Here is a 72,089-nt window from a genome sequence, read left to right as displayed (position 1 = left end):
TTTATCTCAGGAAAAGAAATCAGCCCTCGACAACTTAACCGGCTGAAAAAGATTTTTTTGAAAAAATCCCTAGCCCCGGGGTCACAATTTCATCAAAAATCTGACTTTCGGCTACTCACTCAAAAATGGTGCCAAACGGTTGCAAATGCTCCCCTGAGAGGTTTGGCGGTCGAAACAGAAGGCTTTTTATCACAGGAAAAGAAATCAGCCCTCGACAAGATAAACTGCAGAATTATTATTTTTTAAAAAAATCCCTAAGTCCCGGGGTCACAATTTCATAAAAAATCCGGCTTTTGGCCATTCACTCAAAAATGGTGCCAAACGGTTGCAAATGCTCCCCTGAGAGGTTTGGCAGTCGAAACAGAAGGCTTTTTATCTCAGGGAAAGAAATCAGCTCTCAACAACTTAACCGGCAGAAAAAGATTTTTTTGAAAAATTCCCTATGCCCCGGGGTCACAATTTCATAAAAAATCTGGCTTTCGGCCATTCACTCAAAAACGGTGCCAAACGGATGCAAATGCTCCCATGCGAGGTTTGGCAGTCGAAACAGAAATCTTTTTATCTCCGGAAAAGAAATCAGCCCTTGACAACTTAACTGGCAGAAAATGATTTTTTTGATAAAATCCCTAAAGCCCGGGGTCACAATTTCATAAAAAATCTGACTTTCGGCCATTCACTCAAAAATGTTGCAAAACTGTTGCAAATACTCCCCTGAGAGGTTTGGCGGTCGAAACAGAAGGCTTTTTATCACAGGAAAAGAAATCAGTCCTCGACAACTTAAACTGCAGAATTATTTTCTTTGAAAAAATCCCTAAGCCCCAGGGTCACAATTTCATTAAAAATCTGACTTTCGGCCTGTCATTCAAAAATGTTGCCAAACGGTTGCAAATGCTCCCCTGAGAGGTTTGCGGTAGAAACAGAAGGCTTTTTATCACAGGAAAAGAAATCAGCCCTCGACAATTTAACCGGCAGAAGAAGAATCTTTTGAAAAAAATCCCCGGGTCACAATTTCATAAAAAATCTGACTTTCAGCCATTCACTCAAAAATGGTGCCAAACGGATGCAAATGCTCCCCTGAGAGGTTTGGCGGTCGAAACAGAAGGCTTTTTATCACAGGAAAAGAAATCAGCCCTCGACAACTTAAACTGCCGAAACTTTTTTTTTAAAAAATCCCTAAAGCCCGGGGTCACAATTTCATCAAAAATCTGACTTTCGGCCATTCACTCAAAAATGGTGCAAAACTGTTGCAAATGCTCCCCTGAGAGGTTTGGCTGTCGAAACAGAAGGCTTTTTATCTCAGGAAAAGAAATCAGCCCTCGACAACTTAACCGGCTGAAAAAGATTTTTTTGAAAAAATCCCTAAGCCCCGGGGTCACAATTTCATCAAAAATCTGACTTTCGGCCATTCACTCAAAAATGGTGCCAAACGGTTGCAAATGCTCCCCTGAGAGGTTTGGCGGTCGAAACAGAAGGCTTTTTATCACAGGAAAAGAAATCAGCCCTCGACAAGTTAAACTGCAGAATTATTTTTTTTTTAAAAAATCCCTAAGTCCCGGGGTCACAATTTCATAAAAAATCTGGCTTTCGGCCATTCACTCAAAAATGGTGCCAAACGTTTGCAAATGCTCCCCTGTGACGTTTGGCGGTCGAAACAGAAGGCTTTTTATGTCAGGAAAAGAAATCAGCCCTTGACAACTTAACTGGCAGGAAATGATTTTTTTGATAAAATCCCTAAAGCCCGGGGTCACAATTTCATAAAAAATCTGGCTTTCGGCCTGTCATTCAAAAATGTTGCCAAACGGTTGCAAATGCTCCCCTGAGAGGTTTGCGGTAGAAACAGAATGCTTTTTATCACTGGAAAAGAAATCAGCCCTCGACAATTTAACCGGCAGAAGAAGAATCTTTGGAAAAAAATCCCCGGGTCACAATTTCATCAAAAATCTGACTTTCGGCCATTCACTCAAAAATGGTGCCAAAGGGTTGCAAATGCTCCCCTGCGAGGTTTGGCGGTCGAAACAGAAGGCTTTTTATCTCAGGAAAAGAAATCAGCCCTCGACAACTTAAACTGCCGAAACTTTTTTTTAAAAAAATCCCTAAAGCCCGGGGTCACAATTTCATCAAAAATCTGACTTTCGGCCATTCACTCAAAAATGGTGCCAAACGGTTGCAAATGCTCGCCTGAGAGGTTTGGCGGTCGAAACAGAAGGCTTTTTATCTCAGAAAAGAAATCAGCCCTTGACAACTTAAAGAGCAGAAAAAGATTTTTTTGAAAAAATCCCTAAGCCCCGGGGTCACAATTTCATCAAAAATTTGACTTTCTGCAATTCAGTCAAAAATGGTGCCAAACGGTGCAAATGCTCCCCCGAGAGGTTTGGCGGTCGAAACAGAAGGCTTTTTATCTCAGTAAAAGAAATCAGCCCTCGACAACTTAACCGGCAGAAAAAGATTTTTGTGAAAACATCCCAAACACCGGGGTCACAATTTGATCAAAAATCTGACTTTCGGCTGTTTACTCAAAAATGGTACCAAACGGTTGCAAATGCTCCCCTGAGAGGTTTGGCGGTCGAAACAGAAGGCTTTTTATCACAGGAAAAGAAATCAGCCCTCGACAACTTAAACTGCAGAATTATTTTTTTTGAAAGGATCCCTAAGCCCCGGGGTCACAATTTCATCAAAAATCTGACTTTCGGCCATTCACTCAAAAATGGTGCCAAACGGTTGCAAATGCTCCCCTGAGAGGTTTGGCGGTCGAAACAGAAGGCTTTTTATCTCAGAAAAGAAATCAGCCCTTGACAACTTAACCGGCAAAAAAGATTTTTTTGAAAAATTCCCTAAGCCCCGGGGTCACAATTTGACGAAAAATCTGACTTTCGGCCATTCTCTCTAAAATGGTTCTAAACGGTTGCAAACCTGAGAGGTTTGGCGGTCGAAAAAGTAGTCTTTTTATCTCAAGAAAAGAAATCATCCCTCGACAACTTTACCGGCAGAAAAAGATTCTTTTGAAAAATCCCGAAGCCCCGGGGTCACAATTTCATCAAAGTTCTGACTTTCGGCCATTCACTCAAAAATGGTGCCAAACGGTTGCAAATGCTCGCCTGAGAGGTTTGGCGGTCGAAACAGAAGGCTTTTTATCTCAGAAAAGAAATCAGCCCTCGACAACTTAAACAGCAGAATAAGATTTTTTTGAAAAAATCCCTAAGCCCCGGGGTCACAATTTCATCAGAAATTTGACTTTCTGCAATTCAGTCAAAAATGGTGCCAAACGTTGCAAATGCTCCCCCGAGAGGTTTGGCGGTCGAAAGAGAAGGCTTTTTATCTCAGTAAAAGAAATCAGCCCTCGACAACTTAACCGGCAGAAAAAGATTTTTGTGAAAAAATCCCAAACACCGGGGTCACAATTTGATCTATAATCTGACTTTCGGCCATTCACTCAAAAATGGTGCCAAACGGTTGCAAATGCTCGCCTGAGAGGTTTGGCGGTCGAAACAGAAGGCTTTTTATCTCAGAAAAGAAATCAGCCCTTGACAACTTAAACAGCAGAAAAAGATTTTTTTGAAAAAATCCCTAAGCCCCGGGGTCACAATTTCATCAAAAATTTGACTTTCTGCAATTCAGTCAAAAATGGTGCCAAACGGTGCAAATGCTCCCCCGAGAGGTTTGGCGCTCGAAACAGAAGGGTTTTTATCTCAGTAAAAGAAATCAGCCCTCGACAACTTAACCGGCAGAAAAAGATTTTTGTGAAAAAATCCCAAACACCGGGGTCACAATTTGATCAAAAATCTGACTTTCGGCCGTTTACTCAAAAATGGTACCAAACGGTTGCAAGTGCTCCCCTGAGAGGTTTGGCGGTTGAAACAGAAGGCTTTTTATCACAGGAAAAGAAATCAGCCCTCGACAACTTAAACTGCAGAATTATTTATTTTTTTTAAATCCCTAAGCCCCGGGGTCACAATTTGATCAAAAATATGACTTTCGGCCATTCACTCAAAAATGGTGCCAAACGGATGCGAATGCTCCCCTGAGAGGTTTGGCGTTCGAAACAGAAGGCTTTTTATCAAAGAAAAAAAATCAGCCCTTGACAACTTAAAGAGCAGAAAAAGATTTTTTTGAAAAATTCCCTAAGCCCCGGGGTCACAATTTGATGAAAAATCTGAGTTTCGGCCATTCTCTCTAAAATGGTTCCAAACGGTTGCAAACCTGAGAGGTTTGGCGTTCGAAATAGAAGTCTTTTTATCTCAAGAAAAGAAACCATCCCTCGACAACTTAACCGGCAGAAAAAGATTCTTTTGAAAAATCCCTAAGCCCCGGGGTCACAATTTCATCAAAAATTTGACTTTCTGCAATTCAGTCAAAAATGGTGCCAAACGGTGCAAATGCTCCCCCGAGAGGTTTGGCGGTCGAAACAGAAGGCTTTTTATCTCAGTAAAAGAAATCAGCCCTCGACAACTTAACCGGCAGAAAAAGATTTTTGTGAAAACATCCCAAACACCGGGGTCACAATTTGATCAAAAATCTGACTTTCGGCTGTATACTCAAAAATAGTACCAAACGGTTGCAAATGCTCCCCTGAGAGGTTTGGCGGTCGAAACAGAAGGCTTTTTATCACAGGAAAAGAAATCAGCCCTCGACAACTTAAACTGCAGAATTATTTTTTTTGAAAGGATCCCTAAGCCCCGGGGTCACAATTTCATCAAAAATCTGACTTTCGGCCATTCACTCAAAAATGGTGCCAAACGGTTGCAAATGCTCGCCTGAGAGGTTTGGCGGTCGAAACAGAAGGCTTTTTATCTCAGAAAAGAAATCAGCCCTTGACAACTTAAAGAGCAGAAAAAGATTTTTTTAAAAAAATCCCTAAGCCCCGGGGTCACAATTTCATCAAAAATTTGACTTTCTGCAATTCAGTCAAAAATGGTGCCAAACGGTGCAAATGCTCCCCCGAGAGGTTTGGCGGTCGAAACAGAAGGCTTTTTATCTCAGTAAAAGAAATCAGCCCTCGACAACTTAACCGGCAGAAAAAGATTTTTGTGAAAACATCCCAAACACCGGGGTCACAATTTGATCAAAAATCTGACTTTCGGCTGTTTACTCAAAAATGGTACCAAACGGTTGCAAATGCTCCCCTGAGAGGTTTGGCGGTCGAAACAGAAGGCTTTTTATCACAGGAAAAGAAATCAGCCCTCGACAACTTAAACTGCAGAATTATTTTTTTTGAAAGGATCCCTAAGCCCCGGGGTCACAATTTCATCAAAAATCTGACTTTCGGCCACTCACTCAAAAATGGTGCCAAACGGTTGCAAATGCTCCCCTGAGAGGTTTGGCGGTCGAAACAGAAGGCTTTTTATCTCAGAAAAGAAATCAGCCCTTGACAACTTAACCGGCAAAAAAGAATTTTTTGAAAAATTCCCTAAGCCCCGGGGTCACAATTTGACGAAAAATCTGACTTTCGGCCATTCTCTCTAAAATGGTTCTAAACAGTTGCAAACCTGAGAGGTTTGGCGGTCGAAATAGTAGTCTTTTTATTTCAAGAAAAGAAATCATCCCTCGACAACTTTACCGGCAGAAAAAGATTCTTTTGAAAAATCCCGAAGCCCCGGGGTCACAATTTCATCAAAGTTCTGACTTTCGGCCATTCACTCAAAAATGGTGCCAAACGTTGCAAATGCTCCCCCGAGAGGTTTGGCGGTCGAAAGAGAAGGCTTTTTATCTCAGTAAAAGAAATCAGCCCTCGACAACTTAACCGGCAGAAAAAGATTTTTGTGAAAAAATCCCAAACACCGGGGTCACAATTTGATCTATAATCTGACTTTCGGCCATTCACTCAAAAATGGTGCCAAACGGTTGCAAATGCTCGCCTGAGAGGTTTGGCGGTCGAAACAGAAGGCTTTTTATCTCAGAAAAGAAATCAGCCCTTGACAACTTAAACAGCAGAAAAAGATTTTTTTGAAAAAATCCCTAAGCCCCGGGGTCACAATTTCATCAGAAATTTGACTTTCTGCAATTCAGTCAAAAATGGTGCCAAACGTTGCAAATGCTCCCCCGAGAGGTTTGGCGGTCGAAAGAGAAGGCTTTTTATCTCAGTAAAAGAAATCAGCCCTCGACAACTTAACCGGCAGAAAAAGATTTTTGTGAAAAAATCCCAAACACCGGGGTCACAATTTGATCTATAATCTGACTTTCGGCCATTCACTCAAAAATGGTGCCAAACGGTTGCAAATGCTCGCCTGAGAGGTTTGGCGGTCGAAACAGAAGGCTTTTTATCTCAGAAAAGAAATCAGCCCTTGACAACTTAAACAGCAGAAAAAGATTTTTTTGAAAAAATCCCTAAGCCCCGGGGTCACAATTTCATCAAAAATTTGACTTTCTGCAATTCAGTCAAAAATGGTGCCAAACGGTGCAAATGCTCCCCCGAGAGGTTTGGCGGTCGAAACAGAAGGGTTTTTATCTCAGTAAAAGAAATCAGCCCTCGACAACTTAACCGGCAGAAAAAGATTTTTGTGAAAAAATCCCAAACACCGGGGTCACAATTTGATCAAAAATCTGACTTTCGGCCGTTTACTCAAAAATGGTACCAAACGGTTGCAAATGCTCCCCTGAGAGGTTTGGCGGTCGAAACAGAAGGCTTTTTATCACAGGAAAAGAAATCAGCCCTCGACAACTTAAACTGCAGAATTATTTTTTTTGAAAGGATCCCTAAGCCCCGGGGTCACAATTTCATCAAAAATCTGACTTTCGGCCATTCACTCAAAAATGGTGCCAAACGGATGCAAATGCTCCCCTGAGAGGTTTGGCGTTCGAAACAGAAGGCTTTTTATCAAAGGAAAAGAAATCAGCCCTTGACAACTTAACCGGCAGAAAAAGATTTTTTTGAAAAAATCCCAAACCCCGGGGTCACAATTTGATCAAAAATCTGACTTTCGGCCGTTTACTCAAAAATGATGCCAAACGGTTGCAAATGCTCCCCTTAGAGGTTTGGCGGTCGAAACAGAAGGCTTTTTATCACAGGAAAAGAAATCAGCCCTCGACAACTTAACCGGCAGAAAAAGAATCTTTTGAAAAAATCAATAAGCCCCGGGGTCACAATTTCATAAAAAATATGACTTTCGGCCATTCACTCAAAAATGGTGCCAAACGGATGCGAATGCTCCCCTGAGAGGTTTGGCGGTCGAAACAGAAGGCTTTTTATCTCAGAAAAGAAATCAGCCCTTGACAACTTAAAGAGCAGAAAAAGATTTTTTTGAAAAAATCCCTAAGCCCCGGGGTCACAATTTCATCAAAAATTTGACTTTCTGCAATTCAGTCAAAAATGGTGCCAAACGGTGCAAATGCTCCCCCGAGAGGTTTGGCGGTCGAAAGAGAAGGCTTTTTATCTCAGTAAAAGAAATCAGCCCTCGACAACTTAACCGGCAGAAAAAGATTTTTGTGAAAAAATCCCAAACACCGGGGTCACAATTTGATCTATAATCTGACTTTCGGCCATTCACTCAAAAATGGTGCCAAACGGTTGCAAATGCTCGCCTGAGAGGTTTGGCGGTCGAAACAGAAGGCTTTTTATCTCAGAAAAGAAATCAGCCCTTGACAACTTAAACAGCAGAAAAAGATTTTTTTGAAAAAATCCCTAAGCCCCGGGGTCACAATTTCATCAAAAATTTGACTTTCTGCAATTCAGTCAAAAATGGTGCCAAACGGTGCAAATGCTCCCCCGAGAGGTTTGGCGGTCGAAACAGAAGGGTTTTTATCTCAGTAAAAGAAATCAGCCCTCGACAACTTAACCGGCAGAAAAAGATTTTTGTGAAAAAATCCCAAACACCGGGGTCACAATTTGATCAAAAATCTGACTTTCGGCCGTTTACTCAAAAATGGTACCAAACGGTTGCAAATGCTCCCCTGAGAGGTTTGGCGGTCGAAACAGAAGGCTTTTTATCACAGGAAAAGAAATCAGCCCTCGACAACTTAAACTGCAGAATTATTTTTTTTGAAAGGATCCCTAAGCCCCGGGGTCACAATTTCATCAAAAATCTGACTTTCGGCCATTCACTCAAAAATGGTGCCAAACGGATGCGAATGCTCCCCTGAGAGGTTTGGCGTTCGAAACAGAAGGCTTTTTATCAAAGGAAAAAAATCAGCCCTTGACAACTTAACCGGCAGAAAAAGATTTTTTTGAAAAATTCCCTAAGCCCCGGGGTCACAATTTGATGAAAAATCTGAGTTTCGGCCATTCTCTCTAAAATGGTTCCAAACGGTTGCAAACCTGAGAGGTTTGGCGGTCGAAATAGAAGTCTTTTTATCTCAAGAAAAGAAACCATCCCTCGACAACTTAACCGGCAGAAAAAGATTCTTTTGAAAAATCCCTAAGCCCCGGGGTCACAATTTCATCAAAAATTTGACTTTCTGCAATTCAGTCAAAAATGGTGCCAAACGGTGCAAATGCTCCCCCGAGAGGTTTGGCGGTCGAAACAGAAGGCTTTTTATCTCAGTAAAAGAAATCAGCCCTCGACAACTTAACCGGCAGAAAAAGATTTTTGTGAAAACATCCCAAACACCGGGGTCACAATTTGATCAAAAATCTGACTTTCGGCTGTTTACTCAAAAATGGTACCAAACGGTTGCAAATGCTCCCCTGAGAGGTTTGGCGGTCGAAACAGAAGGCTTTTTTATCACAGGAAAAGAAATCAGCCCTCGACAACTTAAACTGCAGAATTATTTTTTTTGAAAGGATCCCTAAGCCCCGGGGTCACAATTTCATCAAAAATCTGACTTTCGGCCATTCACTCAAAAATGGTGCCAAACGGTTGCAAATGCTCCCCTGAGAGGTTTGGCGGTCGAAACAGAAGGCTTTTTATCTCATAAAAGAAATCAGCCCTTGACAACTTAACCGGCAGAAAAAGATTTTTTTGAAAAATTCCCTAAGCCCCGGGGTCACAATTTGACGAAAAATCTGACTTTCGGCCAGTCTCTCTAAAATGGTTCTAAACGGTTGCAAACCTGAGCGGTTTGGCGGTCGAAATAGTAGTCTTTTTATCTCAAGAAAAGAAATCATCCCTCGACAACTTTACCGGCAGAAAAAGATTCTTTTGAAAAATCCCGAAGCCCCGGGGTCACAATTTCATCAAAGTTCTGACTTTCGGCCATTCACTCAAAAATGGTGCCTACTGAAGAAATTAGGAAAAACCACTGGGCCGGTAAGATAATATCTAACTGAAATCCCTTATTTTGACTACTGGCTCCTCACACAGCTCCTGACTCACGACAGTGTGTTGCCCATCGCTCAGTTCTGACTAAAGGAATTAATGCAGCCACCTCTGGCGGGGACATTTTGGGACCCAAAATATCGAACGCCAGTAAATTCTGGTGTACTTTTTAACATAATAGTGTAAACAGGGATCAACATATAAACACTGAGAAGCCACTTCTTTTTATGGAAACAATTGGAAAAACCTCTGTGATTGAGGCTACCAACATGGCGCCTTTTTGTACATCGAACACTTCAAGGTCATTCTTACTACTGCTTTATTACTGTTTTACTACTACTTTATTACCACTTTACTACTACTTTACTACTACTTTACTAACACTTTACTACTACCTTACTACCACTTTACTACTGCTTTACTACAGCTTTACTACTGCTTTACTACAGCTTTACTACTACTTTACTACTACTTTACTACCATTTTTCTACTACTTTACTACTACTTTACTACCACTTTACTACTACTTTACTACTACTTTACTACCACTTTACTACTACTTTACTACTACTTTAGGTTTTTTTAATATTTTACTACTACTTTACTATCATTTTACTACTACTTTAGTACAATTTTACTACAACTTTACTACTACTTTAGAGCTATTTTACTATTATTCCACCACTTTACTATTGGACCATTTTACTACCGCTCTTCTACTACTTTACTACTATCTTACTGCTGTTTCACTACTGCCTTACTACCATTTTACTACTATTTTATTACTGCGTTACTACTACTTTACTGCTATTTTACTACTATTCCACCACTTTACTATTGTTTTCCATTACTTAACTGCTACTTCAGGGACGCAGGTGGCGCTGTGGGTTAAAGCCTCAGCGCCTAGGACTTGCCGATCGAAAGGTCGGCGGTTCGAATCCCTGCGGCGGGGTGTACTTTTTAACATAATAGTGTAAACAGGGATCAACATATAAACACTGAGAAGCCACTTCTTTTTATGGAAACAATTGGAAAAACCTCTGTGATTGAGGCTACCAACATGGCGCCTTTTTGTACATCGAACACTTCAAGGTCATTCTTACTACTGCTTTATTACTGTTTTACTACTACTTTATTACCACTTTACTACTACTTTACTACTACTTTACTAACACTTTACTACTACCTTACTACCACTTTACTACTGCTTTACTACAGCTTTACTACTGCTTTACTACAGCTGTACTACTACTTTACTACTACTTTACTACCATTTTTCTACTACTTTACTACTACTTTACTACCACTTTACTACTACTTTACTACTACTTTACTACCACTTTACTACTACTTTACTACTACTTTAGGTTTTTTTAATATTTTACTACTACTTTACTATCATTTTACTACTACTTTAGTACAATTTCACTACAACTTTACTACTACTTTAGAGCTATTTTACTATTATTCCACCACTTTACTATTGGACCATTTTACTACCGCTCTTCTACTACTTTACTACTATCTTACTGCTGTTTCACTACTGCCTTACTACCATTTTACTACTATTTTATTACTGCGTTACTACTACTTTACTGCTATTTTACTACTATTCCACCACTTTACTATTGTTTTCCATTACTTAACTGCTACTTCAGGGACGCAGGTGGCGCTGTGGGTTAAAGCCTCAGCGCCTAGGACTTGCCGATCGAAAGGTCGGCGGTTCGAATCCCTGCGGCGGGGTGCGCTCCCGCTGCTCGGTCCCAGCGCCTGCCAACCTAGCAGTTCGAAAGCACCTCCAGGTGCAAGTAGATAAATAGGGACCGCTTACCAGCGGGAAGGTAAACGGCGTTTCCGTGTGCGGTTCTGGCTCGCCAGATGCAGCTTTGTCACGCTGGCCACGTGACCCGGAAGTGTCTCCGGACAGCGCTGGCCCCTGGCCTCTTGAGTGAGATGGGCGCACAACCCCAGAGTCTGTCAAGACTGGCCCGTACGGGCAGGGGTACCTTTACCTTTACTTTAACTGCTACTTCACTACTGGTTTACTATTGCTTTACTACCACTTTACTTCCACTTTACTACTGCTACTTTATTACTTATACTACTTTACTATTTATACGCCTATTAATTGAGTAGACCTTCCTGAACAATTGCATGCTTGTCTATAGTAACAAATAGTATTGTTACTATTTTATTAATTGTATATACTGCCCTTCATCCGTAAAGGTTGGTTTACAACTTAAAAATTCAAGGTAAAAAACACAAAATACACAATAAAAACAAGAACAAGAACAAACCAATAAGCCTCCTCCCTCAACCTCTCCTTTGGCTTGTCCTTCACTCATGACTTCTCTCTTGTTCCTTGATCTTAACTTCCCCAGTTTTGCAAACCTTCCAGTTGTCCCTAATTTTCCCGGGACAGTCCCAGATTTATTGAAGCTGTCCTGGTTTCTGATGTTATCCTGCTTTTCCTTAGGACGTCCCTATGTTCATGGGAGAAATGTTGGATGGGATGGAGTTATACATAGAATAGAATGATAGAATGATCTCGATACGAATCCAAGGCAGACCTTTTAACATCACAGTAATCCAAGTTTATGCACCAACTACTGGTGCTGAAGAAACTGAAATTGACCAATTCTATGAAGACTAACAACACCTTATAGAAGTGACACCAAAGAAGGATGTTCTTCTGATTATAGGGGATTGGAATGCTAAAGTAGGGAGGCAAGAGATAAAAGGAACAACTGGCAAGTTGGGCCTTGGAGATCAAAACGAAGCAGGGCAAAGGCTAATAGAGTTCTGTCAAGAGAACAAGCTGGTCATCATAAACACGCTTTTCCAACAACACAAGAGACGACTCTACACATGGACATCACCAGATGGGCAGCATCGAAATCAGATTGATTATATTCTCTGCAGCCAAAGATGGAGAGGCTCTCTACAGTCAGCAAAAACAAGACCTGGAGCTGACTGTGGCTCAAATCATCAGCTTCTTAGAGCAAAATTCAAACTTAAACTGAAGCAAGTAGGGAAAACCACTGGGCCGGTAAGATATAATCTAAGTCAAATCCCTTATGAATACACAGTGGAAGTGACGAACAGGTTTAAGGATTTAGATTTGGTGGACAGAGTGCCTGAAGAACTATGGATGGAGGCTGGTAACATTGTACAGGAGGCAACAACGAAAACCATCCCAATGAAAAGGAAATGCAAGAAAGCAAAGTGGCTGTCCAACGAGGTCTTACAAATAGTGGAGGAGAGAAGGCAAGCAAAATGCGAGGGAGATAGTGAAACATACAGGAAATTGAATGCAGATTTCCAAAGAATAGCAAGGAGAGACAAGAAGGCCTTCTTAAACGAGCAATGCAAACAATAGAGGAAAACAACAGAATGGGAAGAACCAGAGATCTGTTCAAGAAAATTGGAGATATGAAAGGAACATTTCATATAAAGATTACCATAATAAAGGACAAAAGTGGTAAGGACCTAACAGAAGCAGAAGACATCAAGAAGAGGCGGCAAGAATACACAGAGGAATTATACCAGAAAGATATGGATGTCCCGTACACCCCAGGAAGTGTGGTTGCTGACCTTGAGCCAGACATCCTGGAAAGTGAAGTCAAATGGGCCTTAGAAAGCACTGCAAATAACAAAGCCAGTGGAAGTGATGGTATTCTAGCTGAACTATTTAAAATTTTAAAAGATGATGCTGTTAAGGTGCTACACTCAATATGCCAGCCAGTTTGGAAAACTCAGCAGTGGCCAGAAGATTGGAGAAGATCAGTCTTCATCCCAATCCCAAAGAAGGGCAGTGCCAAAGAATGCTCCAACTACCGCACAATTGCACTCATTTCACACGCTAGCAAGGTTATGCTTAAAATTCTACAAGGAAGGCTCAAGCAGTATGTGGATCGAGAACTCCCAGAACTGCAAGCTGGATTTAGAAGAGGCAGAGGAACCAGAGACCAAATTGCAAACATGCGCTGGATTATGGAGAAAGCTAGAGAGTTCCAGAAAGACATCTACTTCTGCTTCATTGACTATGCAAAAGCCTTTGACTGTGTCGACCACAGCAAACTATGGCAAGTTCTTAAAGAAATAGGAGTGCCTGATCACCTCATCTGTCTCCTGAGAAATCTCTATGTGGGACAAGAAGCTACAGTTAGAACTGGATATGAAACAACTGATTGGTTCAAAATTGGAAAAGGAGTACGACAAGGCTGTATTTTGTCTCCCTGCTTATTTAATTTATATGCAGAATGCATCATGCGAAAGGCTGGGCTGGATGAATCCCAAGCTGGAATTAAGATTGCCGGAAGAAATAGCAACAACCTCAGATATGCAGATGACACAACCTTGATGGCAGAAAGTGAGGAGGAATTAAAGAACCTTTTAATGAGGGTGAAAGAGGAGAGCGCAAAATATGGTCTGAAGCTCAACATCAAAAAACCGAAGATCATGGCCACTGGTCCCATCACCTCCTGGCAAATAGAAGGGGAAGAAATGGAGGCAGTGAGAGATTTTACTTTCTTGGGCTCCATGATCACTGCAGATGGTGACAGCAGCCACGAAATTAAAAGACGCCTGCTTCTTGGGAGAAGGGCAATGACAGGCCTAGACAGCATCTTGAGAAGTAGAGACGTCACCTTGCCAACAAAGGTCCGTATAGTTAAAGCCATCGTTTTCCCAGTAGTGACGTATGGAAGTGAGAGCTGGACCATAAAGAAGGCTGATTGCCGAAGAATTGATGATTTTGAATTATGCTGTTGGAGGAGACTCTTGAGAGTCCCACGGACTGCAAGAAGATCAAACACATCCATTCTTAAGAAAATCAGCCCTGAGTGGTCACTGGAAGGACAGATCGTGAAGCTGAGGCTCCTGTACTTTGGCCACCTCATGAGAAGAGAAGACTCCCTGGAGAAGACACTGATGCTGGGAAAGATGGAGGGCACAAGGAGAAGGGGGCGACAGAGGACGAGATGGTTGGATAGTGTTTTCGAGGTTACCAGCATGAGTTTGACCAAACTGCAGGAGGTAGTGGAGGACAGAGGTGCCTGGCGTGCTCTGGTCCATGGGGTCACGAAGAGTCGTACACGACTAAACGACTAAACAACAACAACATAGGGAAGTTTTTTTAATGTTTACTGTTTTATTACCTTTTTATATGTTTTGGAAGCCGCCCAGAGTGGCTAGAGCAACCCAGGCAGATGGATGTGGTATAAATACAGTGGTACCTCGGGTTACATATGCTTCAGGTTACAGATGCTTCAGGTTACAGACTCCGCTAACCCAGAAATAATAATAATAATAATAATAATAATAATAATAATAATAATAATAATAATAATAATATCTTTATTGTCATTGCCCCCTCTCAGGGACAACGAAATTACTTGGCTGCTGCATCCACCCAGATAGGGCACTCCACTTAAAATCAGAACAACTATAAAAACACTAATTAAAACAATATAATATAATACAGCAAGGAAGATTACATGACTTCAAAGTCCAGGTTTCCCATTCAGGGCCGAGATCGCTCTGGAGAAGAAGCTGTTCTTGAGATGGCTCGTTCTTGTCATCATCGTCTGTATCTCCGTCCCGACGGCAGGAGCTCGAAGAGACAGTGACCAGGATGCGATGGATCTTTTACTATGTCCAGTGCCTTCCTATGGCACCTTGTGGCATGAATCTGCTCTAAGGTGGAGAGTGGGCAGCCAACAATGCTCTCTGCTGCCTTAACAACTCTGCACAACACCATCCTGTCCTGGGTAGTACAGCTTCCGTACCACACACATAAGCCATAAGTGAGCACGCTCTCAATGGCACAGTGATAGAAGGCAAGCAGCAGTTTCTGCGGAAGATGGTTTTTCCTTAGGATTCTTAAAAAGTACAGTCTCTGCTGTGCCTTCTTCACAAGCCCCCTTGTGTTGACACTCCAGGACAGATCCTCTTGTAATTCAATACCCAAAAATCTGAACGTTGTTACCCTCTCCACACAGACCCCATCAATCAGAAGTGGCTGGACATTGCTCTTCTGTCTCCTGAAGTCCACCACAAGCTCCTTTGTCTTCCTTGTATTTATGAGCAAGTTGTTAGCTCTGCACCACTCTGTCAGCCGCTCCACCTCATCTCTATAGTCCGTTTCACCCTCCCTTTCAGAGATGAGCCCAATCATGGTTGTGTCATCTGCAAATTTGACAACCCTATTACTAGGGTGAGCAGCGACACAATCGTACGTGTAGAGAATATAAAGGAGCGGACTAAGTACGCATCCCTGTGGTGTTCCTGTGTTAGTCTTAAGTGTATTAGAGGTATAAGGGCCCAACCGAACCCTCTGGGTGCGGTCCGACAGAAAGGCCGATATCCACCCACAAAGTGATAACGGGAGCCCCAGATCTTCCAGTTTAGACACCAGACGTTGTGGTAGAATGGTATTAAATGCCGAGCTGAAATCTAAAAAAAGCAGTCTGGCATAACCCCCCCCCCCCCGCTGCTCCAAATGTGCAAGAACGGCATGGAGGGCAATCGCCACAGCGTCCTCTGTCGATCTTTTCGTTTTATAAGCAAATTGGAATGTGTCCAGTCCCTCTGGTAAACAGGCAATGACATAATTTCGTACCAGCTTTTCAAAGCACTTCATGATTATAGGTGTGAGTGCTACTGGACGAAAGTCATTCAGATCTTCCGGGTTAGATTTTTTTGCTATTGGAACGATAGTAGAGGACTTTAGGCAGGATGGAACAATAGCCTGGGCTAGGGATCGATTTAAAATCCCAGTGAAAACTCCTGCTAGTTGATCTGCACAGTCTCTCAGTACCCTTCCAGCTACCCCATCTGGCCCTGTGGCCTTCCTTGGGTTGATTCCCTTCAGCACCTTCCTCATCTCTTCTTTTTCCACAGAGACTACCACATTCCTTTGTACTGATGATGACGATGGTGGTGATGGTGGCAAAGCCTTCATAGGGAGTGGTGGTGGTGGTGGTGGTAAAGCCTCAGCAGGTGTTGCTGCAGATGTTACTTCAAAACGGGCAAAAAAGGCATTCAGATCCTCTGCGAGGGATGCCCCTCCCTTGTCTGCCAGGGAATCCATGAATTATTACCCTGTTAATTCTTGTACGCCTTGCCACACCTGCCTGGTGTTGTTGCTTTGTAGATGATTCTCCAGCCGCTGTCTATATGCCTCCTTTGCTAAACGGATACGGAATAGTGCTTCAGGTTAAGAAATTTGCTTCTGAGAACAGAAATCGTGATCCGGCGGCGCGGCGACAGCTGGAGGCCCCATTAGCTAAAGTGGTGCTTCAGGTTAAGAACAGTTTCAGTTTAAGAACAGACCTCCGGAACGAATTAAGTACTTAACCTGAGGTACCACTGTAGTAAAATTGTTGTTTCAGAACAGGGCACCCCTATTTTCCTCGAGAAATGTTGGAGGGTATGCTTTTGTCCTCACCTCAGTTTTGACTACTGGCTCCTCACACAGCTCCTGACTCACGACAGTGTGTTGCCCATCGCTCAGTTCTGACTAAAGGATTTTATGCAGCCACTGCTGGCGGGGACATTTTGGGACCTAAAATATCCAACACCACTAAATTCTGGTGTACTTTTTAACATAATTTAACATAAATTAGATGAGGAATTTGGCGCCTCTGACATTTCTATGGCAACAACACATAAAGAACTCTATGTTGCTGACAATCTGGAGATATCCAGCACCAGATCTACATCTGGACCTTTGCCTAATGTTCCAAAAACTTACCAGAATGATCAGCCTTCTCTACTGTACTCCTGGCGAGACAGGATGGACAGATCTTCCGAATTTGAATCTGGCTCTTTGTTAGCCAGTGATCCACATTTTATAACACATACCTCATTAATACTTCCACAGCCACAGATAGAACCAACAATCCTTAACACCTCCGTCATTGGTGCTGTGCAATGCCAGGTCCATAGGCAACAAAACCGCCACCATGCGTGACTTTTTTGTCTCGCAGGGGATTGACCTGGCTTGCGTGACGGAGACCTGGGTACGGGAAGGCGAAGTAGTCTCCCTACATGAGATAACACCCCCAGGTTTCTCAGTCCTCCATCAATCGCAGACTGTGGGTCGGGGGGGAGGAGTAGCGTTGTTATTCCGGGAGGATTGCTCTTTCAGAGCTCTGCCATCACCGGCGATCTCCGGCATTGAATGTGTTGGTCTCGTGTGGGGCACCAAGGAGAGCTTGGCTGTCTGGCTGGTGTACCGACCACCCAGCACACCTGCAGCCACCCTGTCAGACCTGCTGGAGGTGGTGGCGGGCTGGGCCTTGGAGTTCCCAAACCTACTGGTTTTGGGAGACTTCAACGTCCATGCCGATGCCGCTCCCTCCTCACAGGCTCTGGACCTAGTGAATTCCATGGCAACACTAGGGCTCTCCCAGGTTGTTTTGGGCCCCACTCATCAAGCAGGCCACACGCTGGATCTGATCTTTGGGGCTGGCATAGATGTGATCATGCTCCCTGCTGTGGAAGTGCCATGGTCTGATCACTACGCTCTGAAAGCCAAGATAGACTTCCTGCTCCTCCCCGGCTCGGGTGGCGAACCTATTTGGGCTCGTCCGCGAAAACTGATGGATCCTGATAGATTCCGACAAGCCTTGCGGAACCCTGCTCCTCCTGGCGACTCATTGGATGACCTTGTTGAGGACTGGAATAACCGGCTCTTGGCACCCATTGATGAGATCGCGCCTAAGCGCCCTCTGCGACCCCGTCAAAACTGGGCCCCTTGGTTTACTGAGGAGCTCCGGAAAATGAAGCGGGATCTCAGACGGCTAGAGCGAGTATGGAGACGGACTTGTGACGGAGCCTCAAGAACATCTTATAGGACGCTTATGAAAGCCTATGAGATGGCTATGAAAGCTGCTAAGAAATCTTACTTTGCAGCTTCCATTGCATCCGCTAGCTCTCACCCGGCACAACCTTTTAAAATAATTAGGTCAATAACGTCCTTAGGAGGACAACCAAATTTAAGCACAAATTCGACCCACAGCTGTGAGGCATTCGCGAGTTTTTTTGCGGACAAAGTCCTGTTGCTCCGCCGTGACCTCCCTGCCAATTTAGATACAGTGACTGAACTGGAGGCCCCTCGACTGACTTCAGGTCCAGTGTTGGACCATTTCGATCGGATACTCCCTACTGATGTGGATAGATTCCTCCAAGTTGGTAGGCCCACCACCTGCCTCCTTGATCCGTGCCCGTCTTGGCTAATTAGGGAGTGTCCAGATGTTGTGCGGGCCCCCCTGGTTGAAATTATCAATTTGTCCCTTGACACGGGGACATTCCCAGGGGAATTGAAGGAAGCAGTGGTGTGTCCACTCTTAAAAAAAACTTCATTAGATCCCTTAGACCTATCCGATTACTGCCCAGTTTCAAATCTTCCATACCTGGGTAAGGTAATTGAGAGAGCGGTTGCTGAACAGCTTGGTAGGTTTCTGGAGGAAACATTGGCATTAGATCCATTTCAGTCCGGTTTCCGTCCTGGTTTTGGGACGGAGACGGCTCTGGTTGCCCTAACAGATGATCTCCGTAGACAACTGGATCGAGGCGGGTCAGGACTGCTGATCCTTTTAGATTTGTCAGCAGCCTTTGACATGGTCGATCATGATCTTCTGGACCACCGCCTTGCAGACGTGGGGATACAGGGCATAGCCCGTAACTGGTTGTGCTCTTTTATCTCTCATCGGGGACAGAGGGTGGCACTAGGGAGGGAAATGTCGTCGCGCCACTCCTTGGTGTGTGGAGTGCCGCAGGGCGCAATTCTCTCCCCGATGCTTTTTAACATCTTTATGCGCCCCCTTGCCCAGATTATCCGGAGCTTTGGGCTGGGCTGTCACCAATATGCTGATGACACTCAGCTCTATCTGCTGATGGATGGCCACACTGACTCGGCCCCGAACACACTGACCAGATGCTTGGAAGCTGTGGCTGGATGGTTTCGTGGGAGCCAATTGAAACTAAATCCTTCGAAGACAGAGGTCCTATGGCTAGGTCGGGGTGGCATGGGGATGAGGGACCAACTCCCTTCTCTTGCGGGGGCCCAATTAGTGCCATTGCCTTCCGTTAAGAGTTTGGGTGTAATCCTTGATGCCTCCCTTTCCATGGAGGCGCAAGTTACAGCAACAGCCAAGGTGACATTTTTCCACCTTTGCCGCATCAAGCAGTTGGTCCCTTACCTTTCCCGCCCCGACCTGGCCACAGTGATCCATGCAACGGTCATCTCCAGGCTTGACTACTGTAAATCGCTCTATGTGGGGCTGCCCTTGAAGCTGTCCCAGAAACTCCAGCGGGTACAGAATGCTGCAGTGAGGCTCCTCACGGGGTCTCTGCCATGGGAGCATATTCACCCAGTGCTTTTCAAGCTGCACTGGCTCCCGGTGGAGTACAGAGTCAGATTTAAGGTGCTGCTTTTGACCTTTAAAGCCCTTCACGGCCTAGGACCCTTGTACCTACGGGACCATCTCTCCTGGTATGCCCCACGGAGAGACTCAAGGTCCATAAATAACAACACCCTAGTGGTCCCAGGCCCTAAAGAAGTTAGATTGGCGTCAACCAGAGCCAGGGCCTTTTCAACTCTGGCTCCGGCCTGGTGGAACGCTCTGCCTCATGAGATCAGGGCCCTGCAGGATCTGAATTCTTTCCGCAGGGCCTGTAAGACAGAGTTGTTCCACCTGGCCTTTGGCTTGGAGCCAATTTGATTCCCTCCCTCCCTCTCTCTTTTTTCCCCTTCCTTTCTTTTCCTTCTCCTCCTGCGATGAGGCTACATTTTAATATTTTAATGTTCCATTATTTTAATGTTGTATTTTATTTTTGTTTTTAAGTTGTAATCATTCATCTTGTTTTTATTACTGCTTGTAAGCCGCTCTGAGCCCGGCCTTGGCTGGGGAGGGCGGGGTATAAATTAAAAATTATTATTATTATTATTATTATTATAGTGTAAACAGGGATCAACCATCAAACACTGAGAAGCCTTTTCCCCCGCCCCACTACTTTATATGGAAAAAACTGGAAAAACCTCTGTGATTGAGGCTACCAACATGGCGCCTTTTTGTACAGTGAACACTTCTGAGGTCATTCTTACTACTACTTTAATACTGTTTTACTACTACTTTACTACTACTTTACTACTGCTTTACTACTACTTGACTACCATTTTACTACTACTTTACTACCATTTTACTACTTTACTACCATTTTGACTACTGGCTCCTCACACATCTCCTGACAAGTAGGGAAAACCACTGGGCCGGTAAGATATAATCTAAGTGAAATCCCTTATTTTGACTACTGGCTCCTCACACAGCTCCTGACTCACGTACAGTGTCTTGCCCATCGCTCAGTTCTGACTAAAGGAATTAATGCAGCCACTGCTGGCGGGGACATTTTGGGACCCAAAATATCCAACGCCAGTAAATTATGGTGTACTTTTTAACATAATAGTGTTAAACATACAAACACTGAAAAGCCATTCCCTCCGCCCCACTACTTTACATGGAAACAATTGGAAAAACCTCTGTGATTGAGGCTACCAACATGGCGCCTTTTTGTACAACGAACACTTCTGAGGTCATTCTTACTAATACTTTACTACTGTTTTACTACTGTTTTACTACTACTTTACTACCACTTTACTACTGCTTTACTACCATTTTACTACTACTTAAGTACTACTTTACTACCATTTTACCACTACTTTACTATCATTTTACTACTACTTTACTACCGTTTTACTACAAGTTTGCTACTACTTTAAAGCTATTTTACTACTATTCCACCACTCAAACATGGTGCCAAACGGAAGCAAATGCTCCCCTCAGAGGTTTAGTGGTCGAAACAGAAGGCTTTTTATCACAGGAAAAGAAATCAGCCCTCGACAACTTAACTTCCAGAATTATTTTTTTTTGAAAAAATCCCTAAGCCCCGGGGTCACAATTAGATCAGAAATCTGACTTTCGGCCATTCACTCAAAAATGGTGCCAAACGGTTGAAAATGCTCCCCTGAGAGGTTTGGCGGTCGAAAGAGAAGGCTTTTTATGACAGGAAAAGAAATTAACCCTCTACAACTTAACCGGCAGAAAAAGATTCTTTTGAAAAAATCACTAAGCCCCGGGGTCACAATTTCATAAAAAATCTGACTTTCGGCCATTCACTAAAAAATGGTGCTAAACTGTCGCAAATGCTCCCCTGACAGGTTTGGCGGTTGAAACAGAAGAGTTTTTATCTCAGGAAAAGAAATCAGCTCTCAACAACTTAACCGGCAGAAAAAGAATCTTTTGAAAAATTCCCTAAGCCCTGGGGTCACAATTTCATAAAAAAATCTGACTTTCGGCCATTCACTCAAAAATAGTGCCAAACGGTTGCTAATGCTCCCCTGAGAGGTTTGGCGGTCAAAACAGAAGGCTTTTTATCTCAGTAAAAGAAATCAGCCCCCAACAACCTAACCGGCAGAAAAAGATTTTTTTGAAAAAATCCCTAAGCCCCGGGGTCACAATTTCATCAAAAATCTGACTTTCGGCAATTCAATCAAAAATGGTGCGAAACGTTTGCAAATGCTCCCCTGAGAGGTTTGGCGGTCGAAACAGAAGGCTTTTTAGCACAGGAAAAGAAATCAGCCCTTGACAACTAAACCGGCAGAAAAAGATTTTTTTGAAAAAATCCCTAAGCCCCGGGGTCACAATTTGATCAAAAATCTGACTTTCGGCCATTCACTCAAAAATGGTGCCAAACGGTTGCAAATGCTCCCCTGAGAGGTTTGGCGGTCCAAACAGAAGGCTTTTTAACAAAGGAAAAGAAATCAGCCCTTGACAACTAAACCGGCAGAAAAAGGTTTTTTTGAAAAAATCGCTAAGCTCCGGGGTCACAATTTGATCAAAAATCTGACTTTCGGCCATTCACTCAAAAATGGTGCCAAATGGTCGGAAATGCTCCCCTGAGAGGTTTGGCGTTCGAAACAGAAGGCTTTTTATCACAGGAAAAGAAATCAGCCCTCGACAACTTAAACTGCAGAATTATTTTTTTTGAAAAAATCCATAAGCCCCGGGGTCACAATTTGATCAAAAATCTGACTTTTGGCCATTCACTCAAAAGTGGTGCCAAACGGTTGCAAATGCTCCCCTCAGAGGTTTGGCGGTCGAAACAGAAGGCTTTTTATCTCAGGAAAAGAAATCAGCCCTCGACAACTTAAGCGGCAGAAAAAGAGTTTTTTGAAAGAATCCCTAAGCCCCGGGGTCACAATTTCATAAAAAATCTGGCTTTCTGCCATTCATTCAAACATGGTGCCTACTGAAAAAAGTAGGGAAAACCACTGGGCCGGTAAGATATAATATAATTGAAATCCCTTATTTTGACTACTGGCTCGTCACACAGCTCCTGACTCACATCAGTGTGTTGCCCATCGCTCACATCTGACTAATGGAATTAATGCAGCCACTGCTGGCGCGGACATTTTGGGACCCAAAATATCCAACGCCAGTAAATTCTGGTGTACTTTTTAACATAATAGTGTAAACAGGGATCAACATACAAACACTGAGAAGCCGTTCCCCCCGCCCCACTACTTTATATGGAAACAATTTGAAAAACCTCTGTGATTGAGGCTACCAACATGGCGCCTTTTTGTACAACGAATACTTCTGAGGTCATTCTTACTTACTGTTTTACTACTACTTTACTACTACTTTACTACCATTTTACTGCTGCTTTACTACTACTTTACTACTACTTTACTGCCATTTTACTACTACTTTACTGCCATTTTACTACTACTTTACTACCATTTTACTACTACTTTACTACTATTTTAAAGCTATTTTACTACTATTCCACCACTTTACTATTGGTCCATTTTACTACCGCTTTACTACTACTTTACTACTATCTTACTGCTGTTTCACTAGTGCCTTACTACCATTTTACTACTATTTTAATGCTATTTTACTACTATTCCACCACTTTACTATTGTTTTACCATTACTTAACTACTACTTCACTACTGGTTTACTATTGCTTTACTACCACTTTACTTCCACTTTACTACTGCTACTTTACTACTTTACTACCTTACTATCATTTTACTACTACTTTAGTACAATTTTACTACCATTTTACTACTACTTTACTACCATTTTACTACTACCTTACTATTATTTTACTACTACTTTAGTACAATTTACTAGTACTTTACTACCATTTTACTACTACTTTATTACTACTTTACTACTACTTTGCAATTTTACTACAACTTTACTACTATTTTAAAGCTATTTTACTACACATCTGAGGTCATTCTTACTACTGTTTTACTACTACTCTACTACCACTTTACTACTAGTTTACTACCACTTTACTAGCACTTTACTACTACTTTACTACTGCTTTACTACTGCTTTACTACCATTTTACTACTACTTTACTACTACTTTACTACTACTTTACTACTACTTTAGAGCTATTTTACTACTATTCCAACACTTTACTATTGGACCATTTTACTACCGCTTTACTACTACTTTACTACTATCTTACTGCTGTTTCACTACTGCCTTACTACCATTTTACTACTATTTTACTACTGCGTTACTACTACTTTACAGCTATTTTACTACTATTCCACCACTTTACTATTGTTTTACCATTACTTAACTGCTACTTCACTACTGGTTTACTATTGCTTTACTACCACTTTACTTCCACTTTACTACTGCTACTTTATTACTTATACTACTTTACTATTTATACCCCTATTAATTGAGTAGACCTTCCTGAACAATGGCATGCTTGTCTATAGTAACAAATAGTATTGTTACTATTTTATTAATTGTATATACTGCCCTTCATCCGTAGATTTAAGGTTGGTTTACAACTTAAAAATGCAAGGTAAAAAACACAAAATACACAATAAGAACAAGAACAAGAACAAACCAATAAGCCTCCTCCCTCAACCTCTCCTTTGGCTTGTCCTTCACTCATGATTTCTCTCTTGTTCCTTGATCTTAACTTCCCCTCTTTTGCAAACCTTCCAGTTGTCCCTAATTTTCCCGGGACAGTCCCAGATTTATTGAAGCTGTCCTCGTTTCTGATGTTATCCTGCTTTTCCTTAGGACGTCCCTATGTTCATGGGAGAAATGTTGGATGGGATGGAGTTATACATAGAATAGAATGATAGAATGATCTTGATACGAATCCAAGGCAGACCTTTTAACATCACAGTAATCCAAGTTTATGCACCAACTACTGGTGCTGAAGAAACTGAAATTGACCAATTCTATGAAGACTAACAACACCTTATAGAAGTGACACCAAAGAAGGATGTTCTTCTCATTATAGGGGATTGGAATGCTAAAGTAGGGAGGCAAGAGATAAAAGGAACAACTGGCAAGTTGGGCTTTGGAGATCAAAATGAAGCAGGGCAAAGGCTAATAGAGTTCTGTCAAGAGAACAAGCTGGTCATCACAAACAAGCTTTCCCAACAACACAAGAGACGACTCTACACATGGACATCACCAGATGGGCAGCATCAAAATCAGATTGATTATATTCTCTGCAGCCAAAGATGGAGAGGCTCTATACAGTCAGCAAACACAAGACCTGGAGCTGACTGTGGCTCAGATCATCAACTTCTTATAGCAAAATTCAAACTTAAACTGAAGCAAGTAGGGAAAACCACTGGGCCGGTAAGATATAATCTAAGTCAAATCCCTTATGAATACAAAGTGGAAATGACGAACAGGTTTAAGGATTTAGATTTGGTGGACAGAGTACCTGAAGAACCATGGATGGAGGCTCGTAACATTGTACAGGAGGCAACAACGAAAACCATCCCCTGAGAGGTTCGGCGGTCGAAACAGAAGTCTTTTTATCTCAGGAAAAGAAATCATCCCTCAACAACTTAACCGGCAGAAAAAGATTCTTTTGAAAAAATCCCTAAGCCCCGGGGTCACAATTTGATGAAAAATCTGACTTTCGGCCATTCACTCAAAAATGGTGCCAAACGGATGCAAATGCTCGCCTGAGAGGTTGGGTGGTCGAAACAGAAGGCTTTTTATCTCAGTAAAAGAAATCAGCCCTCAACAACATTACCGCCAGAAAATTTTTTTTTTTGAAAAAATCCCTAAGCCCCGGGGTCACAATTTCATCAAAGTTCTGACTTTCGGGCATTCACTCAAAAATGGTGCCAAACGGTTGCAAATGCTCCCCTGAGAGGTTTGGCGGTCGAAACAGAAGGCTTTTTATCACAGGAAAAGAAATCAGCCCTCGACAACTTAAACTGCAGAATTATTTTTTTTTGAAAAAATCCCTAAGCCCCGGGGTCACAATTTCATCAAAACTTTGACTTTCTGCAATTCAGTCAAAAATGGTGCCAAACGGTTGCAAATGCTCCCCCGAGAGGTTTGGCGCTCGAAACAGAAGGCTTTTTATCTCAGTAAAAGACATCAGCCCTCGACAACTTAACCGGCAGAAAAAGATTTTTTTGAAAAAATACCTAAGCCCCGGGGTCACAATTTGATCAAAAATCTGACTTTTGGCAATTCACTCAAAAATGGTGCCAAACGGTTGCAGATGCTCCCCTGAGAGGTTTGGCGGTCGAAACAGAAGGCCTTTTATCACAGGAAAAGAAATCAGCCCTCGACAACTTAAACTGCAGAATTATTTTTTTTGAAAAATTCCCTAAGCCCCGGTGTCACAATTTGATGAAAAATCTGACTTTCGGCCATTCACTCTAAAATGGTGCCAAACAGTTGCAAACCTGAGAAGTTTGGAGGTCGAAACAGAAGTCTTTTTATCTCAAGAAAAGAAATCATCCCTCGACAACTTATCCGGCAGAAAAAGATTCTTTTGAAAAAATCCCTAAGCCCCGGGGTCACAATTTCATCAAAGTTCTGACTTTCGGGCATTCACTCAAAAATGGTGCCAAACGGATGCAAATGCTCGCCTGAGAGGTTTGGTGGTCGAAACAGAAGGCTTTTTATCACAGGAAAAGAAATCAGCGCTCGACAACTTAAACTGCAGAATTATTTTTTTTAAAAAAATCCCTAAGCCCCGGGGTCACAATTTGATCAAAAATCTGACTTTTGGCAATTCACTCAAAAATGGTGCCAAACGGTTGCAGATGCTCCCCTGAGAGGTTTGGCGGTCGAAACAGAAGGCCTTTTATCAAAGGAAAAGAAATCAGCCCTCGAGAACTAAACCGGCAGAAAAAGATTTTTTTGAAAAAATCCCTAAGCCCCTTGGTCACAATTTCATGAAAAATCTGACTTTTGTCCATTCACTCACATATGGTGCCAAACGGTTACAAATGCTCCCCTGAGAGGTTTGGCGGTCGAAACAGAAGGCTTTTTATCAAAGGAAAAGAAATCAGCCATCGACAACTTAACCGGCAGAAAAAGATTTTTTTGAAAAGATCCCTAAGCCCCGGGGTCACAATTTCATAAAAAATCTGACTTTCGGCCATTCACTCAAAAATGGTGCCAAACGGCTGCAAATGCTCCCCTGAGAGGTTTGGCAGTCGAAACAGAAGGCTTTTTATCAAAGGAAAAGAAATCAGCCCTCGACAACTTAACCGGCAGAAAAAGATTTTTTTGAAAAATTCCCTAAGGCCCGGGGGTCACAATTTGATGAAAAATCTGACTTTCGGCCATTCTCTCTAAAATGGTTCCAAACGGTTGCAAACCTGAGAGGTTTGGCGGTCGAAACAGAAGTCTTTTTATCTCAAGAAAAGAAATTATCCCACGACAACTTAACCGGCAGAAAAAGATTCTTTTGAAAAAATCCCTAAGCCCCGGGGTCACAATTTCATCAAAGTTCTGACTTTCGGCCATTCACTCAAAAATGGTGCCAAACGGTTGCAAATGCTCCCCCGAGAGGTGTGGGGGTCGAAACAGAAGGCTTTTTATATCAGTAAAAGAAATCAGCCCTCGACAACTAAACCGGCAGAAAAAGATTTTTTTTGAAAAAATCCTAAACCCCGGCGTCACAATTTGATCAAAAATCCGACTTTGGGCCATTTACTTAAAAATGGTGACAAACGGTTGCAAATGCTCCCCTTAGAGGTTTGGCGTTCGAAACAGAAGGCTTTTTATCACAGGAAAAGAAATCAGCCCTCGACAACTTAAACTGCAGAATTATTTTTTTTGAAAAAATCCCTAAGCCCCGGGGTCACAATTTCATAAAAAATCTGACTTTTGGCCATTCACTCAAAAATGGTGCCAAACGGTTGCAAATGCTCCCCTGCGAGGTTTGGCGGTCGAAACAGAAGGCTTTTTATCTCAGGAAAAGAAATCAGCCCTCGACAACTTAAGCGGCAGAAAAAGATTTTTTTGAAAAAATCCCTAAGCCCCGGGGTCACAATTTCATCAAAAATCTGGCTTTCTGCCATTCATTCAAACATGGTGCCTACTGAAGAAAGTAGGGAAAACTACTGGGCCGGTAAGATATAATCTAACTGAAATCCCTCATTTTGACTACTGGCTCCTCACACAGCTCCTGACTCACGACAGTGTGTTGCCCATCGCTCAGTTCTGACTAAAGGAATTAATGCAGCCACTGCTGGGGGGGACATTTTGGGACCCAAAATATCCAACGCCAGTAAATTCTGGTGTACTTTTTAACATAATAGTGTAAACAGGGATCAACATACAAACAGTGAGAAGCCATTCCCCCCGCCCTACTACTTTACATGGAAACAATTGGAAAAACCTCTGTGATTGAGGCTACCAACATGGCGCCTTTTTGTACAACGAACACTTCTGAGGTCATTCTTACTACTACTTTAATACTGTTTTACTACTTCTTTACTACTACTTTACTACCATTTTACTACTATTTTACTACTACCTTACTATCATTTTACTACTACTTTAGTACAATTTTACTTCCATTTTACTACTACTTTACTACCATTTTACTACTACCTTACTATCATTTTACTACTTCTTTAGTACAATTTACTACTACTTTACTACCATTTTACTACTACTTTATTACTACTTTACTACTACTTTGCAATTTTACTACAACTTTAATACTATTTTAAAGCTATTTTACTACACATCTGAGGTCATTCTTACTACTGTTTTACTACTGTTTTACTACTACTCTACTACCACTTTACTACTAGTTTACTACCACTTTACTACCACTTTACTAACACTTTACTACTACTTTACTACTGCTTTACTACTGCTTTACTACCATTTTACTACTACTTTACTACTACTTTACTACTACTTTACTACTATTTTAGAGCTATTTTACTACTATTCCAACACTTTACTATTGGACCATTTTACTACCGCTTTACTACTACTATCTTACTGCTGTTTCACTACTGCCTTACTACCATTTTACTACTATTTTACTACTGCGTTACTACTACTTTACTGCTATTTTACTACTATTCCACCACTTTACTATTGTTTTACCATTACTTAACTGCTACTTCACTACTGGTTTACTATTGCTTTACTACCACTTTACTTCCACTTTACTACTGCTACTTTATTACTTTTATACTACTTTACTATTTATACCCCTATTAATTGAGTAGACCTTCCTGAACAATGGCATGCTTGTCTATAGTAACAAATAGTATTGTTACTATTTTATTAATTGTATATACAGCCCTTCATCCGTAGATTTAAGGTTGGTTTACAACTTAAAAATGCAAGGTAAAAAACACAAAATACACAATAAAAACAAGAACAAGAACAAACCAATAAGCCTCCTCCCTCAACCTCTCCTTTGGCTTGTCCTTCACTCATGACTTCTCTCTTGTTCCTTGATCTTAACTTCCCCACTTTTGCAAACCTTCCAGTTGTCCCTAATTTTCCCAGGACAGTCCCAGATTTATTGAAGCTGTCCTGGTTTCTGATGTTATCCTGCTTTTCCTTAGGACGTCCCTATGTTCATGGGAGAAATGTTGGATGGGATGGAGTTATACATAGAATAGAATGATAGAATGATCTCGATACGAATCCAAGGCAGACCTTTTAACATCACAGTAATCCAAGTTTATGCACCAGCTACTGGTGCTGAAGAAACTGAAATTGACCAATTCTATGAAGACTAACAACACCTTATAGAAGTGACACCAAAGAAGGATGTTCTTCTGATTATAGGGGATTGGAATGCTAAAGTAGGGAGGCAAGAGATAAAAGGAACAACTGGCAAGTTTGGCCTTGGAGATCAAAACGAAGCAGGGCAAAGGCTAATAGAGTTCTGTCAAGAGAACAAGCTGGTCATCATAAACACGCTTTTCCAACAACACAAGAGACGACTCTACACATGGACATCACCATGGACATCTGACTAAAGGATTTTATGCAGCCACTGCTGGCGGGGACATTTTGGGACCCAAAATATCCAACGCCACTAAATTCTGGTGTAATTTTTAACATAATAGTGTAAACAGGGATCAACATACAAACCTGGAAGGGATGGGAGTGGGACGGGGATTTGAAAATGGGATTGATGCAATCTATTCAGATCAAAAGGCTAAATTGATAGTTAACAATGTGGTGACAGAAGAGTTTAAAATTGAAAAAGGAACACAACAAGGTTGCCCTATTTCCCCTCTCCTATTTATTTCGGTCCTGGAGGTGCTCCTAAATATGATTCGAGGGGACCGGTTGGTGGAAGGAATTCAGGTCGGAGCGAAACAGTACAAACTTAAAGCTTTTGCAGATGACCTAGTTTTGACCCTACAGGAGCCAGAGTCCAGTACGAAAAGGGCATTACAAGTGATTCAAGAGTTTGGTCGGGTGGCGGGATTTAAATTAAACAAACAAAAAACTAAGGTACCGGAAAAAAACTTGACAACTTCAGAGTCAGAGAGGTTTCAGAAAGAGACAGAGTTAAATGTGGTGAAAAAAGTTAAATACCTAGGGGTGAACATAACAGCAAAAAATCTGAGTCTATTTAAGGATAATTATGAAAAGTGTTGGCTAGAAATTAAGAGGGACTTAGAAAGTTGGTCAAGATTGAAACTTTCCTTGTTGGGTCGAATTGCTGCTATAAAAATGAATGTATTGCCAAGGATGCTGTTTCTTTTTCAGACTTTACAGATTGTGGACAAAATGGAGTGTTTCGGGAGGTGGCAAAGAGATATCTCTAAATTTGTCTGGCAGGGCAAAAAGCCCAGAATTAAGTTTAAAATACTAACTGACGCTAAAGAAAGAGGGGGGTTTGCCCTGCCAGACTTAAGGTTGTACTATGAATCAGGAGCTTTCTGCTGGCTGAAAGATTGGCTGCTTCTTGAAAACGCTGATGTCTTAGATTTGGAAGGATTTAATAATGCTTTTGGTTGGCATGCATATTTGTGGTATGACAAGGTTAAGATCCATAAGAACTGCAAGAACCATATTGTCAGGAAAGCAGTGTTCAATGTCTGGACAAAATATTAGGACATATTAGAAAATAAGACCCCGAGGTGGTTATCACCTATGGAAGCGAAAGCAGTGAAAAGACCCAATATGGAGGTCAAATGGCCAAAGTATTGGGAAATATTAGAAAGAGATGGAGACAATTGGAGATTGCAGAGTTTGGAGAGACTAAAAGATAAAGTGCGAGATTGGCTACACTATGCTCAGATCAAAGAGGTTTTTAAACTGGATAAAAAGTTAGGATTCCAGGTGGAAAAATCGAAATTGGAAACAGAACTGTTAGAACCTAAGACTAAATTACTTTCAAGAATGTATAACTTGCTGCTGAGGTGGAACACACAGGATGAAACGGTTAAATCAGCTATGATAAAGTGGGCACAGGACATTGGGTATAATATTATGTTTGCTGACTGGGAAAAGTTATGGACTTTACGGCATGTATGAAGTTTACGGCATGTAATGCCTTGAAAGAAAATATTATGAAAATGATATACAGGTGGTACTTGACCCCAGTCAAGCTAGCAAAAATATATCACCTGTCAGACAATAAGTGTTGGAAATGTAAGGAAACTGAAGGAACGTTCTTTCACCTCTGGTGGACCTGCCCTAAGGTTAAGGCCTTCTGGGAAATGATATATAATGAGCTGAAAAAGGTATTTAGGTATACCTTTCCCAAGAAACCAGAGGCCTTCCTTTTGGGCATTGTTGACCAGAGGGTGTTAAAGAATGATCGAACATTATTTATGTATGCAACAACAGCAGCCAGGATACTTGTCGCTAAGTATTGAAAAACTCTAGATTTGCCCACGCTGGAAGAATGGCAGATGCAACTGATGGACTATATGGAACCTGCAGAAATGACTGGCAGAATCCGAGACCTGGGAGAGCAAGACGTGGAAGAGGATTGGAAGAAATGTAAGGACTATCTGCAAAAACATTGTAAATTATTTGAGTGTTAAGAAGGATGAGAGATTTGAAAATAACAGGGCCCATAAAGTTAGTTGACAAGATTATGAGAATGAGTGAACTTTATGAGAAAAATAAATTTTGAATAAATATTGTGTTAAAATTAGTCTTAAGACCTAGACAAAAATATTCAAAGTTAGGGACAAAACATTGGAAATGTGTATAATAAGAATTGAAACAAGGTGATAAGTTGCTGGCTAAAGTTTTATAATGTGGAACGCAGGAGCGGGAGATTTGAGGAAGTCCAAAGGATGAAGAAAAGATGGGTACTACAAGATGTTAAATTTTATGTTTGCTTTTTCCCCCCTGTCTATTATCTATTTATTCTGTCTTTTCTGTATTGTATTAACAAAACTCTTAATAAAAAAAAATTCAAAACAAAAACAAACAAACACTGAGAAGCCTTTCCCCCTGCCCCACTACTTGATATGGAAACAACTGGAAAAAGCTCTGTGATTGAGGCTACCAACATGGCGCCTTTTTGTACAGTGAACACTTCTGAGGTCATTATACTACTACTTTAATACTGTTTTACTACTACTTTACTTCCGCTTTACTACTACTTGACTACCATTTTACTACTACTTTACTACCATTTACTACTACTTTACTGCCATTTTACTACTGCTTTACTACTACTTTGCTACTGTTTTACGATAATTTTACTACTACTTTGCTACTTTACTATAATTTTACTACTACTTTACTACTACTTTAAAGCTATTTTACTACTATTCCACCACTCAAAAATGGTGCCAAACGGTTGCAAATGCTCCCCCGAGAGGTTTGGCGGTCGAAACAGAAGGCTTTTTATCTCAGTAAAAGAAATCAGCCCTCGACAACTTAACCGGCAGAAAAAGATTTTTTTGAAAAAATCCCTAAGCCCCGGGGTCACAATTTCATCAAAAATCTGACTTTCGGCCATTCACTCAAAAATGGTGCCAAAGGGTTGCAAATGCTCCCCTGAGAGGTTTGGCGGTCGAAACAGAAGGCATTTTATCAAAGGAAAAGAAATCAGCAGAGGACAGAGGTGCCTGGCGTGCTCTGGTCCATGGGGTCACGAAGAGTCGTACATGACTAAATGACTAAACAACAACAACATAGGGAAGTTTTTTTTAAATGTTTACTGTTTTATTACCTTTTTATATGTTTTGGAAGCCGCCCAGAGTGGCTAGAGCAACCCAGGCAGATGGATGTGGTATAAATACAGTGGTACCTCGGGTTACATATGCTTCAGGTTACAGATGCTTCAGCTTACAGATGCTTCAGGCTACAGACTCCGCTAACCCAGAAATAGTGCTTCAGGTTAAGAAATTTGCTTCAGGATGAGAACAGAAATCGTGATCCGGTGGCGCGGCGACAGCAGGAGGCCCCATTAGCTAAAGTGGTGCTACTACTACTTTACTACTACTTTACTACCGCTTTACTACTACTTGACTACCATTTTACTACTACTTTACTACTACTTTACTACCATTTTACTACTACTTTAATGCCATTTTACTACTGCTTTACTACTACTTCACTACTGTTTTACGATAATTTTACTACTACTTTGCTACTTTACTATAATTTTACTACTACTTTACAACTACTTGAAAGCTATTTTACTACTATTCCACCACTCAAAAATGGTGCCAAACGGTTGCAAATGCTCCCCCGAGAGGTTTGGCGGTCGAAACAGAAGGCTTTTGATCTCAGTAAAAGAAATCAGCCCTCGACAACTTAACCGGCAGAAAAAGATTTTTTTGAAAAAATCCCTAAGCCCCTGGTGGGTCACAATTTCATCAAAAATCTGGCTTTCTGCCATTTATTCAAACATGGTGCCTACTGAAGAAAGTAGGGAAAACCACTGGGCCGGTAAGATATAATTTTACTACTACTTTACTACTACTTTAAAGCTATTTTACTACTATTCCACCACTCAAAAATGGTGCCAAACGGTTGCAAATGCTCCCCCGAGAGGTTTGGCGGTCGAAACAGAAGGCTTTTTATCTCAGTAAAAGAAATCAGCCCTCGACAACTTAACCGGCAGAAAAAGTTTTTTTTGAAAAAATACCTAAGCCCCGGGGTCACAATTTCATCAAAAATCTGACTTTCGGCCATTCACTCAAAAATGGTGCCAAACGGTTGCAAATGCTCCCCTGAGAGGTTTGGCGGTCGAAACAGAAGGCATTTTATCACAGGAAAAGAAATCAGCAGAGGACAGAGGTGCCTGGCGTGCTCTGGTCCATGGGGTCACGAAGAGTCGTACACGTCTAAACGATTAAACAACAACAATATAGGGAAGTTTTTTTTAATGTTTACTGTTTTATTACCTTTTTATATGTTTTGGAAGCCGCCCTGAGTGGCTAGAGCAACCCAGGCAGATGGATGTGGTATAAATACAGTGGTACCTCGGGTTACATATGCTTCAGGTTACAGACGCTTCAGCTTACAGATGCTTCAGGCTACAGACTCCGCTAACCCAGAAATAGTGCTTCAGGTTAAGAAATTTGCTTCAGGATGAGAACAGAAATCGTGATCCGGTGGAGCGGCGACAGCAGGAGGCCCCATTAGCTAAAGTGGTGCTACTACTACTTTACTACTACTTTACTACCGCTTTACTACTACTTGACTACCATTTTACTACTACTTTACTACTACTTTACTACCATTTTACTACTACTTTAATGCCATTTTACTACTGCTTTACTACTACTTCACTACTGTTTTACGATAATTTTACTACTACTTTGCTACTTTACTATAATTTTACTACTACTTTACAACTACTTGAAAGCTATTTTACTACTATTCCACCACTCAAAAATGGTGCCAAACGGTTGCAAATGCTCCCCCGAGAGGTTTGGCGGTCGAAACAGAAGGCTTTTTATCTCAGTAAAAGAAATCAGCCCTCGACAACTTAACCGGCAGAAAAAGATTTTTTTGAAAAAATCCCTAAGCCCCTGGTGGGTCACAATTTCTACAAAAATCTGGCTTTCTGCCATTCATTCAAACATGGTGCCTACTGAAGAAAGTAGGGAAAACCACTGGGCCGGTAAGATATAATTTTACTACTACTTTACTACTACTTTAAAGCTATTTTACTACTATTCCACCACTCAAAAATGGTGCCAAACGGTTGCAAATGCTCCCCCGAGAGGTTTGGCGGTCGAAACAGAAGGCTTTTTATCTCAGTAAAAGAAATCAGCCCTCGACAACTTAACCGGCAGAAAAAGTTTTTTTTGAAAAAATACCTAAGCCCCGGGGTCACAATTTCATCAAAAATCTGACTTTCGGCCATTCACTCAAAAATGGTGCCAAACGGTTGCAAATGCTCCCCTGAGAGGTTTGGCGGTCGAAACAGAAGGCATTTTATCACAGGAAAAGAAATCAGCAGAGGACAGAGGTGCCTGGCGTGCTCTGGTCCATGGGGTCACGAAGAGTCGTACACGACTAAACGACTAAACAACAACAACATAGGGAAGTTTTTTTTAATGTTTACTGTTTTATTACCTTTTTATATGTTTTGGAAGCCGCCCAGAGTGGCTAGAGCAACCCAGGCAGATGGATGTGGTATAAATACAGTGGTACCTCGGGTTACATATGCTTCAGCTTACAGATGCTTCAGGCTACAGACTCCGCTAACCCAGAAATTGTGCTTCAGGTTAAGAAATTTGCTTCAGCATGAGAACAGAAATCGTGATCCGGTGGCGCGGCGACAGCAGGAGGCCCCATTAGCTAAAGTGGTGCTACTACTACTTTACTACTACTTTACTACCGCTTTACTACTACTTGACTACCATTTTACTACTACTTTACTACTACTTTACTCCCATTTTACTACTACTTTAATGCCATTTTACTACTGCTTTACTACTACTTCACTACTGTTTTACGATAATTTTACTACTACTTTGCTACTTTACTATAATTTTACTACTACTTTACAACTACTTGAAAGCTATTTTACTACTATTCCACCACTCAAAAATGGTGCCAAACGGTTGCAAATGCTCCCCCGAGAGGTTTGGCGGTCGAAACAGAAGGCCTTTGATCTCAGTAAGAGAAATCAGCCCTCGACAACTTAACCGGCAGAAAAAGATTTTTTTGAAAAATCCCTAAGCCCCGGGGTGGGTCAAAATTTCATCAAAAATCTGGCTTTCTGCCATTCATTCAAACATGGTGCCTACTGAAGAAAGTAGGGAAAACCACTGGGCCGTAAGATATAATTTTACTACTACTTTACTACTACTTTAAAGCTATTTTACTACTATTCCACCACTCAAAAATGGTGCCAAACGGTTGCAAATGCTCCCCCGAGAGGTTTGGCGGTTGAAACAGAAGGCTTTTTATCTCAGTAAAAGAAATCAGCCCTCGACAACTTAACCGGCAGAAAAAGATTTTTTTGAAAAAATACCTAAGCCCCGGGGTCACAATTTCATCAAAAATCTGACTTTCGGCCATTCACTCAAAAATGGTGCCAAACGGTTGCAAATGCTCCCCTGAGAGGTTTGGCGGTCGAAACAGAAGGCATTTTATCACAGGAAAAGAAATCAGCAGAGGACAGAGGTGCCTGGCGTGCTCTGGTCCATGGGGTCACGAAGAGTCGTACACGACTAAACGACTAAACAACAACAACATAGGGAAGTTTTTTTTAATGTTTACTGTTTTATTACCTTTTTATATGTTTTGGAAGCCGCCCAGAGTGGCTAGAGCAACCCAGGCAGATGGATGTGGTATAAATACAGTGGTACCTCGGGTTACATATGCTTCAGCTTACAGATGCTTCAGGCTACAGACTCCGCTAACCCAGAAATTGTGCTTCAGGTTAAGAAATTTGCTTCAGCATGAGAACAGAAATCGTGATCCGGTGGCGCGGCGACAGCAGGAGGCCCCATTAGCTAAAGTGGTGCTACTACTACTTTACTACTACTTTACTACCGCTTTACTACTACTTGACTACCATTTTACTACTACTTTACTACTACTTTACTCCCATTTTACTACTACTTTAATGCCATTTTACTACTGCTTTACTACTACTTCACTACTGTTTTACGATAATTTTACTACTACTTTGCTACTTTACTATAATTTTACTACTACTTTACAACTACTTGAAAGCTATTTTACTACTATTCCACCACTCAAAAATGGTGCCAAACGGTTGCAAATGCTCCCCCGAGAGGTTTGGCGGTCGAAACAGAAGGCCTTTGATCTCAGTAAGAGAAATCAGCCCTCGACAACTTAACCGGCAGAAAAAGATTTTTTTGAAAAATCCCTAAGCCCCGGGGTGGGTCAAAATTTCATCAAAAATCTGGCTTTCTGCCATTCATTCAAACATGGTGCCTACTGAAGAAAGTAGGGAAAACCACTGGGCCGTAAGATATAATTTTACTACTACTTTACTACTACTTTAAAGCTATTTTACTACTATTCCACCACTCAAAAATGGTGCCAAACGGTTGCAAATGCTCCCCCGAGAGGTTTGGCGGTTGAAACAGAAGGCTTTTTATCTCAGTAAAAGAAATCAGCCCTCGACAACTTAACCGGCAGAAAAAGATTTTTTTGAAAAAATACCTAAGCCCCGGGGTCACAATTTCATCAAAAATCTGACTTTCGGCCATTCACTCAAAAATGGTGCCAAACGGTTGCAAATGCTCCCCTGAGAGGTTTGGCGGTTGAAACAGAAGGCATTTTATCACAGGAAAAGAAATCAGCAGAGGACAGAGGTGCCTGGCGTGCTCTGGTCCATGGGGTCACGAAGAGTCGTACACGACTAAACGACTAAACAACAACAACATAGGGAAGTTTTTTTAATGTTTACTGTTTTATTACCTTTTTATATGTTTTGGAAGCCGCCCAGAGTGGCTAGAGCAACCCAGGCAGATGGATGTGGTATAAATACAGTGGTACCTCGGGTTACATATGCTTCAGGTTACAGATGCTTCAGCTTACAGATGCTTCAGGCTACAGACTCCGCTAACCCAGAAATAGTGCTTCAGGTTAAGAAATTTGTTTCAGGATGAGAACAGAAATCGTGATCCGGCGGCGCGGCGACAGCAGGAGGCCCCATTAGCTAAAGTGGTGCTACTACTTTACTACTACTTTACTACCGCTTTACTACTACTTGACTACCATTTTACTACTACTTTACTACTACTTTACTTCCATTTTACTACTACTTTAATGCCATTTTACTACTGCTTTACTACTACTTCACTACTGTTTTACGATAATTTTACTACTACTTTGCTACTTTACTATAATTTTACTACTAGTTTACAACTACTTTAAAGCTATTTTACTACTATTCCACCACTCAAAAATGGTGCCAAACGGTTGCAAATGCTCCCCCGAGAGGTTTGGCGGTCGAAACAGAAGGCTTTTTATCTCAGTAAAAGAAATCAGCCCTCGACAACTTAACCGGCAGAAAAAGATTTTTTTGAAAAAATACCTAAGCCCCGGGGTCACAATTTCATCAAAAATCTGACTTTCGGCCATTCACTCAAAAATGGTGCCAAACGGTTGCAAATGCTCCCCTGAGAGGTTTGGCGATCGAAACAGAAGGCTTTTTATCAAAGGAAAAGAAATCAGCATAGGACAAAGGTGCCTGGCGTGCTCTGGTCCATGGGGTCACGAAGAGTCGTACACGACTAAACGACTAAACAGCAACAACATAGGGAAGTTTTTTTAATGTTTACTGTTTTATTACCTTTTTATATGTTTTGGAAGCCGCCCAGAGTGTCTAGAGCAACCCAGGCAGATGGATGTGGTAATAATACAGTGGTACCTCGGGTTACATATGCTTCAGGTTACAGATGCTTCAGCTTACAGATGCTTCAGGTTACAGACTCCGCTAACCCAGAAATAGTGCTTCAGGTTAAGAAATTTGCTTCAGGATGAGAACAGAAATCGTGATCCGGCGGCGCGGCGACAGCAGGAGGCCCCATTAGCTAAAGTGGTGCTTCAGGTTAAGAACAGTTTCAGTTTAAGAACGGACCTCCGGAACGAATTAAGTACTTAACCTGAGGTACCACTGTAGTAAAATTGTTGTTTCAGAACAGGGCACCCCTATTTTCCTCGGAGAAATGTTGGAGGGTATGCTTTTGTCCTCACCTCAGTTTTGACTACTGGCTCCTCACACAGCTCCTGACTCACGACAGTGTGTTGCCCATCGCTCAGTTCTGACTAAAGGATTTTATGCAGCCACTGCTGGCGGGGACATTTTGGGACCCAAAATATCCAACGCCACTAAATTCTGGTGTACTTTTTAACATAATAGTGTAAGCAGGGATCAACATACAAACACTGAGAAGCCTTTCCCCCCGCCCCACTACTTGATATGGAAACAACTGGAAAAACCTCTGTGATTGAGGATACCAACATGGCGCCTTTTTGTACAGTGAACACTTCTGAGGTCATTCTTACTACTACTTTAATACTGCTTTACTACTACTTTACTACCGCTTTACTACTACTTGACTACCATTTTACTACTACTTTACTACTACGTTACTACCATTTTACTACTACTTTACTGCCATTTTACTACTGCTTTACTACTACTTCACTACTGTTTTACGATAATTTTACTACTACTTTGCTACTTTACTATAATTTTACTACTACTTTACTACTACTTTAAAGCTATTTTACTACTATTCCATCACTCAAAAATGGTGCCAAACGGATGCAAATGCACCCCTGAGAGGTTTGGCAGTCGAAACAGAAGGCTTTTTATCACAGGAAAATAAATCAGCCCTCGACAACTTAACTTGCAGAATTTTTTTTTTTGAAAAAATCCCTAAGACCCGGGGTCACAATTTCATAAAAAATCTGACTTATTGCCATTTTACTACTTCTTTACTACTACTTCACTACTGTTTTACGATAATTTTACTACTACTTTGCTACTTTACTATAATTTTACTACTACTTTACTACTACTTTAAAGCTATTTTACTACTATTCCACCACTCTAAAATGGTGCCAAACGGTTGCAAACCTGAGAGGTTTGGCAGTCGAAACAGAAGTCTTTTTATCTCAAGAAAAGAAATCATCCCTCGACAACTTAACCGGCAGAAAAAGATTCTTTTGAAAAAATCCCTAAGCCCCGGGGTCACAATTTCATCAAAGTTCTGACTTTCGGCCATTCACTCAAAAATGGTGCCAAACGGTTGCAAATGCGCCCCTGAGAGGTTTGGCGGTCGAAACAGAAGGCTTTTTATCTCAGTAAAAGAAATCAGCCCTCGACAACTTAACCGGCAGAAAAAGATTCTTTTGAAAAAATCCCTAAGCCCTGGGGTCACAATTTCATCAAAAATCTGACTTTCGGCCATTCACTTAAAAATTGTGCCTACTGAAGAAAGTAGGAAAAACCACTGGGCCGGTAAGATAAAAACTAACTGATATCCCTTATTTTGACTACTGGCTCCTCAAACAGCTCCTGACTCACGACAGTGTGTTGCCCATCGCTCAGTTCTGACTAAAGGAATTAATGCAGCCACTGCTGGCGGAGATATTTTGGGACCCAAAATATCCAACGCCAGTAAATTCTGGTGTACTTTTTAACATAATAGTGTAAACAGGGATCAACATACAAACACTGAGAAGCCATTCCCCCCGCCCCACTACTTTATATGGAAACAATTGGAAAAACCTCTGTGATTGAGGCTACCAACATGGCGCCTTTTTGTACATCGAAAACTTCTGAGGTCATTCTTACTACTGCTTTACTACTGTTTTACCACCGCTTTACTACTACTTTACTACTACTTTACTACAGCTTTACTACTACTTTACTACTACTTTACTACAGCTTTACTACAGCTTTACTACAGCTTTACTACTACTTTACTACCATTTTACTACTACATTACTACTACTTTACTACCACTTTACTACTACTTTACTACTACTTTACTACCACTTTACTACTCCTTTGCTACTACTTTAGGTTTTTTTACTATTTTACTACTACTTTACTATCATTTTACTACTACTTTAGTACAATTTTACTACAACTTTACTACAACTTTAGAGCTATTTTACTATTATTCCACCACTTTACTCTTGGACCATTTTACTACCGCTTTACTACTACTTTAGTACTATCTTACTGCTGTTTCACTACTGCCTTACTACCATTTTACTACTATTTTATTACTGCGTTACTACTACTTTACTGCTATTTTACTACTATTCCACCACTTTACTATTGTTTTACCATTACTTAACTGCTACTTCACTACTGGTTTACTATTGCTTTACTACCACTTTACTTCCACTTTACTACTGCTACTTTATTACTTTTATACTACTTGACTATTTATACCCCTATTAATTGAGTAAACCTTCCTGAACAATGGCATGCTTGTCTATAGTAACAAATAGTATTGTTACTATTTTATTAATTGTATATACTGCCCTTCATCCGTAGATGTAAGGTTGGTTTACAACTTAAAAATGCAAGGTAAAAAACACAAAATACACAATAAAAACAAGAACAAGAACAAACCAATAAGCCTCCTCCCTCAACCTCTCCTTTGGCTTGTCCTTCACTCATGACTTCTCTCTTGTTCCTTGATCTTAACTTCCCCACTTTTGCAAACCTTCCAGTTGTCCCTAATTTTCCCAGGACAGTCCCAGATTTATTGAAGCTGTCCTGGTTTCTGATGTTATCCTGCTTTTCCTTAGGACGTCCCTATGTTCATGGGAGAAATGTTGGATGGGATGGAGTTATACATAGAATAGAATGATAGAATGATCTCGATACGAATCCAAGGCAGACCTTTTAACATCACAGTAATCCAAGTTTATGCACCAACTACTGGTGCTGAAGAAACTGAAATTGACCAATTCTATGAAGACTAACAACACCTTATAGAAGTGACACCAAAGAAGGATGTTCTTCTCATTATAGGGGATTGGAATGCTAAAGTAGGGAGGCAAGAGATAAAAGGAACAACTGGCAAGTTTGGCCTTGGAGATCAAAACGAAGCAGGGCAAAGGCTAATAGAGTTCTGTCAAGAGAAGAAGCTGGTCATCATAAACACGCTTTTCCAAAAACACAAGAGACGACTCTACACATGGACATCACCATGGACATCTGACTAAAGGATTTTATGCAGCCACTGCTGGCGGGGACATTTTGGGACCCAAAATATCCAACGCCACTAAATTCTGGTGTACTTTTTAACATAATAGTGTAAACAGGGATCAACATACAAACCTGGAAGGGATGGGAGTGGGACGGGGATTTGAAAATGGGATTGATGCAATCTATTCAGATCAAAAGGCTAAATTGATAGTTAACAATGTGGTGACAGAAGAGTTTAAAATTGAAAAAGGAACACAACAAGGTTGCCCTATTTCCCCTCTCCTATTTATTTCGGTCCTGGAGGTGCTCCTAAATATGATTCGAGGGGACCGGTTGGTGGAAGGAATTCAGGTCGGAGCGAAACAGTACAAACTTAAAGCTTTTGCAGATGACCTAGTTTTGACCCTACAGGAGCCAGAGTCCAGTACGAAAAGGGCATTACAAGTGATTCAAGAGTTTGGTCGGGTGGCGGGATTTAAATTAAACAAACAAAAAACTAAGGTACTGGAAAAAAACTTGACAACTTCAGAGTCAGAGAGGTTTCAGAAAGAGACAGAGTTAAATGTGGTGAAAAAAGTTAAGTACCTAGGGGTGAACATAACAGCAAAAAATCTGAGTCTATTTAAGAATAATTATGAAAAGTGTTGGCTAGAAATTAAGAGGGACTTAGAAAGTTGGTCAAGATTGAAACTTTCCTTGTTGGGTCGAATTGCTGCTATAAAAATGAATGTATTGCCAAGGATGCTGTTTCTTTTTCAGACTTTACAGATTGTGGACAAAATTCAGTGTTTCGGGAGGTGGCAAAGAGATATCTCTAAATTTGTCTGGCAGGGCAAAAAGCCCAGAATTAAGTTTAAAATACTAACTGACGCTAAAGAAAGAGGGGGGTTTGCCCTGCCAGACTTAAGGTTGTACTATGAATCAGGAGCTTTCTGCTGGCTGAAAGATTGGCTGCTTCTTGAAAACGCTGATGTCTTCGATTTGGAAGGATTTAATAATGCTTTTGGTTGGCATGCATATTTGTGGTATGACAAGGTTAAGATCCATAAGAACTGCAAGAACCATATTGTCAGGAAAGCAGTGTTCAATGTCTGGACAAAATATTAGGACATATTAGAAAATAAGACCCCGAAGTGGTTATCACCTATGGAAGCGAAAGCAGTGAAAAGACCCAATATGGAGGTCAAATGGCCAAAGTATTGGGAAATATTAGAAAGAGATGGAGACAATTGGAGATTGCAGAGTTTGGAGAGACTAAAAGATAAAGTGCGAGATTGGCTACACTATGCTCAGATCAAAGAGGTTTTTAAACTGGATAAAAAGTTAGGATTCCAGGTGGAAAAATCGAAATTGGAAACAGAACTGTTAGAACCTAAGACTAAATTACTTTCAAGAATGTATAACTTGCTGCTGAGGTGGAACACACAGGATGAAACGGTTAAATCAGCTATGATAAAGTGGGCACAGGACATTGGGTATAATATTATGTTTGCTGACTGGGAAAGGTATGGACTTTACGGCATGTATGAAGTTTACAGCATGTAATGCCTTGAAAGAAAATATTATGAAAATGATATACAGGTGGTACCTGACCCCAGTCAAGCTAGCAAAAATATATCACCTGTCAGACAATAAGTGTTGGAAATGTAAGGAAACTGAAGGAACGTTCTTTCACCTCTGGTGGACCTGCCCTAAGGTTAAGGCCTTCTGGGAAATGATATATAATGAGCTGAAAAAGGTATTTAGGTATACCTTTCCCAAGAAACCAGAGGCCTTCCTTTTGGGCATAGTTGACCAGAGGGTGTTAAAGAATGATCGAACATTATTTATGTATGCAACAACAGCAGCAAGGATACTTGTCGCTAAGTATTGGAAAACTCTAGATTTGCCCACGCTGGAAGAATGGCAGATGCAACTGATGGACTATATGGAACCTGCAGAAATGACTGGCAGAATCCGAGACCTGGGAGAGCAAGACGTGGAAGAGGATTGGAAGAAATTTAAGGACTATCTGCAAAAACATTGTAAATTATATGAGTGTTAAGAAGGATGAGAGATTTGAAAATAACAGGGCCCATAAAGTAAGTTGACAAGATTATGAGAATGAGTGAACTTTATGAGAAAAATAAATTTTGAATAAATATTGTGTTAAAATTAGGTCTTAAGACCTAGACAAAAATATTCAAAGTTAGGGACAAAACATTGGAAATGTGTATAATAAGAATTGAAACAAGGTGATAAGTTGCTGGCTAAAGTTTGATAAATGTGGAACGCAAGAGCGGGAGATTTGAGGAAGTCCAAAGGATGAAGAAAAGATGGGTACTACAAGATGTTAAATTTTATGTTTGCTTTTTCCCCCCTGTCTATTATCTATTTATTCTGTCTTTTCTCTATTGTATTAACAAAACTCTTAATAAAAAAATTTTCAAAACAAAAACAAACAAACACTGAGAAGCCTTTCCCCCCGCCCCACTACTTGATATGGAAACAACTGGAAAAAGCTCTGTGATTGAGGCTACCAACATGGCGCCTTTTTGTACAGTGAACACTTCTGAGGTCATTATACTACTACTTTAATACTGTTTTACTACTACTTTACTACTACTTTACTACCGCTTTTCTACTACTTGACTACCATTTTACTACTACATTACTACTACTTTACTACCATTTACTACTACTTTACTGCCATTTTACTACTGCTTTACTACTACTTTGCTACTGTTTTACGATAATTTTACTACTACTTTGCTACTTTACTATAATTTTACTACTACTTTACTACTACTTTAAAGCTATTTTACTACTATTCCACCACTCAAAAATGGTGCCAAACGGTTGCAAATGCTCCCCCGAGAGGTTTGGCGGTCGAAACAGAAGGCTTTTTATCTCAGTAAAAGAAATCAGCCCTCGACAACTTAACCGGCAGAAAAAGATTTTTTTGAAAAAATACCTAAGCCCCGGGGTCACAATTTCATCAAAAATCTGACTTTCGGCCATTCACTCAAAAATGGTGCCAAACGGTTGCAAATGCTCCCCTGAGAGGTTTGGCGGTCGAAACAGAAGGCTTTTTATCAAAGGAAAAGAAATCAGCAGAGGACAGAGGTGCCTGGCGTGCTCTGGTCCATGGGGTCACGAAGAGTCGTACACGACTAAACGACTAAACAACAACAACATAGGGAAGTTTTTTTAATGTTTACTGTTTTATTACCTTTTTATATGTTTTGGAAGCCGCCCAGAGTGGCTAGAGCAACCCAGGCAGATGGATGTGGTATAAATACAGTGGTACCTCGGGTTACATATGCTTCAGGTTACAGATGCTTCAGCTTACAGATGCTTCAGGCTACAGACTCCGCTAACCCAGAAATAGTGCTTCAGGTTAAGAAATTTGCTTCAGGATGAGAACAGAAATCGTGATCCGGCGGCGCGGCGACAGCAGGAGGCCCCATTAGCTAAAGTGGTGCTACTACTACCTTACTACTACTTTACTACCGCTTTACTACTACTTGACTACCATTTTACTACTACTTTACTGCTACTTTACTACCATTTTACTACTACTTTAATGCCATTTTACTACTGCTTTACTACTACTTCACTACTGTTTTACGATAATTTTACTACTACTTTGCTACTTTACTATAATTTTACTACTACTTTACAACTACTTTAAAGCTATTTTACTACTATTCCACCACTCAAAAATGGTGCCAAACGGTTGCAAATGCTCCCCCGAGAGGTTTGGCGGTCGAAACAGAAGGCTTTTTATGTCAGTAAAAGAAATCAGCACTTGACAACTTAACCGGCAGAAAAAGATTCTTTTGAAAAAATCTCTAAGCCCCGGGGTGGGTCACAATTTCATCAAAAATCTGGCTTTCTGCCATTCATTCAAACATGGTGCCTACTGAAGAAAGTAGGGAAAACCACTGGGCCGGTAAGATATAATTTTACTACTACTTTACTACTACTTTAAAGCTATTTTACTACTATTCCACCACTCAAAAATGGTGCGAAACGGTTGCAAATGCTCCCCCGAGAGGTTTGGCGGTCGAAACAGAAGGCATTTTATCTCAGTAAAAGAAATCAGCCCTCGACAACTTAACCGGCAGAAAAAGATTTTTTTGAAAAAATACCTAAGCCCCGGGGTCACAATTTCATCAAAAATCTGACTTTCGGCAATTCATTCAAAAATGGTGCCAAACGGTTGCAAATGCTCCCCTGAGAGGTTTGGCGATCGAAACAGAAGGCTTTTTATCAAAGGAAAAGAAATCAGCAGAGGACAAAGGTGCCTGGCGTGCTCTGGTCCATGGGGTCACGAAGAGTCGTACACGACTAAACGACTAAACAACAACAACATAGGGAAGTTTTTTTAATGTTTACTGTTTTATTACCTTTTTATATGTTTTGGAAGCCGCCCAGAGTGGCTAGAGCAACCCAGGCAGATGGATGTGGTATAAATACAGTGGTAAATCGGGTTACATATGCTTCAGGTTACAGATGCTTCAGCTTACAGATGCTTCAGGTTACAGACTCCGCTAACCCAGAAATAGTGCTTCAGGTTAAGAAATTTGCTTCAGGATGAGAACAGAAATCGTGATCCGGTGGCGCGGCGACAGCAGGAGGCCCCATTAGCTAAAGTGGTACTTCAGGTTAAGAACAGTTTCAGTTTAAGAACGGACCTCCGGAACGAATTAAGTACTTAACCTGAGGTACCACTGTAGTAAAATTGTTGTTTCAGAACAGGGCACCCCTATTTTCCTCGGAGAAATGTTGGAGGGTATGCTTTTGTCCTCACCTCAGTTTTGACTACTGGCTCCTCACACAGCTCCTGACTCACGACAGTGTGTTGCCCATCGCTCAGTTCTGACTAAAGGATTTTATGCAGCCACTGCTGGCGGGGACATTTTGGGACCCAAAATATCCAACGCCACTAAATTCTGGTGTACTTTTTAACATAATAGTGTAAACAGGGATCAACATACAAACACTGAGAAGCCTTTCCCCCCGCCCAACTACTTGATATGGAAACAACTGGAAAAACCGCTGTGATTGAGGCTACCAACATGGCGCCTTTTTGTACACTGAACACTTCTGAGGTCATTCTTACTACTACTTTAATACTGCTTTACTACTACTTTACTACCGCTTTACTACTACTTGACTACCATTTTACTACTACTTTACTACTAATTTTACTACTACTTTGCTACTTTACTATAAATTTACTACTACTTTACTACTACTTTAAAGCTATTTTACTACTATTCCACCACTCAAAAATGGTGCCAAATGGATGCAAATGCACCCCTGAGAGGTTTGGCGGTCGATACAGAAGGCTTTTTATCACAGGAAAAGAAATCAGCCCTCGACAACTTAACTTGCAGAATTTTTTTTTTTTGGAAAAAATCCCTAAGCCCCGGGGTCACAATTTCATCAAAAATCTGACTTTCGGCCATTCACTTAAAAATTGTGCCTACTGAAGAAAGTAGGAAAAACCACTGGGCCGGTAAGATAAAATCTAACTGATATCCTTTATTTTGACTACTGGCTCCTCACACAGCTCCTGACTCACGACAGTGTGTTGCCCATCGCTCAGTTCTGACTAAAGGAATTAATGCAGCCACTGCTGGCGGAGACATTTTGGGACCCAAAATATCCAACGCCAGTAAATTCTGGTGTACTTTTTAACATAATAGTGTAAACAGGGATCAACATACAAACACTGAGAAGCCTTTCCCCCCGCCCCACTACTTGATATGGAAACAACTGGAAAAACCTCTGTGATTGAGGCTACCAACATGACGCCTTTTTGTACAGTGAACACTTCTGAGGTCATTCTTACTACTACTTTAATACTGCTTTACTACTACTTTACTACCGCTTTACTACTACTTGACTACCATTTTACTACTACTTTACTACTACGTTACTACCATTTTACTACTACTTTACTGCCATTTTACTACTGCTTTACTACTACTTCACTACTGTTTTACGATAATTTTACTACTACTTTGCTACTTTACTATAATTTTACAACTACTTTACTACTACTTTAAAGCTATTTTACTAATATTCCACCACTCAAAAATGGTGCCAAACGGATGCAAATGCACCCCTGAGAGGTTTGGCGGTCGAAACAGAAGGCTTTTTATCACAGGAAAATAAATCAGCCCTCGACAACTTAACTTGCAGAATTTGTTTTTTTAAAAAAAATCCCTAAGACCCGGGGTCACAATTTCATAAAAAATCTGACTTATTGCCATTTTACTACTTCTTTACTACTACTTCACTACTGTTTTACGATAATTTTACTACTACTTTGCTACTTTACTATAATTTTACTACTACTTTACTACTACTTTAAAGCTATTTTACTACTATTCCACCACTCTAAAATGGTGCCAAACGGTTGCAAACCTGAGAGGTTTGGCGGTCGAAACAGAAGTCTTTTTATCTCAAGAAAAGAAATCATCCCTCGACAACTTAACCGGCAGATAAAGATTCTTTTGAAAAAATCCCTAAGCCCCGGGGTCACAATTTCATCAAAGTTCTGACTTTCCGCCATTCACTCAAAAATGGTGCCAAACGGTTGCAAATGCTCCCTCGAGAGGTTTGGCGGTTGAAACAGAAGGCTTTTTATCTCAGTAAAAGAAATCAGCCCTCGACAACTTAACCGGCAGAAAAAGATTCTTTTGAAAAAATCTCTAAGCCCCGGGTGGGTCACAATTTCATCAAAAATCTGGCTTTCTGCCATTCATTCAAACATGGTGCCTACTGAAGAAAGTAGGGAAAACCACTGGGCCGGTAAGATATAATTTTACTACTGCTTTACTACTACTTTAAAGCTATTTTACTACTATTCCACCACTCAAAAATGGTGCCAAACGGTTGCAAATGCTCCCCCGAGAGGTTTGGCGGTTGAAACAGAAGGCTTTTTATCTCAGTAAAAGAAATCAGCCCTCGACAACTTAACCGGCAGAAAAAGATTTTTTTGAAAAAATACCTAAGCCCCGGGGTCACAATTTCATCAAAAATCTGACTTTCGGCCATTCACTCTAAAATGGTGCCAAACGGTGTTAAAGAATGATCGAACATTATTTATGTATGCAACAACAGCAGCAAGGATACTTGTCGCTAAGTATTGGAAATCTCAAGATTTGCCCACGCTGGAAGAATGGCAGATGCAACTGATGGACTATATGGAACTTGCAGAAATGACTGGCAGAATCCGAGACCTGGGAGAGCAAGACGTGGAAGAGGATTGGAAGAAATTTAAGGACTATCTGCAAAAACATTGTAAATTATATGAGTGTTAAGAAGGATGAGAGATTTGAAAATAACAGGGCCCATAAAGTTAGTTGACAAGATTATGAGAATGAGTGAACTTTATGAGAAAAATAAATTTTGAATAAATATTGTGTTAAAATTAGGTCTTAAGACCTAGACAAAAATATTCAAAGTTAGGGACAAAACATTGGAAATGTGTATAATAAGAATTGAAACGAGGTGATAAGTTGCTGGCTAAAGTTTTATAAATGTGGAACGCAAGAGCGGGAGATTTGAGGAAGTCCAAAGGATGAAGAAAAGATGGGTACTACAAGATGTTAAATTTTATGTTTGCTTTTTTTCTGTCTATTATCTATTTATTCTGTCTTTTCTCTATTGTATTAACAAAACTCTTAATAAAATTTTTTTCAAAAAACACACACACACAAAAAAACAAACACTGAGAAACCTTTCCCCCCGCCCCACTACTTGATATGGAAAAAACTGGAAAAAGCTCTGTGATTGAGGCTACCAACATGGCGCCTTTTTGTACAGTGAATGCTCCCCTGAGAGGTTTGGCGGTCGAAACAGAAGACTTTTTATCACAGGAAAAGAAATCAGCCCTCGACAACTTAACCAGCAGAAAAAGAATCTTTTGAAAAAATCCCTAAGCCCTGGGGTCACAATTTCATCAAAAATCTGACTTTTGGCCATTCACTAAAAAATGGTGCCAAACGGTTGCAAGTGCTCCCCTGCGAGGTTTGGCGGTCCAAACAGAAGGCTTTTTATCTCAGGAAAAGAAATTAGCCCTCGACAACTTAACCGGCAGAAAAAGATTTTTTTGAAAAAAAATCCCTAAGCCCCGGGGTCACAATTTCATCAAAAATCTGACTTTCGGGCATTCACTCTAAAATGGTGCCAAACGGTTGCAAATGCTCCCCTGAGAGGTTTGGCGGTCGAAACAGTAGGCTTTTTATCTCAGGAAAAGAAATCAGCCCTCGACAACTTAACCAGCAGAAAAAGATTTTTTTGAAAAAAATCCCTAAACCCCAGGGTCATAATTTCATCAAAAATCTGACTTTCGGCCATTCACTCTAAAATGGTGCCAAACGGTTGCAAATGCTCCCCTGAGACGTTTGGCAGTCGAAACAGAAGGCTTTTTATCTCTGGAAAAGAAATTAGCCCTCGACAACTTAACCGGCAGAAAAAGATTTTTTTGAAAAAAATCCCTAAGCCCCGGGGTCACAATTTCATCAAAAATCTGACTTTTGGCCATTCACTCAAAAATGGTGCCAAACGGTTGCAAATGCTCCCCTGAGAGGTTTGGCGGTCAAAACAGAAGGCTTTTTATCTCAGTAAAAGAAATTAGCCCTCAACAACTTAACCGGCAGAAAAAGATTTTTTTGAAAAAATCCCTAAGCCCCGGGGTCACAATTTCATCAAAAATCTCACTTTCGGCCATTCACTTAAAAATTGTGCCTACTGAAGAAAGTAGGAAAAACCACTGGGCCGCTAAGATATAATCTAACTGAAATCCCATATTTTGACTACTGGCTCCTCACACAGCTCCTGACTCACGACAGTGTGTTGCCCATCGCTCAGTTCTGACTAAAGGAATTAATGCAGCCACTGCTGGCGGGGACATTTTGGGACCCAAAATATCCAACGCCAGTAAATTCTGGTGTACTTTTTAACATAATAGTGTAAACAGGGATCAACATACAAACACTGAGAAGCCATTCCCCCCGCTCCACTACTGTATAAGGAAACAATTGGAAAAACCTCTGTGATTGAGGCTACCAACATGGCGCCTTTTTGTACATCAAACACTTCTGAGGTCATTCTTACTACTACTTTACTACTACTTTACTACCACTTTACTACTACTTTACTACAGCTTTACTACTACTTTACTACTACTTTACTACCATTTTACTACTACTTTACTACTACTTTACTACTACGTTACTGCCATTTTACTACTACTTTACTACCATTTTACTACTACTTTCCTTCACTCATGACTTCTCTCTTATTCCTTGATCTTAACTTCCCCACTTTTGCAAACCTTCCAGTTGTCCCTAATTTTCCCGGGACAGTCCCAGATTTATTGAAGCTGTCCTGGTTTCTGATGTTATCCTGCTTTTCCTTAGGACATCCCTATGTTCATGGGAGAAATGTTGGATGGGATGGAGTTATACATAGAATAGAATGATAGAATGATCTCGATACGAATCCAAGGCAGACCTTTTAACATCACAGTAATCCAAGTTTATGCAGCAACTACTGGTGCTGAAGAAACTGAAATTGACCAATTCTATGAAGACTAACAACACCTTATAGAAGTGACACCAAAGAAGGATGTTCTTCTCATTATAGGGGATTGGAATGCTAAAGTAGGGAGGCAAGAGATAAAAGGAACAACTGGCAAGTTTGGCCTTGGAGATCAAAACGAAGCAGGGCAAAGGCTAATAGAGTTCTGTCAAGAGAGCAAGCTGGTCATCACAAACACGCTTTTCCAACAACACAAGAGACGACTCTACACATGGACATCACCAGATGGGCAGCATCGAAATCAGATTGATTATATTCTCTGCAGCCAAAGATGGAGAGGCTCTATACAGTCAGGAAAAACAAGACCTGGAGCTGACTGTGGCTCAGATCATCAGCTTCTTATAGCAAAATTCAAACTTAAACTGAAGCAAGTAGGGAAAACCACTGGGCCGGTAAGATATAATCTAAGTCAAATCCCTTATGAATACACAGTGGAAGCGACGAACAGGTTTAAGGATTTAGATTTGGTGGACACAGTGCCTGAAGAACTATGGATGGAGGCTCGTAACTTTGTACAGGAGGCAACAACGAAAACCATCCCAATGAAAAGGAAATGCAAGAAAGCAAAGTGGCTGTCCAATGAGGCCTTACAAATAGCGGAGGAGAGAAGGCAAGCAAAATGCGAGGGAGATAGTGAAAGATACAGGAAATTGAATGCAGATTTCCAAAGAATAGCAAGGAGAGACAAGAAGGCCTTCTTAAACGAGCAATGCAAACAATAGAGGAAAACAACAGAATGGGAAGAACCAGAGATCTGTTCAAGAAGATTGGAGATATGAAAGGAACATTTCATACAAAGATTACCATAATAAAGGACAAAAGTGGTAAGGACCTAACAGAAGCAGAAGACATCAAGAAGAGGTGGCAAGAATACACAGAGGAATTATACCAGAAAGATATGGATGTCCCGTACACCCCAGGTAGTGTGGTTGCTGACCTTGAGCCAGACATCCTGGAAAGTGAAGTCAAATGGGCCTTAGAAAGCACTGCAGTGGCCAGAGGATTGGAGAAGATCAGTCAACATCCCAATCCCAAAGAAGGGCAGTGCCAAAGAATGCTCCAACTACCGCACAATTGCACTCATTTCACACGCTAGCAAGGTTATGCTTAAAATTCTACAAGGAAGGCTCAGCAGTATGTGGATCGAGAACTCCCAGAAGTGCAAGCTGGATTTAGAAGAGGCAGAGGAACCAGAGACCAAATTGCAAACATGCGCTGGATTATGGAGAAAGCTAGAGAGTTCCAGAAAGACATCTACTTCTGCTTCATTGACTATGCAAAAGCCTTTGACTGTGTCGACCACAGCAAACTACGGCAAGTTCTTAAAGAAGTGGGAGTGCCTGAGACGTCACCTTGCCAACAAAGGTCCGTATAGTTAAAGCCATGGATTCCCAGTAGTGATGTATGGAAGTGAGAGCTGGACCATAAAGAAGGCTGATCGCCCAAGAATTGATGCTGCCATTCATTCAAACATGGTGCCTACTAAAGAAAGTAGGGAAAACCACTGGGCCGGTAAGATATAATTTTACTACTACTTTAAAGCTATTTTACTACTATTCCACCACTCAAAAATGGTGCCAAACGGATGCAAATGCTCCCCCGAGAGGTTTGGCGGTCGAAACAGAAGGCTTTTAATCTCAGTAAAAGAAATCAGTACTTTACTACTACTTTACTACTACTTTACTACAGCTTTACTACTGCTTTACTACTACTTTACTACTGCTTTACTACTGCTTTACTACTACTTTACTACTACTTTACTACTACTTTACTACAGCTTTACTACAGCTTTACTACTACTTCACTACTGTTTTACGATAATTTTACTACTACTTTGCTACTTTACTATAATTTTACTACTACTTTACTACTACTTTAAAGCTATTTTACTACTATTCCACCACTCTAAAATGGTGCCAAACGGTTGCAAACCTGAGAGGTTTGGCGGTCGAAACAGAAGTCTTTTTATATCAAGAAAAGAAATCATCCCTCGACAACTTAACCGGCAGAAAAAGATTCTTTTGAAAAAATCCCTAAGCCCCGGGGTCACAATTTCATCAAAGTTCTGACTTTCAGCCATTCACTCAAAAATGGTGCCAAACGGTTGCAAATGCTCCCCCGAGAGGTTTGGCGGTCGAAACAGAAGGCTTTTTATCTCAGTAAAAGAAATCAGCCCTCAACAACTTAACCGGCAGAAAAAGATTTTTTTTGAAAAAATACCTAAGCCCCGGGGTCACAATTTGATCACAAATCTGACTTTCGGCCATTCACTTAAAAATTGTGCCTACTGAAGAAAGTAGGAAAAACCACTGGGCCGGTAAGATATAATCTAACTGAAATCCCTTATTTTGACTACTGGCTCCTCACACAGCTACTGACTCACGACAGTGTGTTGCCCTTCGCTCAGTTCTGACTAAAGGAATTAATGCAGCCACTGCTGGCGGGGACATTTTGGGACCCAAAATATCCAACGCCAGTAAATTCTGGTGTACTTTTTAACATAATAGTGTAAACAGGGATCAACATACAAACACTGAGAAGCCATTCCCCCCGCCCCACTACTTTATATGGAAACAATTGGAAAAACCTCTGTGATTGAGGCTACCAACATGGCGCCTTTTTGTACATCGAAAACTTCTGAGGTCATTCTTACTACTGCTTTACTACTGTTTTACCACTACTTTACTACCACTTTACTACAGCTTTACTACTACTTTACTACAGCTTTACTAATGCTTTACTACAGCTTTACCACTACTTTACTACCACTTTACTAATACTTTACTACACCTTTCCTACTGCTTTACTACAGCTTTACTACTACTTTACTACAGCTTTACTAATACTTTACTACTACTTTACTACAGCTTTACTACAGCTTTACTACTACTTTACTACCATTTTACTACTACTTTACTACTACTTTACTACCACTTTACTACTACTTTACTACTACTTTAGTACAATTTTACTACTACTTTACTACTACTTTAGGTTTTTTTTTACTATTCTACTACTACTTTACTATCATTTTACTACTACATTAGTACAATTTTACTACAACTTTACTACTACTTTAGAGCTATTTTACTATTATTCCACCACTTTACTATTGGACCATTTTACTACCGCTATACTACTACTTTACTACTATCTTACTGCTGTTTCACTACTGCCTTACTACCATTTTACTACTATTTTATTACTGCGTTACTACTACTTTACTGCTATTTTACTACTATTCCACCACTTTACTATTGTTTTACCATTACTTAACTGCTATTTTACTACTGGTTTACTATTACTTTATTACCACTTCACTTCCACTTTACTACTGCTTCTTTATTACTTTTATACTACTTTACTATTTATACCCCTATTAATTGAGTAGACCTTCCTGAACAATGGCATGCTTGTCTATAGTAACAAAGAGTATTGTTACTATTTTATTAATTGTATATACTGCCCTTCATCCGTAGATTTAAGGTTGGTTTACAACTTATAAATGCAAAGTAAAAAACACAAAATACACAATAAAAACAAGAACAAGAACAAACCAATAAGCCTCCTCCCTCAACCTCTCCTTTGGCTTGTCCTTCACTCATGACTTCTCTCTTGTTCCTTGATCTTAACTTCCCCAGTTTTGCAAACCTTCCAGTTGTCCCTAATTTTCCCGGGACAGTCCCAGATTTATTGAAGCTGTCCTGGTTTCTGATGTTATCCTGCTTTTCCTTAGGACGTCCCTATGTTCATGGGAGAAATGTTGGATGGGATGGAGTTATACATAGAATAGAATGATAGAATGATCTCGATACGAATCCAAGGCAGACCTTTTAACATCACAGTAATCCAAGTTTATGCAGCAACTACTGGTGCTGAAGAAACTGAAATTGACCAATTCTATGAAGACTAACAACACCTTATAGAAGTGACACCAAAGAAGGATGTTCTTCTCATTATAAGGGATTGGAATGCTAAAGTAGGGAGACAAGAGATAAAAGGAACAACTGGCAAGTTGGGCCTTGGAGATCAAAACGAAGCAGGGCAAAGGCTAATAGAGTTCTGTCAAGAGAACAAGCTGGTCATCATAAACACGCTTTTCCAACAACACAAGAGACGACTCTACACATGGACATCACCATGGACATCTGACTAAAGGATTTTATGCAGCCACTGCTGGCGGGGACATTTTGGGACCCAAAATATCCAACGCCACTAAATTCTGGTGTACTTTTTAACATAATAGTGTAAACAGGGATCAACATACAAACCTGGAAGGGATGGGAGTGGGACGGGGATTTGAAAATGGGATTGATGCAATCTATTCAGATCAAAAGGCTAAATTGATAGTTAACAATGTGGTGACAGAAGAGTTTAAAATTGAAAAAGGAACACAACAAGGTTGCCCTATTTCCCCTCTCCTATTTATTTCGGTCCTGGAGGTGCTCCTAAATATGATTCGAGGAGACCGGTTGGTGGAAGGAATTCAGGTCAGAGCGAAACAGTACAAACTTAAAGCTTTTGCAGATGACCTAGTTTTGACCCTACAGGAGCCAGAGTCCAGTACGAAAAGGGCATTACAAGTGATTCAAGAGTTTGGTCGGATGGCGGGATTTAAATTAAACAAACAAAAAACTAAGGTACTGGGAAAAAACTTGACAACTTCAGAGTCAGAGAGGTTTCAGAAAGAGACAGAGTTAAATGTGGTGAAAAAAGTTAAATACCTAGGGGTGAACATAACAGCAAAAAATCTGAGTCTATTTAAGGATAATTATGAAAAGTGTTGGCTAGAAATTAAGAGGGACTTAGAAAGTTGGTCAAGATTGAAACTTTCCTTGTTGGGTCGAATTGCTGCTATAAAAATGAATGTATTGCCAAGGATGCTGTTTCTTTTTCAGACTTTACAGATTGTGGACAAAATTCAGTGTTTCAGCAGGTGGCAAAGAGATATCTCTAAATTTGTCTGGCAGGGCAAAAAGCCAAGAATTAAGTTTAAAATACTAACTGACGCTAAAGAAAGAGGGGGGTTTGCCCTGCCAGACTTAAGGTTGTACTATGAATCAGCAGCTTTCTGCTGGCTGAAAGATTGGCTGCTTCTTGAAAACGCTGATGTCTTAGATTTGGAAGGATTTAATAATGCTTTTGGTTGGCATGCATATTTGTGGTATGACAAGGTTAAGATCCATAAGAACTGCAAGAACCATATTGTCAGGAAAGCAGTGTTCAATGTCTGGACAAAATATTAGGACATATTAGAAAATAAGACCCCGAGATGGTTATCACCTATGGAAGCGAAAGCAGTGAAAAGACCCAATATGGAGGTCAAATGGCCAAAGTATTGGGAAATATTAGAAAGAGATGGAGACAATTGGAGATTGCAGAGTTTGGAGAGACTAAAAGATAAAGTGCGAGATTGGCTACACTATGCTCAGATCAAAGATGTTTTTAAACTGGATAAAAAGTTAGGATTCCAGGTGGAAAAATCGAAATTGGAAACAGAACTGTTAGAACCTAAGACTAAATTACTTTCAAGAATGTATAACTTGCTGCTGAGGTGGAACACACAGGATGAAACGGTTAAATCAGCTATGATAAAGTGGGCACAGGACATTGGGTATAATATTATGTTTGCTGACTGGGAAAAGTTATGGACTTTACGGCATGTATGAAGTTTACGGCATGTAATGCCTTGAAAGAAAATATTATGAAAATGATATACAGGTGGTACCTGACCCCAGTCAAGCTAGCAAAAATATATCACCTGTCAGACAATAAGTGTTGGAAATGTAAGGAAACTGAAGGAACGTTCTTTCACCTCTGGTTGACCTGCCCTAAGGTTAAGGCCTTCTGGGAAATGATATATAATGAGCTGAAAAAGGTATTTAGGTATACCTTTCCCAAGAAACCAGAGGCCTTCCTTTTGGGCATTGTTGACCAGAGGGTGTTAAAGAATGATCGAACATTATTTATGTATGCAACAACAGCAGCAAGGATACTTGTCGCTAAGTATTGGAAAACTCTAGATTTGCCCACGCTGGAAGAATGGCAGATGCAACTGATGGACTATATGGAACCTGCAGAAATGACTGGCAGAATCCGAGACCTGGGAGAGCAAGACGTGGAAGAGGACTGGAAGAAATTTAAGGACTATCTGCAAAAACATTGTAAATTATATGAGTGTTAAGAAGGATGAGAGATTTGAAAATAACAGGGCCCATAAAGTTAGTTGACAAGATTATGAGAATGAGTGAACTTTATGAGAAAAATAAATTTTGAATAAATATTGTGTTAAAATTAGGTCTTAAGACCTAGACAAAAATATTCAAAGTTAGGGACAAAACATTGGAAATGTGTATAATAAGAATTGAAACAAGGTGATAAGTTGCTGGCTAAAGTTTTATAATGTGGAACGCAAGAGCGGGAGATTTGAGGAAGTCCAAAGGATGAAGAAAAGATGGGTACTACAAGATGTTAAATTTTATGTTTGCTTCCCCCCCCCCCGTCTATTATCTATTTATTCTGTCTCTTCTCTATTGTATTAACAAAACTCTTAATAAAAAAATTTTCAAAACAAAAACAAACAAACACTGAGAAGCCTTTCCCCCCGCCCCACTACTTGATATGGAAACAACTGGAAAAAGCTCTGTGATTGAGGCTACCAACATGGCGCCTTTTTGAACAGTGAACACTTCTGAGGTCATTATACTACTACTTTAATACTGTTTTACTACTACTTTACTACTACTTTACTACCGCTTTACTACTACTTTACTACTATTTACTACTACTTTACTGCCATTTTACTACTGCTTTACTACTACTTTGCTACTGTTTTACGATAATTTTACTACTACTTTGCTACTTTACTATAATTTTACTACTACTTTACTACTACTTTAAAGCTATTTTACTACTATTCCACCACTCAAAAATGGTGCCAAACGGTTGCAAATGCTCCCCCGAGAGGTTTGGCGGTCGAAACAGAAGGCTTTTTATCTCAGTAAAAGAAATCAGCCCTCGACAACTTAACCGGCAGAAAAAGATTTTTTTGAAAAAATACCTAAGCCCCGGGGTCACAATTTCATCAAAAATCTGACTTTCGGCCATTCACTCAAAAATGGTGCCATACGGTTGCAAATGCTCCCCTGAGAGGTTTGGCGGTCGAAACAGAAGGCATTTTATTACAGGAAAAGAAATCAGCAGAGGACAGAGGTGCCTGGCGTGCTCTGGTCCATGGGGTCACGAAGAGTCGTACACGACTAAACGACTAAACAACAACAACATAGGGAAGTTTTTTTAAATGTTTACTGTTTTATTACCTTTTTATATGTTTTGGAAGCCGCCCAGAGTGGCTAGAGCAACCCAGGCAGATGGATGTGGTATAAATACAGTGGTAAATCGGGTTACATATGCTTCAGGTTACAGATGCTTCAGCTTACAGATGCTTCAGGTTACAGACTCCGCTAACCCAGAAATAGTGCTTCAGGTTAAGAAATTTGCTTCAGGATGAGAACAGAAATCGTGATCCGGCGGCACGGCGACAGCAGGATGCCCCATTAGCTAAAGTGGTGCTACTACTACTTTACTACTACTTTACTACAGCTTTATTACTACTTGACTACCATTTTACTACTACTTTACTACTACTTTACTACCATTTTACTACTACTTTAATGCCATTTTACTACTGCTTTACTACTACTTCACTACTGTTTTACGATAATTTTACTACTACTTTGCTACTTTACTATAATTTTACTACTATTTTACAACTACTTTAAAGCTATTTTACTACTATTCCACCACTCAAAAATGGTGCCAAACGGTTGCAAATGCTCCCCCGAGAGGTTTGGCGGTCGAAATAGAAGGCTTTTTATCACAGGAAAAGAAATCAGCCCTCGACAACTTAACTTGCAGAATTTTTTTTTTTTTGAAAAAATCCCTAAGCCCCGGGGTCACAATTTCATTAAAAATCAGACTTTCGGCCATTCACTCAAAAATTGTGCCTACTGAAGAAAGTAGGAAAAACCACTGGGCCGGTAAGATAAAATCTAACTGATATCCCTTATTTTGACTACTGGCTCCTCACACAGCTCCTGACTCAAGACAGTGTGTTGCCCATCGCTCAGTTCTGACTAAAGGAATTAATGCAGCCACTGCTGGCGGAGACATTTTGGGACCCAAAATATCCCACGCCAGTAAATTCTGGTGTACTTTTTAACATAATAGTGTAAACAGGGATTAACATACAAACACTGAGAAGCCATTCCCCCCGCCCCACTACTTTATATGGAAACAATTGCAAAAACCTCTGTGATTGAGGCTACCAACATGGCGCCTTTTTGTACATCGAACACTTCTGAGGTCATTCTTACTACTGCTTTACTACTGTTTTACCACTACTTTACTACCACTTTACTACAGCTTTACTACTACTTTACTACTACTTTACTACAGCTTTACTACAGCTTTACTACTACTTTACTACCACTTTACTACTACTTTACTACAGCTTTACTACTACTTTACTACCACTTTACTACTACTTTACTACAGCTTTACTACTGCTTTACTACAGCTTTACTACTACTTTACTACAGCTTTACTACTACTTTACTACCGCTTTACTACTACTTTTCTACAGCTTTACTACAGCTTTACTACCACTTTACTACTACTTTACTACTACTTTAGGGTTTTTTTTTTACTATTTTACTACTACTTTACTATCATTTTACTACTACTTTAGTACAATTTTACTACAACTTTACTACTACTTTAGAGCTATTTTACTATTATTCCACCACTTTACTATTGGACCATTTTACTACCGCTTTACTACTAATTTACTACTATCTTACTGCTGTTTCACTACTGCCTTACTACCATTTTACTACTATTTTATTACTGCGTTACTACTACTTTACTGCTATTTTACTACTATTCCACCACTTTACTATTTTATTACCATTACTCAACTGCTACTTCACTACTGGTTTACTATTGCTTTACTACCACTTTACTTCCATTTTACTACTGCTACTTTATTACTTTTATACTACTTTACTATTTATACCCCTATTAATTGAGTAGACCTTCCTGAACAATGGCATGCTTGTCTATAGTAACAAATAGTATTGTTACTATTTTATTAATTGTATATACTGCCCTTCATCCGTAGATTTAAGGTTGGTTTACAACTTAAAAATGCAAGGTAAAAAACACAAAATACACAATAAAAACAAGAACAAGAACAAACCAATAAGCCTCCTCCCTCAACCTCTCCTTAGGCTTGTCCTTCACTCATGACTTCTCTCTTGTTCCTTGATCTTAACTTCCCCACTTTTGCAAACCTTCCAGTTGTCCCTAATTTTCCCGGGACAGTCCCAGATTTATTGAAGCTGTCCTGGTTTCTGATGTTATCCTGCTTTTCCTTAGGACGTCCCTATGTTCATGGGAGAAATGTTGGATGGGATGGGGTTATACATAGAATAGAATGATAGAATGATCTCGATACGAATCCAAGGCAGACCTTTTAACATCACAGTAATCCAAGTTTATGCACCAACTACTGGTGCTGAAGAAACTGAAATTGACCAATTCTATGAAGACTAACAACACCTTATAGAAGTGACACCAAAGAAGGATGTTCTTCTCATTATAGGGGATTGGAATGCTAAAGTAGGGAGGCAAGAGATAAAAGGAACAACTGGCAAGTTGGGCCTTGGAGATCAAAACGAAGCAGGGCAAAGGCTAATAGAGTTCTGTCAAGAGAACAAGCTGGTCATCATAAACACGCTTTTCCAACAACACAAGAGACGACTCTACACATGGACATCACCATGGACATCTGACTAAAGGATTTTATGCAGCCACTGCTGGCGGGGACATTTTGGGACCCAAAATATCCAACGCCACTAAATTCTGGTGTACTTTTTAACATAATAGTGTAAACAGGGATCAACATACAAACACTGAGAAGCCTTTCCCCCCGCCCCACTACTTGATATGGAAACAACTGGAAAAACCTCTGTGATTGAGGATACCAACATGGCGCCTTTTTGTACAGTGAACACTTCTGAGGTCATTCTTACTACAACTTTTATACTGCTTTACTACTACTTTACTACCTCTTTACTACTACTTGACTACCATTTTACTACTACTTTACTACTACTTTACTACCATTTTACTACTACTTTACTGCCATTTTACTACTGCTTTACTACTACTTCACTAATGTTTTACGATAATTTTACTACTACTTTGCTACTTTACTATAATTTTACTACTACTTTACTACTACTTTAAAGCTATTTTACTACTATTCCACCACTCAAAAATGGTGCCAAACGGATGCAAATGCACCCCTGAGAGGTTTGGCGGTCGAAGCAGAAGGCTTTTTATCACAGGAAAAGAAATCAGCCCTCGACAACTTAACTTGCAGAATTTTTTTTTTTTGAAAAAATCCCTAAGCCCCGGGGTCACAATTTCATAAAAAATCTGACTTATTGCCATTTTACTACTGCTTTACTACTACTTCACTACTGTTTTACGATAATTTTACTACTACTTTGCTACTTTACTATAATTTTACTACTACTTTACTACTACTTTAAATCTATTTTACTACTATTCCACCACTCTAAAATGGTGCCAAACGGTTGCAAACCTGAGAGGTTTGGCGGTCGAAACAGAAGTCTTTTTATCTCAAGAAAAGAAATCATCCCTCGACAACTTAACCGGCAGAAAAAGATTCTTTTGAAAAAATCCCTAAGCCCCGGGGTCACAATTTCATCAAAGTTCTGACTTTCGGCCATTCACTCAAAAATGGTGCCAAACGGTTGCAAATGCTCCCCCGAGAGGTTTGGCGGTCGAAACAGAAGGCTTTTTATCTCAGTAAAAGAAATAAGCCCTCGACAACTTAACCGGCAGAAAAAGATTCTTTTGAAAAAATCCCTAAGCCCTGCGGTCACAATTTCATCAAAAATCTGACTTTCGGCCATTCACTTAAAAATTGTGCCTACTGAAGAAAGTCGGAGAAACCACTGGGCCGGTAAGATAAAATCTAACTTAAATCCCTTATTTTGACTACTGGCTCCTCACACAGCTCCTTGACTCACGACAGTGTGTTGCCCATCGCTCAGTTCTGACTAAAGGAATTAATGCAGCCACTGCTGGCGGAGACATTTTGGGACCCAAAATATCCAACGCCAGTAAATTCTGGTGTACTTTTTAACATAATAGTGTAAACAGGGATCAACATACAAACACTGAGAAGCCATTCCCCCCGCCCCACTACTTTATATGGAAACAATTGGAAAAACCTCTGTGATTGAGGCTACCAACATGGCGCCTTTTTGTACATCGAAAACTTCTGAGGTCATTCTTACTACTGCTTTACTACTGTTTTACCACTACTTTACTACCACTTTACTACAGCTTTACTACTACTTTACTACTACTTTACTACAGCTTTACTACTGCTTTACTACAGCTTTACTACAGCTTTACTACAGCTTTACTACTACTTTACTACTACTTTACTACAGCTTTACTACTGCTTTACTACTACTTTACTACCATTTTACTACTACTTTACTACTACTTTACTACCACTTTACTACTACTTTACTACTTCTTTAGTACAATTTTACTACTACTTTACTACTACTTTAGGTTTTTTTTACTATTTTATTACTACTTTACTATCATTTTACTACTACTTTAGTACAATTTTACTACAACTTTACTACTACTTTAGAGCTATTTTACTATTAAGCGGAGACCCATCAAGAAAAACCGCAGGCAGAGCAAGCCTGTGGCCTTGGGACTTGGCGGGTGCCCAAAGCCCCCCCAGAAGCGCAGAAGGGACCCCGTAAGTGGCTCCGGAACGTGACAGGGGGAGCGGCACTGTGAGTTCATCGCTCTTTCCGTGGATGCAAAGCCGCACAGCTGCTGCCGATGAGCGCCGACCTTTCTTCTTGAAAACATTGGATTGGCAGGAACATACCCGTGAGTAAGGGGTACCAAAATCTGAATCTAAAATTTAAAAATTGGAAATTTGGCCGAAAACGGGAGGCGAGTAACAGGAAGTCCGCCTCCCGATCTTGCTAAACAGATCAAAGCAAAGACTCTGAGGAATGCGGAGGAGATTAAAGGGGATCGTAAAAGTGGAACTATTGTGCATTTATAGACTTATTTAAAGGATAAAGGAGAAGCTACTTTCAAAACTGTGGGATTTGTTCTTGGAACTTTTTTCTTGCTTTACTTTTGTTTTTGGATTTAAAAGGGACAACCAAGCCGTCGGGCTGCCAGCGCTTAAGAGAACTGTCAAACTGCGGATTACTGTTGCAGGAGTTTAAACTGTTACATGTATTGAGGTCTCAACACTTAAACATTGTTGCTGCCACCTTCCTTGCTACCTTGTGGCTTTTCTTTAAGAAATAGAAAGCTTTGGGAACTTCCCTTTTGTCTCGGAACTATAAGGATTCAACACAGGGAATATAGGAACTTTAATGGCGGAAAAACTCTTCCCTTCCTTGAAACTGTGAGCCACCCCCCCTAGTGGATTGTGGAGACATAGAGGCCTGGGAACTACATTTTGTTTGGACTTTCTGAGGTTAATTGTTTACACTCTGGATTTGTCTTTCTTATGGAATAAAAGACAATTTGACCTTGAACAGAGGCTGCTGGGGAATGAGCGGCACAGGGAAAACAAGAGCAGCTAAAGCTAAAGAAAAAGAAAAGAAATCTGCCCAACTAACTCAAACAACCTTAACCCATCAACGTAGATCACCTGTTCCAACTGTGCTGACAGCACAGGAGGTGGAAGTCGAACAGCCTGCTGCAGAAGATATGGCAGCAGGAGGGTCTGAAGCAGCTTTGAAACAAATTTTGGAGCAATTAGCAATTTTGAACCAAAAAGTAGATAATCAATCAACAAAAATTGACCAAGCAACATCCTCTATTAGTAAATTGACTGAAAAGGTTTCTCAGCACACTCAAGCAATTGAGAATTTGCAAGGAGCAACAGCTGAAAATCATAAATTAGCTGAGGAAGCCTATCAAAAAGCAGAGCAAGCGAACAAAAAGGTTGATGAGATTAAGGGAGAAGTTAGGCCTCTGCAAAGACGGGTAGGGGAACAGCAAGCCTACCTGTCAATGGTGGAACTGAAAAGTAAGGAAAATAACCTCAGGCTGAGGGCCATCCCAGAATTGGAGGAAGGTAATTTGGAGGGATTTTTGACACTTTTATTTTCCAAATTCTGGGGAATAGAAGAAGACAAAGACTTTAAAATCGTGACGGCTTTCAGACTGGGTAGATCGGTAAAGAAAGACAAGGCCAGAGACTGTTTGGTCATTTTGAGATCAAAGGAAGAAAGAGACAAGATACTAGGCTTACATTTTAAAAAATCTTTGGAGATACAAGGTAAAAAGGCTGAAATTTACAGAGATATACCCAAACCGCTTTTGGATCTTAGAGCCTCATATTTAGAACTGACAAAATTGTTGAGATACAACGCAATCCCTTACAGGTGGGAGTTTCCACAAGGATTATCATTTACATACAAAGGAAGGAAAGTAAGAATCAAAACATCAGAGGATCAGCAGAAGTTCCTACACGACCACGGGGAAGACCTCCAAAAAGGAGCAGCAGCTTCTTGGCCACCGCCCCCACCGGAGCCTACACCTGGAGCCGGACCAGTACTACCACCACCGGGATCGGAGGAAAATCAAGATACCCCATTGTAAGACTTACGAATTGATCCAGGATGTCTCTGCAACTATTTAGTTGGAATATAAATGGCGGAAACTCTCCGGAAAAAAGAAGAAAAGTGTTTCATATTTTGAAAAAAGAACAATTGGACATTATTTGCCTGCAAGAAACCCATGTGACAAGGCTCCATAGGAAAGTGTTAATTAATAAAAGGTTAGGCCAGGAATTTATTTCCTCGGATAAAGTTAAGAAAAGAGGAGTGGCGATATATGCAAAGGAGAGCCTGTCACCAAAATTTTTATTTAAAGATGAACAAGGCAGAATTCTGGCGATTGAAATTCAAACACAAGGAGAAAAATTTTTGATATTAGGAATCTACGCACCAAACGATGGAAAATCGGAGTTTTTTAAGAAGTTGCATGAGACTTTACTGGACTATCTAGACTACAACAACATCATTATGTTGGGAGATATGAATGGAGTTGTGTCTGTACATATGGATAAGTCGCAAAGTGTAAACATAACGAAAGATGGCAGACTACCTAAAACCTTTTTTGAAATGACTGACAATATGGACTTGATTGACATATGGAGGGTTAAGAACCCCCTAGGAAAAGAAGGAACTTTCTTTTCTGAAGCTCATCTGTCATTGACACGAATCGACCAAATATGGATATCTAAAGGACTGGCACCCAAGACTAGAAAAGTGGAAATCTGCCCAAGAACCTGCTCCGACCATAATGCCTTGAAAGTGGAATTGAGATTAAACACAACCGGATCCTTCAGATGGAAAATGAATGACACTTTATTAAGAGATCAGGAGATTGTTAAGAAGGCCCAAAAAACTTTAAAGGACTATTTTGAGATAAATTTAAACACTACGGTAGAAAAAAGAACAATCTGGGACGCAAGTAAAGCAGTTATGAGAGGGTTCCTAATACAACAAAATACGATAAAGAAAATACTCTGGAATGAAAGGAAGGAGAAGGTATTGGAGAAAATAAGAGAAGGAGAGAAAAAATTAAGATCTAGGCCTAAGTCGAAGGAGGTGCTGAGAGAAGTGAAATTTTTCCAAGCACAATATTCGAAACTGATAAATCAAGAAGTGGAATGGAAAATTAAACAAATGAAACAAAGATCTTTTGAATCAGCTAATAAGGGTGGGAAACTGCTAGCATGGCAGTTGAAAAAAAGACAAAAATTAAATACAGTTACAAATCTAGAGATTGAAGGGAGAATTGTTCAGAAACCCGAGGATATTAGAAAGTGCTTCCAGATATACTTCAAAGAACTTTATGCACAAGGGCCGCAGAAAGAGTTTGAGGTGGATCAATTCGTTAAAACCAATGGATTACAAAAAATACCCCAGGAAATGAGAACAATCCTGAATAGCAAAATTTCACAGCAGGAAATCGAAAGTGCCATACAGAATCTCCAACTAGGCAAATCTCCAGGCCCTGATGGACTTACCTCCAAATATTACAAGGCTTTGAAGGACTATTTGATACAACCCTTGATGGAGGTCTGCAATCAGATAATGGAGGGGAGGAAGGCACCGGAAATGTGGAAAGAAGCCTTCATCACATTGATACCTAAACTAGAAACTGAAAAGACCCAACTTAAGAACTACCGTCCCATCTCACTCCTAAATGTGGATTACAAAATCTTTGCAGACATTTTGGCAAGTAGATTTTAAAAAGTCCTTAATGAAGTGATCCATAAGGACCAGGCAGGCTTTCTCCCTGGTAGGCATTTGTTTGACAACACAAGAAACATCATTGACATTTTGGAACTTTTACAAACAAATCTCAACACTAGAGCGGTGTTAATCTTTATTGATGCGGAGAAAGCCTTTGACAACATTTCTTGGATGTTTATGAAGAAAAATTTGGAAGGGATGGGAGTGGGACGGGGGTTTGAAAATGGAATAGAAGCAATTTATTCAGAACAAAAAGCTAAATTGATAGTAAACAATGTGGTGACAGAGGAATTTAAAATAGAAAAAGGGACACGACAGGGGTGCCCCCTATCACCTCTATTGTTCATCTCAGTCCTGGAGGTGCTATTGAACATGATTAGAAAGGACCGGTTGGTACAAGGAATCGAGGTCGGAGTGAAACAATATAAACTTAAAGCATTTGCAGATGACTTGGTATTAACATTACAGGAGCCAGTCTCTAGTTCTAAAAGAGTTTTAGAAATAATTTCTGATTTTGGTCGAGTGGCGGGATTTAAGCTGAACAAGCAAAAGACTAAGGTTTTAGCAAAAAATTTGACACCCACAGAAATAGATGAGTTCCAGAAAGAGACAGAATTAAATGTGGTTAAAAAAGTGAAATACCTAGGGGTATATCTGACCTCCAAAAATTTGAATTTATTTAAAGATAATTACGAGAAATGTTGGTCCGAAATTAAAAGAGATATGGAAATTTGGTCAAGATTGAAACTTTCCTTGTTAGGCCGAATAGCAGTTATAAAGATGAATGTATTGCCGAAAATATTATTTTTGTTTCAGGCCCTACAGATCGTGGACAAGGTGGAATGTTTTGGAAAGTGGCAGAAGGATATTTCTAAGTTTGTTTGGCAGGGCAAAAAGCCCCGAATAAAGTTTAAAATATTAACTGATGTGAAAGAAAGAGGGGGATTTGCCCTGCCAGACTTGAGGTTATATTATGAATCTGCAGCCTTCTGCTGGATGAAAGATTGGTTTTCGCTGGAGAACACTGATGTCCTAGATCTGGAAGGGTTTGATAACGCGTTTGGGTGGCATGCATATTTGTGGTATGACAAGGTTAAAGTTCACAAACGGTTTAAAAACCATATTGTCAGAAGAGCAATTTTTATGGTCTGGATGAAATACAAAGACTTATTGGAGAGTAAGACCCCGAGGTGGCTTTCACCGGTGGAGGCCAAGGCACGTAAGAGACTTAACATGGAGGCCTATTGGCCAAAATATTGGGAGATAATTGAAAAAATTGGAGACAATTGGAGGTTGCAGAGCTTGGAAAAACTAAAATACAAGGTGCGAGATTGGTTGCATTATGCCCAAATTCAGGAAGTTTTTAAAGTGGACAAAAAGGTGGGATTCCAGGTGGAAAAATCGAAATTAGAGATAGAATTGTTAGAACCAAAAAATAAATTGCTTTCGAGAATGTATAACTTGCTGCTTAAATGGAACACACAGGATGAGACAGTCAAATCCGCCATGATAAAGTGGGCACAGGACATTGGGCACAACATTATGTTTGAAGACTGGGAAAAGTTATGGAACACCGGAATGAAATTCACGGCATGTAGTGCCTTGAAGGAAAATATTATGAAAATGATATACCGGTGGTACATGACCCCAGTCAAGCTTGCTAAGATATATCATCTGTCTGATAATAAATGTTGGAAGTGTAAGGAGGCGGAAGGGACATTCTTTCACCTCTGGTGGACATGTCCGAAGGTGAAGGCCTTCTGGGAGTTGATTTACAATGAGCTAAAAAAGGTATTTAGATATACCTTACCAAAGAAACCGGAGGCCTTTCTTCTGGGCATGGTAGACCAGAATGTGTTAAAGAAGGATAGAACCTTTTTTATGTATGCTACTACAGCAGCAAGAATTCTCATTGCAAAGTATTGGAAGACACAAGATTTACCCACTCTGGAGGAATGGCAGACGCAGTTGATGGACTACATGGAACTGGCTGAAATGACTGGCAGAATCCGAGACTTGGGAGAAGAAGCAATGGAAGAGGACTGAAAAAAATTTAAGGACTATCTACAAAAACATTATAAGTTGTATGAATGTTAAGAAAATGCGCTTTATAGGAAATTTTAACCCCAGCAATAGCAATCAGGTGAAATGAAAACCAAGGTATAAGAAGTTTGAGGTGGAATCAGGAAATAATTTTATTGTGTTTTGACTAAAATATATAAGAATTGGTGTACAACATTTTGAATTTGATAACATGATAAACTGAAAGATACAATAAGTTATGAAACAAGATGACAAATTGCTGAAGTTTGTATTTTAAATAAATGCAGGGTCTGGAGGATGTGGGGAAGTCCAGTAGTTTTGACAAAAGGTCTATGGAAATTTGAAACCTTTATATTCTTTTTTCTTCTATCTGTTTTTCTTCTATAATTCTGTATTCTGTAAAATCAATAAAAATATTTTTTTAAAAAATAGAGCTATTTTACTATTATTCCACCACTTTACTATTGGACCATTTTACTACCGCTTTACTACTACTTTACTACTATCTTACTGCTGTTTCACTACTGCCTTACTGCCATTTTACTACTATTTTATTACTGCGTTACTACTACTTTACTGCTATTTTACTACTATTCCACCACTTTACTATTGTTTTACCATTACTTAACTGCTACTTCACTACTGGTTTACTATTGCTTTACTACCACTTTACTTCCACTTTACTACTGCTACTTTATTACTTTTATACTACTTTTCTATTTATACCCCTATTAATTGAGTAGACCTTCCTGAACAATGGCATGCTTGTCTATAGTAACAAATAGTATTGTTACTATTTTATTAATTGTATATACTGCCCTTCATCCGTAGATTTAAGGTTGGTTTACAACTTAAAAATGCAAGGTAAAAAACACAAAATACACAATAAAAACAAGAACAAACCAATAAGCCTCCTCCCTCAACCTCTCCTTTGGCTTGTCCTTCACTCATGACTTCTCTCTTGTTCCTTGATCTTAACTTCCCCACTTTTGCAAACCTTCCAGTTGTCCCTAATTTTCCCGGGACAGTCCCAGATTTATTGAAGCTGTCCTGGTTTCTGATGTTATCCTGCTTTTCCTTAGGACGTCCCTATGTTCATGGGAGAAATGTTGGATGGGATGGAGTTATACATAGAATAGAATGATAGAATGATCTCGATACGAATCCAAGGCAGACCTTTTAACATCACAGTAATCCAAGTTTATGCACCAACTACTGGTGCTGAAGAAACTGAAATTGACCAATTCTATGAAGACTAACAACACCTTATAGAAGTGACACCAAAGAAGGATGTTCTTCTCATTATAGGGGATTGGAATGCTAAAGTAGGGAGGCAAGAGATAAAAGGAACAACTGGCAAGTTGGGCCTTGGAGATCAAAACGAAGCAGGGCAAAGGCTAATAGAGTTCTGTCAAGAGAACAAGCTGGTCATCATAAACACGCTTTTCCAACAACACAAGAGACGACTCTACACATGGACATCACCATGGACATCTGACTAAAGGATTTTATGCAGCCACTGCTGGCGGGGACATTTTGGGACCCAAAATATCCAACGCCACTAAATTCTGGTGTACTTTTTAACATAATAGTGTAAACAGGGATCAACATACAAACCTGGAAGGGATGGGAGTGGGACGGGGATTTGAAAATGGGATTGATGCAATCTATTCAGATCAAAAGGCTAAATTGATAGTTAACAATGTGGTGACAGAAGAGTTTAAAATTGAAAAAGGAACACAACAAGGTTGCCCTATTTCCCCTCTCCTATTTATTTCGGTCCTGGAGGTGCTCCTAAATATGATTCGAGGGGACCGGTTGGTGGAAGGAATTCAGGTCGGAGCGAAACAGTACAAACTTAAAGCTTTTGCAGATGACCTAGTTTTGACCCTACAGGAGCCAGAGTCCAGTACGAAAAGGGCATTACAAGTGATTCAAGAGTTTGGTCGGGTGGCGGGATTTAAATTAAACAAACAAAAAACTAAGGTACTGGAAAAAAACTTGACAACTTCAGAGTCAGAGAGGTTTCAGAAAGAGACAGAGTTAAATGTGGTGAAAAAAGTTAAATACCTAGGGGTGAACATAACAGCAAAAAATCTGAGTCTATTTAAGGATAATTATGAAAAGTGTTGGCTAGAAATTAAGAGGGACTTAGAAAGGTGGTCAAGATTGAAACTTTCCTTGTTGGGTCGAATTGCTGCTATAAAAATGAATGTATTGCCAAGGATGCTGTTTCTTTTTCAGACTTTACAGATTGTGGACAAAATTCAGTGTTTCGGCAGGTGGCAAAGAGATATCTCTAAATTTGTCTGGCAGGGCAAAAAGCCCAGAATTAAGTTTAAAATAATAACTGACGCTAAAGAAAGAGGGAGGTTTGCCCTGCCAGACTTAAGGTTGTACTATGAATCAGCAGCTTTCTGCTGGCTGAAAGATTGGCTGCTTCTTGAAAACGCTGATGTCTTAGATTTGGAAGGATTTAATAATGCTTTTGGTTGGCATGCATATTTGTGGTATGACAAGGTTAAGATCCATAAGAACTTCAAGAACCATATTGTCAGGAAAGCAGTGTTCAATGTCTGGACAAAATATTAGGACATATTAGAAAATAAGACCCCGAGGTGGTTATCACCTATGGAAGCGAAAGCAGTGAAAAGACCCAATATGGAGGTCAAATGGCCAAAGTATTGGGAAATATTAGAAAGAGATGGAGACAATTGGAGATTGCAGAGTTTGGAGAGACTAAAAGATAAAGTGCGAGATTGGCTACACTATGCTCAGATCAAAGAGGTTTTTAAACTGGATAAAAAGTTAGGATTCCAGGTGGAAAAATCGAAATTGGAAACAGAACTGTTAGAACCTAAGACTAAATTACTTTCAAGAATGTATAACTTGCTGCTGAGGTGGAACACACAGGATGAAACGGTTAAATCAGCTATGATAAAGTGGGCACAGGACATTGGGTATAATATTATGTTTGCTGACTGGGAAAAGTTATGGACTTTACTGCATGTATGAAGTTTACGGCATGTAATGCCTTGAAAGAAAATATTATGAAAATGATATACAGGTGGTACCTGACCCCAGTCAAGCTAGTAAAAATATATCACCTGTCAGACAATAAGTGTTGGAAATGTAAGGAAACTGAAGGAACGTTCTTTCACCTCTGGTGGACCTGCCCTAAGGTTAAGGCCTTCTGGGAAATGATATATAATGAGCTGAAAAAGGTATTTAGGTATACCTTTCCCAAGAAACCAGAGGCCTTCCTTTTGGGCATTGTTGACCAGAGGGTGTTAAAGAATGATCGAACATTATTTATGTATGCAACAACAGCAGCAAGGATACTTGTCGCTAAGTATTGGAAAACTCTAGATTT

Source organism: Podarcis gaigeae, assembly GCF_964106915.1.
Source record: "Podarcis gaigeae genome assembly, chromosome: 3".
Classification (NCBI taxonomy): Eukaryota; Metazoa; Chordata; class Lepidosauria; order Squamata; family Lacertidae; genus Podarcis; species Podarcis gaigeae.
The sequence above is the reverse complement of the archived record's forward strand: the minus strand, read 5'-3'. Positions refer to the sequence as shown.